We start from the raw sequence: 70,913 nt of genomic DNA on the forward strand, positions 1-70,913 counted from the left end.
TCAAGGAGACTTCATCCAGAGGATGCGGTGAGTCCACACCCCCACGGCAAACACAGCAGGGACAGGAGAATGGTGAGTAATGAGCTCAAGTGGTCATGAGAGGAGATGCAAGAAGCTTGAGCTTTCGGACAACATGCTCAGCGTGAGGGAGGCCCAGGCTGGGAGGGGGGTGAAGTCCCAACAGAAGCGCGGCCATGAACCCAGAGGCAGAAATCGTGCGTGTGGACGATGAGGGTGTGAGTGTGAGTCACAAACAAGGGACATTAGTCATATTTTCATAATGACTGAAAACTTTACTGTTTTCATGTTCTTTCACTACCTCGTCGAAACACCTGCCTTAACGTCCAAAGAAACGGCTCAGCCCTATGGCGCTACATTCGGTCTGAGCGGCCATCCCAATGCACTGAGGGTTGTCAGCTCCTGGGACAACATTCCTGCCACTGTCAGAGACCACCAGCCCCAACTTACTACAGTTTAGGTGGTTCCTGTCTAAAAGCAGTGGTCACAGACCCGAATCGTGATGTAAGGAGGGCTCTAAGCGAGGCTGGCCAAGGCTGACATCACCTGAGACCCCACAGCACTTCTCCAAGGGGGACTGTGAGGCTGCAGTGGGGCCGTGTGGCTTGGAAACGGGGTGAAGGAGGCAGGATGAGCTGCACAGGATGCTGAGGGTGAAGGGGAAGCAGGGCAGCAGTTAGGAGGTCCACAGACGAACAGCCCAGTCCTCAAGCCAGCCATGCAGGTAGACCGTGTGTTTGTGGTGGCCTGTGTCACGGGACCACAGTGGGGCGTTTACCCTGGTTGCTGGGAATAGGGAGATGTGTCCAGAGGAATTCCCTTCTAGCTGAGTCTTGAACGAGACCCAGGTGAAGGAGCACGGTGGGGTGGCGGGAGCAGCATTCCAGATCCTAACGGTGTCTGCAGGGACCAGACACGAAAGAGCCGGTGGATCTGCACTCGTGGTACCTGAAGATCCGGGCGGGCGTGCTGGCTGCAGTGGGCTGTGGAGGTTCGTATGTGTTTTCTGAGAAATCTGAGACTCGTGTGTGGCCAACGGACCAAGAGCCGCAAGAGACTGGGCCTCCCCTGAATGGGATCTGCTTGGGAATCACAAGAAACTTCTGGTATAAGTGTGGACAGGGATGGACTTGAAAGCAAGCAGAGGTCATGGAGGGTCAGGACTGGGGTTCCCCCCCCCAGCTCGGGGGCTCCCGGCCTTCCATGGCGGCTGGCCTGCATGTGCATAAGGCTCTCCGCCCGCCTGGCACAGGGTTCACCCAGTGGAGCGTGGGTTTGGCAGCTGGATGGACCTCATTTCGATAATGATGTCGCACCTCACTAGCTGGGGGCTTCACCAGGTTGGTGAAGCTCTTGGAACTTCAGTTTTCTTATCTATAAAATTTGAATAATAACACTCAGCCCTTCAGATTGTGGTGTGTAACTGGGAACTGTTAGCAATGCTAACCACTCCATTGGCACTTTGTCACCATGTGCAGCTCTGAGGTGACCAGCCCGGTCAGGGGTCTCAGGGGACAAGGGTGGGGGATCGGGTTGGGAGACGCTCTGGAGGTAGGTGTATTGAAGAAAGAAGGAAATCCTTGCTGCCATCGCCTGTCCCTGGAGGTCCAAAGGGAGTTTGGGAGGAGACAGTCATGTGCTCTGTGTCTGAGGTGAATCCAAGGCACCAGGAAACATCTGGTTCAGACCATCACCCTGCGACCGGAAATGCAGAACTCAGAGTGAGTTTGGGTCTGGATGTGTGAATCTGGAAGTATAGAAGGGAGCGCTGAGGTCATGGGAATGGATGAGGTCATGCAGAAGGAACAGCGAGGAGAACAGGAAAAGAGTGAGGACAGAGGCTCAGTATCCACACGAGGGACTCGGGTGGGTGGAGAGGAACCCGCGAGGGTCAGCAGGAGCAGAGGCGAGGCGCGGGGTCCTGGGGATGGAGAATCGCCATTGCTCCCCACCGTGAACGTGAACGCACTGCTGGTCTCCCCTCTCCCCCACATCAAGTGTGATGTGAATCAACTTGTGATTATTTTGGAGTTCAGCAGAGTCTATTAGACTCCTTGTTGAAACCTCATCTTTATTTGGCCTGAAAATCCACTGACGATGTAGTTATGCGCGTGCTTCTTGCTTTACGTATTTGAGCAAATAGTGGCGATGATGTGAATTGAGCCTCCCAGCCTCCGAGTCGATCTGGTCAGCAGCATCCTCACTTTGCTGCATTTTCAGTTTATTAGCGTGTTTACACTTACCTTTGCTCTTTTTCTTTTCCTTTTTCCCTGTGTAGCATGGCGGTTTGAGAATCTTGAGCAGGAGAAGCTGATGAAACATGGCGCCTGCTCTCTCACGGGGTGGGTAAAATGAACAGGGGTGTCGGGAAGGAGAGGCTCAGCCGGGGCTCGGCAGGTGAAGAGCCCACAGCTGTGGCTGCTCGGACCATAGGGCATGTGCCGTCTCTGGTCCCGTGCAGACGGTGCTCTGTGGACGGTTTCGTCTTAGCGGGTCCCTGTGCCTATGTGCACTGCCCAAGTGGGGTCCATGCGGGGTCCCGCCCAGCACAGCCTGCAGGCCACTGGAACCTTCCCTCAGAGCGTCTTTGCAGCGACCAGCAGAGTGGCCAGCGTGGTGCCCGTGTCTGTCCCGTGATGCTACGTGCGTGCGTGCATGCACATACAGGCCTCATGAGCTAGCCGCCACAGCCGTCACCGAAATGGTGACCCTTCCCGACACAACACCTAACTGCTTACATCTCATTCTTCTACATTTTAAAATAATTTAAAAATGTTTTTTGAAGTTCTTTCTAGTCCTGCCTAGAAATGACAGGCAGCTTGCATCTCCTGTCCTCACGCCTGTTCTTGGGTGTCCCTGGCAGGCCCCTCGCTCTGGACCCACTGGTGGGTTAGGGAGGCCACTGAGGGGGGCGAACTGCGCGGCTCGCCCCACGACAGCCACCGCCCTGGCTTTGCTACCACAGTGCGTGACTCCTGCTGGCCCTGAAGATTCTCCCCCTCCTCTGCTCCCCATGGACTGAAGCCTGGCACCCCCTTTCTTGGTGTCACCACGGGGAGCCTCCCTGAGGATCGTGCCCACGGCGCCAGCTTCGTGGACCCGACACTGGCTCAGGCTCAGGCTCAGAGCCGAAGTGTTCAGCATCTCGTGCTGTCCCTCCCAGCTGGCTGGGGTGGGCATGAAGGGGCCGTTACAAACCGTGAATGTAAGAAAGGATGATCACACTTCGGTGGCATCATCCAAATTTAGTTTCCTCACTTTGAATATTTGTTTCAGGCTTTTTTATATTTTAAAATAAGCCTAAAATGCCCGCACAACAGGATTTCATTATATGTCATGTCATTTGGACTCCTGATGATTCTCTTGTGGTCATTGGAAATCAAGGCTTTATCTAGAATATCATCCCATTATCTCTGTATCAAATATTCTTTGTGCAGAAAAAACAGAATTGTAAGTGTGCCAATGGTTACCATTTTCTAGTTGTTCTTACTTCTGAGTAAAAAAGTTTTCCTCAAAAGTGAAATTACTTCGCTTTCTTGGAACATTCGATCTTTAAAAATCATCCTTTTACCCTTCTGTTTGAATCCAGGGACCAGTTGTCCCCATCTAAAAAAACAAAAAACAAAAAAATGGAAACCCTGCTTTGTCTCACTTTGTTACTCAGTGTTATTCATTTAGAATGAAAATGATTTGATATTGTGTTTCATTTGAGTAAAAACACATTTTTAGAGTATAAATCAAACATAAGATGAGAGAAAAGCATTTCTGTTAGGGATACATTTAAAAATCAAGTTGGCTCATTTAAAATAGTTTCTTTTGTTATTTATTAATAGCACAGTGCTCTTTGTAAATGCTTATATTTGACCCGATGAAAATTACCTCCATGTTAATGGTAAGAAATAAAAAAAAAATATGGTTTCCTCATTTTTGTTTACCTATTGATACATTCAAGATAGATATTAGTCATTTTTGCATAGTGAACACTTGGGCATGGTACACATTGCAAGTGTTCGACGGACACAGAGGAGTGGGTCTGTCTGCGCCCGCTGGCTGTGTCCCCGTGAACCTGCTGCTTCCTCTCCCCGGCACCATTGACATGTGAACTGTTCAGCACATCAGCCTCCAAGAGCGTGGAGTGTGGACCACATCTGAGCCGGGTACCCGAGCCCAGCACACTCGGGCTCTGGAGGGGTGCACCGAGCGTGAGGGCAAGGAGCACAGCCCTGAGTGAGTGTTCCGCCAGTTCTGGGTCGTGTACCGAGAACGAGGCCAGTGACCCTCGTAATAGCATTGGATCGTAGCTGTGATCAGTAATGGTAACTTCCATTTTCCAGAATAAAATTACGTTTTTGTGTCACGTACATGGATATCAACTTGCTACCTCGTTCCTTTTCAATGTCTTGCAGTATTATTTGTCAGTGATGCCTCAGTAAAGCTGATCCCATGCAGGCTTGTGTGGCAAAGCTTCCATCCGACCTGCCCACAGGACTGATGACCCCAGAGGGTCAGGAGGTGATGACTCTCGTCCCGGAGAGCTGGTAGAATTGCAAACAGTTACCACCTAATCTGCACGTGCTCGGCACACGAGCTGCTGGGGGACGAGAATCTCACTCTCAGCTCTTTGAGGTTGAGCACTGGGCTGACTTACTCCCTACATTTTTCCACAAGGAACAGGTGCCCTCGCTGAGGGTTGCCTGCGATCTGCCCTGAATGTGCTAACGGAGCACCACGGGGGGCTGCCAAATACATGGAGCTTCTCCTCATGACAGGGAAGCGGTCAGGAGTGTTCCTTCTTTGAGGGGAGCCAACCGTCGCCTCCTGCAGGACGTGGCTCTGCTTTGCATGGGGTCCCCGGCGTCCTGCCTCCTCTGGAGCAAGAGTGACAGGCTTCGGGTCCCTGGTTTCTGGGCCAGGACTCCCTCAGCCGCGGCCATGCACCCCGTCACTCTCCTAGTCCTGGGAGGGATGGGACGAAAGACTTTTGATTTTCCCACCAGCAACCCATCTCTACGGGGCCTGGACTTCCCTCTCCCCATGTATTGAGGACTCAGAGTGAGGCCCAGGCTGTCGGAGGGGGTCGTTGCTTTGAATTCCGCGAAACATCAGTCTTTGCCACTTGACTTTTCTGGAAAGATGTGGAAAGTGGGTAGAACATGGCCTTGCCCTCAAGAAAATTCAGTGAATCAGTCAAATTTGATCTTGGCAAGTGTTCACGTCCTTTACGCGACCACTGGGTCCTTCTCACGGTCTGTGCCCCCATTAAGGTGGGGTCCCCATCCTCAGTGGGGACCCTAACCCCTATTGCCCTCTGTGGAGAAAGCCCCCAGACCGCTGGCATTCACTCTCTCCTCCTTCCTCAGGAATACGGTCCCTGAACAATTTTAGCAGATGCGGTCAGCTAACTAATGGCCTGAAGGTGTGCAGCCCCATCCCTAGAACCCGTCCTGCTACTTTACGTGTTGAAGAGACGTTGCAGGTGTGATGGAGTCAGGGTCTCCCGGGGGAGGGGGCGCTGGAAGGTCCGCGTGCCCCTGACACCATCCCAGTGCCCTTGCAGGGGGTGGACGGGGGTGTGTGGCAGGGGAGGAGAGAAAGGGGTCTGGCCTCTGAAGGAGGCACAGGAAGGGCCTGGGGCTGATGAGTCTGAGAGGTTGGAGAGGAGACTGATCTCCGTCCGGGGATCAGTGCTTGACGCTGGCCGAGCGAAGCCGACCATAGACTTCCCACCCGGAGAGCCGCAGGCGTCGGTGTGCGTTGTGTCAGCCCCCGAGCCCGTGGTAATCCATGGCAGCGAGAGGCTCACACAGTGGGCAGGTGCCTGCTGAGAGCAGAGCCCCCGTGTCCAGCAGTGCGTCCTCGGCAGTGGCCCTGATCTGTGAGGTGCACGGGGACACGTGGCACCGACTTCGAGAAAGGGGTCTCCCACGGGTGAAGGCCACATGGCCTCCGGGCACGCAGCCACCACAACCTGAGATGACCTGGGGATCGGGTCCACGCGCGGTGCGTCAGCAAAAGCAAGGCTGGGGACAGACCCAAGGGCCCACCCACCCAGCTGCCGCCCAGTATTCTGTGTAAATAAACCGGACTGTCCCACGTGGTGCTGTTCTGGCCAGCCGTCCACCTAACACAGCTCTCACCATGTCCCAGTGTCACCGTGTCCGTGTCCGTCTTCCCCCAGGGCCCTTGAAGATGCGTGATTTTATTTCTTTCTCACCGAAACCTTCATTGTCATATTGATCATACACTGGTAAATAGGAAGAACACAGTCTGATTAGATTGATTTACAATAGGCTGTATTGACTAAGAGCCTTCCGTGGTTGACGCTGGGAAAGAGACTTTCTGTAAACGTCCCTGCTCACAGGGAAAAGTGCAGTGTCGAGAGCTCAGTCACTGGTGACAGATGGCGGCCTCATCCGTGAGCAGAAGACTTGTCTGATCACCACGTTGGACGCCACGAAGGAAGTGCAACATCGGTGTCAACTACGCTCAGAAACGTGTAAAAGCTGCCCCTCCCGGTGGGGGGGGTGTCGTGTCTCGGGCTTTAGGAAGAGGACGGGAGAGCGGCACGGGCCGATGTGAGCTGCGAGGGCTCTTCCCGTTCAGTGTCACGGGCGGTTGAGGTGTTCGCGTTGTGGAGTACTTCTTGCTCCTTTGTTCACTTAGGGTTAGTAACTGCTGTTTTAACTTACGTTCACTCATGTGGCTTAACTATAACTCAGAAAAGACTGGACTTCCCATTTAGGCCTGAGCACCCCACCCTTGATCTCAGCACGGTCTTCGGTGGCAGCCGATGATGTGGATTGTCCTTCCTCGGGCATCTTAGCCACGGAACAGGAGTAAGACTCATAAGCTGAAGCTTCGTTGAGCCGTGATTTTCCTTCTGCTTATGGACAAAGCCTCCAATTGCTTTTGTAAGTTCCTTTCTAAATACTCTTTCCTTTCAAAGCCAGGGAATGAAGTTAGAATGCTGGTCCCTGCTGCCTGGGGTGAAGGAGGACTGGGGACCCCAGGTGGTCTCCCAGAGACCAGCATTCGTGATGAGCTTCAAGTGAACAATTATTCCCTATTATTGAAAACACCATTCTCCAGTCCCCAAAATATCAGGGGTCTGAATGATATTGCCCTCTTGGAGCTCACCTGAGGCACTTTGGCGGCTCTGCTCTCCTTTCTCAGCGGGCTCTTCTGACACAGTGGGGTCCTCCTGCCCCAATTTCAGGGCACCTGGTGGGGATCTTTAACATGTTAATGAAAAGAAACAAAGAAAACCGTTCCCCTTTTCTACGTTCTACGTTCTCAAGTTCCAAATGCCGAGAGTTCTGAACCCCCCGGTTTCTCCCTTTGCTTTCTTCATGAGAGGCCATCTATCCGGGACACGCACCTGCCAGGGATCAGCGGGGAGGATCTCTCCGTGGATGCGTGCTATGCAGGGGCTCACAGAAATACCTAATGTGTGGATTTACTCCTGTTATAGGAAGGAGCTCAGCCTAAGTAGGAACAGAAGAAATTCTGGTGGCTGATGAGGTCACAGAGAGTGCTTGTCGGGGGTGTGCACTGGAGGTCCCATCCACATGGGCTGCGTCTGTCTCATGTGCTCAGTCCACGTTTAAATCACTCATTCCTTCCATGGGCGCTGTGCCACATGCCACATGACGTGGCTCAGCGTAATAATGAGAGCGGTACCACAATCTTCGTATATGCCCGGTGTCTTCAGTCTTCACAAATGACTTCGTGTGGTTCTCAAAATGAATCTACATATACATTTATTTAAATACATCTGAGATGCAGTGTACCTTGCCCACAGTCACACAGCTGGTGCAGAGGTTTAGGTGGGTCCCTGGTCCCAGGCCTGCACCAGTGAAGCTCTGTAATACCACTTCTCAATGCTTATTAATCAAGAAGTAAAGAAATAGAAGAGAAAAATTAGAACTTTTCTTATTTATCCGGCATAAACAACAAAAACATGCCAAGGCATATCCTTGCAGAGATAATTAGGCACACTAAGTGATGTCATTGCAGAGTATTTAACATTTGGTATAAACTGACTTCCAAATACCTGGTTCATGAGAACTGTTAAAAGTTATGAGTCACGTCACTAGGTTTTGATTTAGCATCAACTTTGGGGCCACTCAGAAGGTTGCAAAACTAATAAAGTTGGATAAAAAAAAATCAAACCATAATTATTTATAGCCTCTTGATTGGGTGGAAGCCAGGAAGGACTCAAGTGGACCTGGCTGGAAGACCCAGCACGCGGTCCAGTGTGGAAAGGGGGGCCGGGCATCCGGGCCCTGAAGGTCAGCTCCAGCGACCACACCACGTTCCCAGAAATGATGCCCGGATGACAAGGCAGAATTACCTGGTGCTTGCTGTACAGATAGGCTTTCAGAATTAGCTTTTCCAGAGCACATTATTGAGCACCATTGGAAAATACACTGGAGCAAAAGCAAAAAGTAAAAGCTCCCTTCCTACTATTTGCTATCGACCTCGGTGGCCCAGGCCATGCACCCTCTCAGGACGCGGAACATTCCTGGGTCTCTGACCAGCCAGCAATGCTCCCTAAACATGGGACAGATGCTCTCCTGAGACTCATCCTCGCTCTGCCAGGGTGGGTGATGCTGGGAGAGTGGAGAGTCTGGCTTTTGCAGCATTTGGGGTGATATCCAGCGGAATTCACATCTGTAGCTCCCGGGACTCTCCAGAGTTGGGGAGGTAGTTGCTCCAAGCCGCAGGAAGACGTGAAGGTGGCAGGCGTTTGCTGGGTCTTCCCGTGATCTATGTCAGCACTCTCCCAGGGATGTTTCCACTCCAACCAGCTATCAGAGGTGATGCTCTGATCAGAACAGGAAGGATTCTGTGTCACTCGGCATCAATTTGGCCGAGGGGGTCTGGAGGCATTCCCCGTGTCCCTGGCTCTCCTCCACCACCCCTGCTTTGCTTCCTGCTCTCCTGGTTGCTCTTTGTGGGCTTCCTAACCTGGGTCCAACTCCATTCACCCATTGACTGCTGGTTTCCCCCGTTGGTGTCTCCCACCCCCTCTCCTCGTGCCCTCCTCTGTGGGCAAGGTGGTGGCCACCCTGTGGAGCCTGGCACCTTCGTTTTGCAGCCACAGGGCTGGTTCTTCTCTGTGGTCCCCCTCACGGGGCTAGCCGCCTGCACCCTCGGGGAGGGGGGCAGGTGTCCAGCCTGACGCTAGCCTTGTAGCTTCTTGTGTTCCCTCGACCTGTGCCCCGTCTCTGTTCCCTGCCCTGACTGAGTCCTTCACATTCCACCTGTGGCCCAGGTCAAAGCCTCAGCCCCACCACTTGTGGGACAGGCAGGCAGGGCTGTCTTCCCTGCGCCCCTCAGCTGCGCTCCCGAGTAGCAGAGAAGTGTCTGGGGCCCTTGCACAGACTAGGACATTCCCTGTGTCTCACACTGTGGCCGGGACAGTCTTTCTAAATGCAGACCTGGCCAAGGGATACGTCTGGTTAAGAACTATCAGCTGTCCTGATACTTTGCTGGACGAAGGGCAATCTGGGGCACATTCTGCTGAGGGGAATTTGGCCGTACTTTTCCAAAATCAAAAACTCACACACCCTTTGATCCTGTATTCTATGGCAATACTGTCAGAGGCGAGGGGCAGGACACAGAAGGGCACAAACACTAGAGCCTGGAGGCATCCTGACTGTCCACCAGCACGGACACTGGCTAAACAAAGGCATCATCCAAACAACAAACAAGGTGTGCTGTCATGGCCGACAGTGCCGTGGTCCGTCCTGTGCCCTGCAGGGAGGTCTCCAGCTGCGCCGCACTCTGCCCAGCCCCTGGGAGCCCTCCAGACCCTGCCATCCATTTCTACGCTTGCTTTTGCCAGCTCTGAGGTGCAGACCCGCCTGTCTCTCTAGGGAGCCCCGTCTCAACACGTCCCTCACATGACCTCTTTTTAAAAGTCTGAGTCTGGGCAACCCAACAGGAGACAGTTGCGCCGTGGTAGAAAGTAAGCTGCAGAACAGTCTCTAGCATGCTACCGTTCAGGTGATGGTGTTTGTCCGTGCGTGTCCTCCGGCAGACACACAAGGAACCGGGAGCCCTGTAGCGCCCTAGCCACGGGGAAGGCAGGGGCAGAAGTGGGCGTGGACAGGGAGGCTTGCATTTCACGAAATGTCCTTTTGGATTTGTTTTTAATTTTTGCCATATGCACTTATTATGCATTGAAAAAAATGAAAGAATATTAAAACAGACAAGCAAAATCCAGAGCCCCAGTGTTGACAGAGTGGAGGTTAAGCTCCTTCTAACACAGCGCTGCGGGGTGTGGGCCTGGCTGCCTTCCGGGGCCGGGGAGCACTGTCTTCTGCCCAGATGTGCCTCCCACACCCGTGTCTTCCCCTTGCTCAGGCGGCATCCCCCTCCTGGGGTCTCTCCTGCATCACCCCTGCGCCCTCTCAGGCTCGGTCCCCGTGCGGTGTCCGTGGGACCAGCCGTCCTGGCCTCTCCTCCTTCCCTAATTCGTAGCAACTTCCCTACACAACTCCACTACAACATGTAAAGAAAAAATATCAGATTTTTAATTTCTAACTGGCCTACCATGCACATAACAGATGTTCATTAAATAGTAAATGATTCCAATCAGGATTTTACCTTCAGGGAGTTGAATACATCCACTTGAGACAGCACCTCTCAGCCTGTCTGGTAGATACAGACACTGCTCTTTCACATGATCTGCATAGGAAATGTTGTGCACGTGGCGTGTGGATTCAGCCTTGCCCGTTCCCAACGAAGGGAGGCCGCCATGGGTGTCAGCGGGAGCGCTCACGAGGAGTGTGGAAGCTCTGTAGCTAGTATTACTTCATGTATTATCATTTAGCAGGCATGTAGTTTCTTTTAGAAAAATAACACACTGTCTCCCCACTGGACATGACCATGTCCTGAAATCAACTTTGATTTTGGGCAAATTAGTTCAGAATATATAAATGTTAATATAACAAGCTTTTAGTCAAGGGGCGCCTGGGTGGCTCCGTTGGTTGAGTCTTCCTTCGGCTCAGGTCATGATCTCAGGGTCCTGGGATCAAGCCCCACATCGGGCTCCCTGCTCCGCAGGGAGTCTGCTTCTCCCTCTGCCTCTCCCCCTGCTTGTGTTCCCTCTCTCTGACAAATAAATAAATAAATAAATAAATTATTTTTTAAAAAAACTTTCAGTCGATGTTGACTCCTAAAATTCTTTTAAAATATGGTCAGAATTAAATATAAAAATATGCACAACAAAACAACCAGAAGGAGATATTCCAGAATCTCTGGCCTATTAAAAGACAACAAAGATTATTTTGGAGTGATGGGGCAACCAGTTATTTATTTATTTCTAAATTCTTTTCTCAATTGTCTTGATTTTCTATAGTGCCCCCTTGCAATGGAAAACAAAATTTCGGAAGCCAGGGGCAGACATTCAGGGGTTTAACTACAGTAGCTCTAATCTTTCACGTGTGGTCAGGTAGCCTAGCTGAGTTCTTGCAATATCTGGCCAAAAGTGCTCATGCTTCTGAAGACTTAATACCCAGCACGTTCTGTTGGTCTGTGTCATTTGGCAGACGATTCGGATCAACACCCTTTCCTCCACTCAGCTAGAAACGATCATTGTTTACCTGGTTCAGTCCTTTTTAGAAGTCAGTTTCAGACCACCTGTGACCTTCAGCGAGCTCCTCAGGGTCTCACGGCTGACTCCAAACTGCTTATCAAAGAAACCCTTTCTGTGTCCCTTCCCGCCTCTGGAGATACTCGGCCATTTTTTACTGATACAAAACCAAGGCACGTGCTCATCTCTGGAGAAGGTGCAGTTCGTAAACGTGCTCGGATAATGGCTCCCAGCCTCCGCCAGGTACTTCTCAGTTACTTTTGTAAAACTCCTCAGGTTTCTTAAAGGCAGAATATCACGCAATGACAGGAATGGTTGTAAGTGTGTTTGCCACGTTTAAGGACATTCAACTGCATTTTAGAGGGGGAGTCGGCCAGCATCATTTTTCTCTGCAGAGTGTCTGTCAACATCTCAAAAACCTGTTCTTGTGACGCTGACCCCGAACATACTTACCACAGGTCACGGGTGGCACAGTGACGATCCTGCCGAGCTGTAATGATTTTTTAGAGTGAACTTAAACGGGGATGTTAGGAGACAGCACTTGTAGGGTCTGTGGCTTCTCAGGAAGCCACCGCCGAGCCAGGTTCCCACTCTCAGACCGCATATCCAAGTGGAAAATACGAGAACACAGGACCTGAGGCCAGTTCAGTGGTAGAGTGTGGTTCACGTGCCAAAAGTGACCACGTATAAGATGTAGTTAAAATGAAAACTCTTCCAATTAAGAAATAAATACTACAGGGGAGCCTGGGTGGCTCAGTAGGTGAAGCAAATGCCTTCGGCTCAGGTCATGAGCTCAAGGTCCTGGGATCGAGCCCCACATCAGGCTCCCTGCTCAGCGGGGAGGCTGCTTCTCCCTCTCCCTCTGTCGCTCCCCCTGCTGGTGCTCTCTCGTGCTATCTCTCAAATAAATAAGTAAAATCTCCAAATAACAATAAAAAGGAAATAAATACCACAGTCTGTATGAGCTCTGAGAACTGTGCTGAGGTTAACTGCTTCTCACAGTTTCTGTTTAGGGGATACGTGCTCATCCAGACTGCGCCCTGGGTGAGTCTGTCGGACGACAGAGGGAGGTGGACAGACACTCACTCCCAGAGCGTTACTACTCACAGAAGTAGCCAGCTACAGGTGGTGCTGATACAGCTGAAGGAAATGTGGGGGTTGCTTCCTTCGCTCCCTGTTTTATTTGATTGAAAAGTTCTGGGTGCATGCACAGACTTGGGCTTATCTGTACATAGTTGAGCTCTAATTGTGCAGCTTGACTCTCGCAGAAGCTTGGATCTGGAAGGAGCGTGGTGATAGCTACCGTGGGCCTCACTGACAAGAGCACGGAGGGAAGGACTTGCCGGTTTATGCAACTGTCCTGTGACACGCTCGGGACCCCCAACCCAACCTGTGTCTCCCGTGTTGGGCCTGCATGCACACGCACACATGTCCTCCATGTGTGGGCGGCTGGGCCTCCGAGGGAGGGCTGGGTGCCGTGTGCAGACAGGGGTGGGCTCGGGGTGGGCTCGGGGGCTCTGCTCTTGTCAAAGGGAAGGTTAGAGAACCCGGCCAGCGATAACAGCCCTGCTTCCCAGAGGCCGTGACCACGTCCTGGACCTGCGCGCTGGGTCGCCGCCCCAGTGGGAGCCCGCGAGTGTGGGTGTCAGTCCTCATTGCTCTTTCCACCACCCTCACCAGGCGTTGGTCTCTCCCTCCAGGATTTTGGCAGCAAGTCCTGTGAAAGCCCCTATGCGGGGGAGGGGGGAGTCTAAAAACAGATTTGTGTGTCTAACAGTTGACACATAGATAGAGTTTGGGGTAAGCGTATCTGAGAAGCGCTGTAAATTCCAAGCCAGCTGAGCTGCGCTGTTTACCCTGACCCTGGAGGAGACAAGGATGCCCACAATGAAGGTGCTGGTGCTCGCTCTTCATCCAGAGTTCGGCACTCTCGATGCCCTCTCGCCAATGCTCAGCATGACCCGAGGTGCTCGCCGCTGCACTTAGGGCTGCTTTAGAGATGAGGTCAGGACTGCACCCCAAACCAGCGAGCAGAACTCACATCTGGGTCTCCCAGCCTTCTCCGCGTCACTGAGCTTAACCTCCTCACCAGAGGCAGATTCGAGGCAGATGTTGTATTTCTCTCTCAGTTTAGGAAATGCTTTCAGGCTCAACTTTAGGTAGCCTGGGTTGCCATCATTTGAGCGATACTCTGTGCTCTATTTAAAGCTAAGAAAATACTTTTGGACATTTAAAATTCTCTTACAAATTAGGCATACAGACTTACTCTTTTGCAATGTACCTAGTGCGTTTTACTGCTGGAAGCTAAGTGCGTTGGACAGATTTTTCATCACATGAAAATGATCATGAGCCTACTTACAATTATGTTGAAACAGATGTTTGCATGGACTATGTTATGATCTGAAGGCAAAATGTGTTATATAATGACCCTGAGGGTATTATGCTTGGAGAAATAAGTCAGACAGAGAAAGACAAATACGTATGATCTAATCCAACACCAAAGTCTAGGAAAAGAAATCAGATTTGTGGTTACCAGAGGCAGGGAGTGGGGAGGGGGGCTGGAGGAAGGGGGTCAAAGACACCAACTTCCGGTTCTAAGATAAATGAGCCCTGGGAGTGTCCTGTGCGGTGTGGTGACTGTGGCTGACCCTGCGGTGGGGTGCACGGGAGAGCCACTGAGAGTAGATCCTAGGGTTGCTCATCACAAGGGAAGAACATTTCTTCTCTTGTATCTGTGTGAGATGATGAACTTACTGTGGTGATCATTTCATAATATATGTAAGTCAAATCAATATGCTGTCCACCTTAAATTTATATAGTGCTGTATGTCAATTATATCTCCTTGAAAAGAAAAAAAATAATCTTAAGCTTGAAATGTGCATGAGTATCAAGTGAGGATTGACTATAATAAAAAGAAATAGAAACATAAACTACAATGTTAAAAGACACACCTACAGAGAATAAGTTGTATTTAAAAATGTGCAGAAACACCATGGAGACAGTGAATCTGATAAAACACTAAGGCTGGGTATTTATACATAGTTTATTCTGTTGTTACATGAAAAGGATTCATTTGTAGCCATAGAAAATGTGCTTGCTTTTACAAATGCTACTTGGTACTTTTAATTATTAATCTGCCATCAGCTTTAGGAAACAGAACAAATCACTTTTGTGATTTAATGAATATGCCACCAATGTTAATGAAAATAAATCATTTTAAACATCAAAAATTTAAAATACTCCCTTATTTTTTCCTTTTTAGAGAGTAGGGTGCAGGGATGGGCAGAGGAAGGAAGAGAGAGAGAATGCCAAGCAGACTCCATACTCGGTCCTGACTCGGGGCTTGATCTCACCACCCTGAGATCATGACCTGACGCGAAATCAAGAGTCAGATGCTTAACCAACTAAGCCACCTAGGTGCCCCTTAAAATACTCCTTTAAATCCATCACCAATCCTGTGTACAGAAATAGTTATTTACTGATCTCTTATCAAACAAGAACAGAAATTACACTACTATTGGAACATTAAATTTCATCATAAAGTGAGAAAGTTGTTTGGCTAGACAAGAGATAAGAATTTTTTGAGGTCTTTCTATGTAGAAAGATACATTTACATAATTAACATCCAAGTAATGCCTATCATTTAAAACTAAAAATTAGAAATAATTATGTCATCCCTTCCTATAGAACTTAACAGTTGTCAAGGACTTTCGCCCATATTTTATTTTAAGCCAAGTACACTCTTGGATGAATATTAAGTCATTAATTCAATCATGTACCCATAAAAAATATGAACTCCCTGTGGCATGGCAGGGTCCTGGCCAGATGCTGAGCCTCTGCTGGGGAAGAAGTCTGATTTTTACCCTCCTAGAACCAGGCATGGAGTCGGGTAAGCAGAGGGATGGGGATATATGGGTGAAAGATTTCCAGGCAGAGAGAACACTATGTTCAGAAGGAGAACATGGGGAGCTTAAAGATTTTATGGTTCTGAGTTCCCAGAATGAAAAATGAGAGAGAGCCAAAATGATCATTTCTTTCCCCTTCTTGAAAGGGAGAGGAAAAAAGGCGAGTGCTTCATGACTTTTTCCATCAGTATTTTACCAAATTTAATTTGATAGAAGATTAAAATTCAATGTTTAAAAATGAATTGAGTTATTGCCATTTAATTAGTTGGTAACATTCAGCTATATAAACAAATTTAGTAGTTTATATGTTACCTATGTGTAATTAAAGATCAAAAGGAAAAATATTTTCTACAAGTAACTCCATCCTCTGACCATATTTTTATACTGTCAGTCAACTCAGTGGTGTGCTGGTAAATGTTTGTCAACCAGCTTTTGAGAAAACAGACGTATAAACAAACATGCTCATTTCCTTGATGTAGGTGGTCCCCACGTGGGAATCACAACCCACCAATTTGACTCTAAGTGGCTCACAAAATCCTGAAAATCTAACAATTGGATTTGGTAAAGCAGAACAAGTCTGTTCTAGCATATTGTTATTCGGTCTCTGTTACTGTTTTGACTTCAATAAGTTATAATTGTATATAATAAACTTCACTTATCTAAACTGTAAGATTTCATATGTTTTGACATATTTATATGCTCAGGAAGCCATTACCACACACATACAATATCCCTGGCATGTCCATCGCCACAGAAACTCCCTCCTGCCTCTTTGTGAGCCCTCTCTCCTAGCCCCCCATCCCATCCCTGCACCTTAGGCAGCCTGTGATCTTCTTTATGTCACTACTGATTAATTTGCATTTTCTAGAGTTTACATAAGTAGACTCATATGTTATGTACTCTTTTGTCTGGATTTTCTCACTCAGCATGACTATATTGAGATTCACCCATTTATTGTTATAGATGAGTAGTGCTCCCTTGACTGGATATGCCACATTGTATTCAGTGAGTCACCTGTTGATGGACATTAGGTTGTTTCCAGTTTTTGGGCTACTACTTAAAGCTAATATAATCATTCTTGGGCAAACTGAGCAGAAATAAGTTCTCATCTGTTCTGTGTAAATACCCAGGGATGGAATGGTCAGATCTTATGGCAGGTGTGTGTTTAACGTTTGAAGAAGTGGACAGACTATTTTCCAAAGTGATTGTGGTATTTTATCTTCCCTACACTAGTGCATGAAAGTTACAGTTCAGTTCTTGCACATCCTTGCCAATGCTTGGTATGATCAATCTTATTAATTTTAACCATTCTCATAGGTATGGAGTGGAATCTCACTGGGATTTTAATTTTTGTTGACTTGGTGACTGGTGTATTGAGCATCTTTTCAATCTCATATATTCTTTGATGAAGTGCCTGCTCCAATCTTTTAAAATCTTTCTCTCCCTCTCGAATGAGGATCTTCCTATATTCCGAATGTAAGTTTTTTATCAGAGATAAAGTTTGCAAATTTTTCCCCCGGTCTGAGGGTTATCTTCTCATTCTTCTTTTTTTTTTTTTTTTAATGTTAGTCACCATACATTACATCATTAGTTTTTGATGTTGCGATCCACGATTCATTGTTTGCATATAACACCCAGTGCTCCATGCAGAGCGTGCCCTCCTTAACACCCAGCACCGGGCTGACCCCTCCCCCACCCCCTCCCCTCTAGGACCCTCAGGTTATTTCTCATTCTTCTAACATTTTTGTTGAAAAGCAGCACTATTTAATTTTGATAAAGTCCGATTATCAATGCTTTCTTTTATGGATTATGCTTTTGATGTTGTAGCAAATAAGTCTTTGCCTTCAGCATGGCCACAAAAATATTTTCCTGTGTTTTCTTGCAGACTTTTTAGAGTTTTAGGTTTTATATTTAGATGTAATTTTTTTATTAATCTCTGTATATGGTGCAAGATATGGATCAAAAGTTTAATTTGCTTTTTTGTTTTGTTTTTGCGTATATTCAATTTTTCCAGAATCACTTGTTGGAACAACTATCCTTTCTATCCTGAACTTTGTAACTTCGTTAGAAATCAGTTGTTCATACATGAATGTGTCTATTTCATAACTCTCTACTCTGTTCTATTGATCTTTCTATTTTTTTCAACAATACTATCTGTCTTGATTGGCTTTATAATGAGACTTTAAATCAGGTAGACTTCTAAACTTGTTCTATTGTTTCAAAGTGATTTTGTCTATTTTAGTTCTCTGCATTTCCACATGGATTTTGTAATCTGTCAATGTCTACAAAAATTTATGCCCATAATTTGATTGAGAATGTATTGAATCTACAAGTCAATAAGGGCATAATTAGCATCTTAAAAATATTGAGTCTTCTGACACATGAACATGGTATATATCTCTCCATTTACTTAGGACTTCTTCAAGTACTCTCAATGTTTTAAAGTTGTAAGTGGACAGGAATTGCACTTATTTTGTCTGACTAAATTCTGAGTATTTTGTGTTTTTGTTATTGTACATGGTATCTTAAATTTCAATTTCTGATGTTTCATTGCTAAGTGCGTAAGTACAAGTGGCTTTTGTATATTGATTTTATATTCTGCAACCCTACTAAACTCATTACTTGTAGTAATTTTTTATAGGTTCCATTGGATTTTTTACATAGATGGTCATGTGGTTTGTAAATAAAGGGACAGATTTGTTTCTACTTTTTTCCAGCCTCAATACTCTTTTTCTTGCCTTGTTGCACTGGCTAGAATTTCCAATACAATGCTGAGTAGGAGCGATAAGAGAAGACATCTGTGTCTCGTTCTGCATCTCAGGGGAAAACAGTCTTTATCATTAAGTGTGTTGTTAGCTGTAGGATTTTTATAGATGCCCTTTATCAGGTTGCTCTTCTATCATTTTGTCTAAACTCTAAAAGAATTGGTGATCAATTCTTTCCAATTTATATGTCTGATAAAGTATTTCTTGTACTTTTGTTTTTGAAAGATATTTTTGCTAGGTATAGAATTCTAAGCTGGTAGTTTTTTCACTTCAGTATGGTAAATATGGGGCTCCGTTGTTCATTTATTTTGATTGTTTCTTACAAGAAATTGACTGTCATTATCAATTTTGTTCCTCTAAATTGTAATGTGTTTTTTTTTTTTTTTATTTCTGGCTGTATTTACAATTTTCTCTTTACCACTGATTTAGACAATTTGACTATGATGGACCTTGGTGTAGTTTTCATTTTACTTATGAGTGGGGTTCATTGGGCTTCATCAATATGTTGCTTCATAGTGCTCTACACATTTGGAAATTTTTGGCATTATTATGTTCTGCCCCCTCTTTTGGGGACTCCCAGTACAAGTATATATATTTTCTTGAGGTTGCCTTATAACTCACTAGTACTTTATATTTAAAAATCCTTTGTTCTCTTTGTATTTTCTCAGAGAAAGTGGCTCTTCTTAGGTCTTCAAGTTCACTGATATCTTTTTCTTCAATGTATAATCAGCACACATGTATTTTCCATCTTACACATTATAGTTTTCATCTCTGAAGTTCTCTTTGGATGTGTTTTATATCTTCAATGTCTCTACTTAACTTTTGGAACATATGGAATACAATTATAAGAAATGTTTTAATGCCATTTTCTGCTCTTTCTAACATCCACATTGGTTCTGGGCAGTTTTACTAGATTCTTCTCTTTGTAGGTTCTACTTTCTTTCATCAGTGCATATGCAGTAATCTTTCATTATATACCAGACATTGAATATTTTACTCTGTGCCATACTGAATATTTTTTATATCCCTATAAATATTCTTATATTCAACTTTGGGATTCAATTAAACTAGTTGGGGGCAGTTTAACCCTTTCAGGTCCTGCTTTTGAGATTCACAAGGTGGGATGAGAGCAGCACATAATTTAGGGCTAATTATTTCTCGCTTCCCAAGGCAAGAACTTTCTGAGCACTATACTCAATGTACCATGCAATGCAAATCACACTACAGTGGCATACCACCTCACATTCATTAGGATGACTACTACAAACAAAATTAACCACTATTGGTAAGGATGTGGAGGAACTGAAAGCCTTGAGCACTCATAGTGTGAATGGACAATGGTACACCCATTATGTTAAACAGTATGATGGTTCCTCAAAAATTAAACATAGACTTACTATGTGATCCAGCAATTCCACTTATGAGTATTTACCAAAAGGAACTGAAAGCAGGGTCTCTAGGAGATATTTGTCCACATATGTTCATAACAGCATTATTTATAATAGCTGAAAATGGAGACAAAGCAAGTGTACATTGATGGATGGATAACCAAATGTGGTATATCCATGCAATAGAATATGATTCAGCCTTATAAAGGAAGGGAATTCTGACACCTGCTACAACATGGATGAACCTTAGGGACATGATGCTAAATGAAATAAGCCAGTCACAAAATGATAGCACTATAATATTACACTTATATGAGATATTTAGAGTAGTCAAAATCATGGAGACAGAAAGTAGAATAGTAGTTCCCAGGGGCTGAGGAGAGGGGGAAATGGGGAGTTATTGTTTAATGAGTGTAGAGTTTCAATTTCGTAAGATGAAAAGATCATATATGTACCACATCTTCTTTATCCATTATCTGTTGAAGGGCATCTTGGCTCTTTACACATTTTGGCTATTGTGGACAGTGCTGCTATGATCATTGGGTGCAGGTGCCCTTTCTTTTCACTACATCTGTATCTGTGGGGTAAATACCTAGTAGATGTCCTTCAACAGATGAATAGATAAAGATGATGTGGTTCATATATACAATGGAATATTACTCAGCCATCAGAAACAATGAATACTTACCATTTGCATTGACATGGATGGAATTGGATGGTATTATGTTAAGTGAAGTAAGTCAAGCAGAGAAAGACAATTATCATATGGTTTCACTCATATGTGGAACATAGGCAATAGCATGGAGGACCACAGGGGAAGGGAGGGAAATCCGAAGGGGGGGAAATCAGAGAGGGAGACAAACCACGAGAGACTCTTAGACTCCGGGAAACAAACTGAGGGTTACAGAAGGGGGGCGGAGGGAGGGAGTAACAGGGTGACGGGCATTAAGGAGGGCAAGTGTGGTGATGAGCACTGGGTGTTATACACAACTAATGAATCACTGAACACTACATCAAAATACTCAACAGTAGCTAACTGAACATAATAGAAAAAAATAAATTAAAAAAAAAGAAAGAAAAGATCATAAAAGGTAAGTCCGTTTTTTAGGGAGATGGATGTTGGTGATGGTTATACAAAATTGTGAATGTATTTAACATCACCGAACTGTGCACTGAAAACTAATTCAGATGGTAAGTTTTATATGATGTGTATTTTGTATAATAGAAAATTGGAAAAAAAATGGAGAGATGAAATCTTTCCCAGACAAACAAAAATTGAGGGAGTTCATCACCCCTAGACCTGCCTTAAAGAAGTGCTATAGAATGTCTTCAACACTGAATGAACACAGAAGTGTATGAAAGAATGAGCCTTGTAAGGGAAGATAGAGACCTGACACCTAAGGAATGCTGTGTCACTTCAGGGCAGCATGTAAATCACTTTTAACCCTAGCATGAAGTTAGAACACAAAATTATTAAAATAACTATAAAAAAGTAGTCGATTTCTTGGTTTGGTCATAGACATGTACACTAGATAGTAGAATAAATCCAGAGAAAGGCAAATACCTAAATCTGAGTTAAATTGTAACATTTTTATATAATGCTTGGTTTGGGTCTTGGATAGCCCAAAACTTACTTTGTTTTGCCCAATTTTCCTTTGGCTTTGGATCAGTGGCTTCATTTTTGAATTGACAATTTCAATTTAAAATATATGTATTACTCCTAGGTTATTTTAAAAATTTTTAATTTTAAATTCTATTTATTTATTTTTATTCATTTATTTATTTATTTTTATTTAAATTCAATTAGTTCAATTAGCCAACATATAGTAAATCATCAGTTTCAAATGTAGTGTTCAATAATTTATCAGTTGTTAACATGAAACAGTTTTAGTTTCAGAGGTAGAATTTAGTGATTCATCAGTTGTCTATAACACCCAGTGTTCATTCCAACAAGTGCCTTCTTATGCCCATCACCCAATTACCCCATTGCTTTATCAAATAAATTAATAGACCTCTAAAAAATAAATGAATTAAGAACATCTCATGTGGATTTTCTCAGTGCTCTTCGGAATGAATACAATAAAACACTTGATCAAACTTTATAATTACAGAACATTCCTATGATTTATTTCTATTTTTCAATAGCTTCAAAACCAGACCTGACAGTGTTTCCTTTTATACCCTTAGTGATATCAGCCCTGTAGACTAACCTGTCGACTGCATAAAACAGTGCCCTCCTTGATGTGGGTGGGCCGCATCAGGTCAGTTGAAGTCCTGAGCAGATCAAAAGGCAGACCATCCCCTGAGTAACAGGGCACTCTCCTTGCCTGACTGTACTTGAGCTGGGACTATGGCTTTTTTCCTCCTTTCGAACTCTAACAGAAACACTGGCTCTTTCTGGGTTTTAGCCTGCTGATCGTCAGACAGGAAGGACACTGGTCCTCCCAGACCTCAGGCTGTGTACCAGGCTGGACTGAACTATCAGCTCTTCCAGCTTCCAGCTGGATGCCCGCAGATCCTGAGACTTGCCAGCCTCCTCACCACATGAGCTGCTTCCCTGTGATAAATCTTGCTGTATGGATGGTCCTGTTTCTCTGGAAAGCCTCGGCTAATACATAAGGTCTGCCAAGTGCTTTTGAAAACAATCCAAAATTGAGTAGAGAATAAAATCTCTGAGCCCCTCTTATGAGGTTGTGTGTCTAGGACTTCTTGCAAAGCTAGGCCTTATCACTAATTTGCAATGGTATTGAAAAAGAAAGAAGACACTTCTGGACTCTTTCCTGTGATTGCACTTTGCAAGGTTAAGCTTGCTCAATACTGGGAGTCATATTTACATCTGTCTTGCTAGCTGGGGTATTTTATAATTACTGGAATTCTTCTGCCTTTTTTGACTAAATAATGAATTCCATAATAACACGGTGTACACATGCACACGCCGAGTGAGTGGTGAGCACAAAGCCGCTTGGCCCGAGCACCTCCCCTTTGACTCTGCGCTCAGATTCCTGCCTAATTACAAAAATATTGTGTAAATGTCAGTCACATGAATCTGTTTGTGAAACCCCATTGCCATGTGTGCATTTTCCCAGGACAGCACATGGGGTGATTCAGCACCAAGCTGATTCCCTCCCGAAAGACACAACATGGGGCAAAACCCTCCTGAAGTGTAGTGACTGTGGGCGAAACGCTGCAGAAGCCCCTCCCCAACACTAATGCTTCCGGATTTAATGGGGTGTGCCAGCTGTGTCTGCAGCACTTGGGTCCCGCTGGGGCCCTGGTGGTTCCGGAAGACCCTGGTGCTCTGTAGGTTGTGTATGAGAGCACGGCCGTCTTTAAGGTAAGGTGTGAGAAAAATAAAAGCACTGGTCATCAATGTCACACGTATGTACAAAAAAAATCTCCAACGACAGAAACTGAGCAAACACTTTTTTCTCTCAGCTCTACTGAACCTGGCAGTTGTTCTGAAATTTGGGAACGTGCGTGACCCTCCCTGAGAGTGAATTCACAGACGGCTTTTGCTGGAGGCCATGTGTGCGGCCGCCGCGGAGACCTCGACACCAGGGGTCTGGGCGTCCTGGGTGAGAAGAGCACGGATGCTCTGGTTTCCCGCGGTAGACGCCCCAGCTTTTTCCTCCCTGGTTCCGTCACAGGAGATGCTCCTTTTTATTTCTCTACTTCTGCGTTCTTGTGTCAGCCCAGCTCCCAAGACGCTTCTGGAGTTGGGGGCTGCCCAAAGCCACGTCCTCCTGGAGCCTGAGGCCACCCTGACCCAAAGGCCAAGGCGAGCAACCCCCACGCTGCCGGGTCCCATCCCTGGATCTGCCCTGCTGCAGACCTAGAGCCCCATTGACAGGCCCACCTGTCTGTGCAGCATCTCCCAGGGCTCTGCTTTCTCGTGAAGCCCGCACAAATCCCTTCTGTGGGCCTCCCCAGGGGCCTTGGACCCTACCTGGTTCTGCTCACTCCCTTCCCATGGGGCCAGGCACAGAGTCCAAGCCTCTCCCAGCACACTGCTGCTGTGAACTGTTTGCCTCCAGGCTCCCTGCTGCTCTGCCTCCCTCTGCCACACGTCAGGCCACCCGAATTAACGCCTGGCCCCAGCAGGTGTGCAGGAGGCTTTACTGGGCCAGCTTCTCCCCAGACAGCTTCCTTCAGCTGCTTCGTCTCCTTCCCATGCCCAGTTCTGTGGAGGCCTCTAGTGTGCCTTCCCTTGAGCCTGCCTGTTATGATGTGACCTGGCAGATGACCAGCTGGAGGCGGGATCCTCTGGGAGCAGTGAGGCCCAGGGAGATGGAGGTCACGGTCAGGCACCCAAGAAGAACTTAATCCTTCCTGAGGGCACCAACTATGTCCTTCCTTCCAAGAGATGGGCCTGCTTGCACGTGAACCCATGGTCTGCACTGTCTCAGGCTCTTTTCTCCCTGCCTGTGGTTGGCCTGAGGCGACCGGCTGTTTCCCACACCATCCAGCATTGCTGTGGACCAAAGCCTCTGTTTGGATTTTAAGACCCTTCCGTCAAAGACTTTCAGATCCCACTGGCATCGCATCCCAAAGCCCAGAGAACAGCCCCCAACCCTGGGTGGGGGCTCATTTGTGACTTGGCAGGCATTGGACTCTTGGTTCTGGTTCTGATGGTACCGTAACTTCATGTGAGGGGACTTGAATGTGCTCTCTGTGCTCCGGGCTCTCCCTTGTGGCCTGTAAACTCGGACGGCACGTTTCTGTCCGTCTGTCAGTCGGCTATCCCAAAGCCTTCCCTTTTGTGCTAGCTTCTGGGGGAAGGAGCATTAAAAAGACAAACTCCTTCCCTCAGGGAACTTACACACGTACCTTGGAGGAAATTTACCATTTATTTGCAGCCCGAACATTTCTGCTAAGATGTACTGCTCTGTCGTCCGAGGGATGCTGGACATTCCACCTCTAGTAGTCACTGGTATTTCCAAGAACCCCACCCACCCCTGTAAGCCGGGATGCCCTCCCTCGAGACACATTTGGGGAGACACAGCGGGGCAGGGAGGGCCAAGGTTTTGGTGCAGGCTGTCCTAGGTGTGGTCAGCTCTGCGCTGTCAACACGATCAAGCTACTGAACATTTTTGACCCTTAGTTTCTGTGAAATACGGTTGGTAACACCCACTGCGAGGTTTTGTTGTGAGAACCGAGAGAGTACACCTCAGGGGCAAGGCAGGGGGCCAGTATACAGTAGGCATTTAATAAACGGAATGTGCGTGGGCTGACTTCCACCTCCCTTCTCTATCATTGACCCGCCAGCACGCAGTTGTTCCAAACCAGATGTACTCCTCCCCTCCCCCAGGTCACCTGGTCCACCGTCGGGGTTCGGGGCTGCTCTTTCCTCTGAGCGCAGTGGTGGTTCCCTCTATACCCCCTTCAGAGAGGGGCCGCCCCCGCTGGTCCTTGAGCCCCGTCTGTCTCCGACTGGCGGTATGGACTGCGGGTACAGATGCCCCGCCGAGAAGGGGATGCTCACAGACAGTTTCCATCAACAGCAGCCTCAGAAGCGGCCCCTCCGCCTCCCCAGGGTTTCTGGTTCTGGGAGGCGGCACCTTACACCTGCCCGTGCGCTTGCGGCTGATGTCTCCCGGCTTAGTTGCGGAGTTCTGTAAGCGGTTGCCCTCAGGGAGAAGTCAGGGCTCCTTCTCATTGTCAGCCTCGTGACTGCAGTGAGTGCACTCAGTGACCAGTGTGGTTTCAGGCCTAAGCTGTTCACCAATTGTACCTGATTGATTTAGCAAATGAACAAAGATATTAATTAATGAGTCTCCGACATTCTCCTCTGAGAGCCTTTCTCAAGGATAAACTGGGTGAAACAAGGAGGTGACTCTCCCTCCCTCCACAGCTCGCCATGCCCCACACTCATAGCGAGAGCAGCTGCATCTGCACGCACATTTGCGCATCCCTCACATCGGCCAGTGTCCACCCGAGCATGTCCCCCGGGCCAGGCCGCATCCCAGCTGAGGCGGACGAGCCTCGCTCTGATCCTCACTGACCTGCTCATCTGAGAAATGTGGGTGGACAGCCCTCTTGTTCGTGGGGTGGGAAGGTGGGGGTAGCAGGGCTTCCTTTGTGGACATGGGTTTACATGATGGCACCCTTGAACAGAGTTGGGGAGATGGGTCTGAGCCACACGGCGGAGGCTGGTAGGGGTGAGGTTTAACCCCCCTGCCGAACCGGCAGGCATCCGCCCCCAAGCTGAGCGTCATCCTCCGAGAGAGCCCGCTGACTGCGAGCAGGGTACCCTGTGCTCACTGACTCCATTGGAGAACAAGTGGCCCTGCTGAGGGGGTCCGTTCTTCTCACGCAGGTCAGAGCGTTCAGAAGAAGTAAGCACCTTGAGCGAGCAGAGGGTCAGTGCTCCCGCGTTTCGTAACCCAGACGGCTGATCTGGAGGAAAGAGCACGGGGCAGGGAGACCAGCGCCTTGTTCCCTGCTCCTGGCAATGCCACCTGACTGGAGTTTTTATAGGTTTCTGCTGCCTGCTCTCTGTCCCTGCTTCCCGAGTGGCCCGAGATGTGCGGGGCCTCCTGAGATGCTGGTGAAGTTGGGCTTGCAGCTGTTACCAGGAGAGCAAAGGGATGACCTTTAGGGCAGGGCTTCTCCTTCTGCAGTGTGCACACAGGCCCCCCTGCTCAGGAGCAGGCTCTGACTCTACGTGTTCCGTGACTGTGCCCATTTTACGGGGGGGGAAAGCCAAGGCCCAGGAGCCGGCTTGGGACCTGAACCTGGGCTTTCTGCCCACCTCATCTCATTTCATCACCTCTTCCAGGAAAAGGGGTCTCCCCACAGCTGCCCTACCTCCTGCGTGCCCAGTGGGCCCGTCCATCTGACCCCCAGCTCCCCCTCCAGCATTTTTGTGTGAGTGCTCAGTACACGCCAAGAATTTAAATAACCCATGACCTCATCCTGCCGGGCCTCCATCCACATGAGCTTTTTTTTCAGGAATTTTCTCCTCTGCTACCAGCCCTGGGCACACTCACACAGGACCCACACACTGTTGTTCCTGCTTCCCGTAACGGTCTCCCCCAGGGAGGGCAGGAAAGCCCTCTGCTTACTCACGGCCCAAGGAGGGCCTAAGAGAAAACAGATGCCTGGATCTGTGACATCCCACGATGCGAGCAGCCCCCAGCCCCGCATGTCACAGAGACCTGGCTGCCTTGTGCCCTCCTCACTCCCCCCTGGACCCCCAGAACCAGCACGGGAATGCCAAGTGGTCCCCCCCCAGCCCTCACCCCCAGACCCCCAGCTTCCCACAGGGACCCAAAGTCCCTTCCCGGGTGGCCTGGAAGCCCGCCAGTGCTGGGCCGCCCCCTCCCTCCAATTCCATTAGAACCATGTCCACTCTTACTTTTCACGTGGAAAGGACACTCGAGGCCACTTTGTTTATCTGAGTCCAGTCGTTCAAAGATATTTATTGAGCATCTAACATGCACGAGACCCTGTCCTAAGGTACTGGGCCGACAGCAATGAGCCTGCCAGGACCAGACCTGCCTTTCATTGAGTCCCACCCCGCCTGCTGCGAGGACCTCCGTCTGCTGCGTGGACTAGCCCCCCACCCAGCCCTGTCAGACGTGGCCGGGGGCCACCCACTAGGTGGGATGTCTGCTGGTTTTTGCTCGCGCCAGGGCAGTTGTGTACCTGTCTGCTGTTCCCAAGAGGTCCGGGCTCTGCACTCCCCTGGGTGAGGCTGGCCCTCTCTGGTCTGTGAGTCCTCTGACGTGCAACCAGCCCCCTCTCCCTCCCAGCCAGCGCCCACCTCATGGGTGAAGCTCAGGACACAGATGGGACTAGAGCTCTTAACCAGGTGAGCCCACTTCCATCGGCTGGTTTTCTGCCCTACCCTGGGGCCTCTGCTCTTGTTCCTTCCTGGGCTCCTGGGCCCGAGGACCTGCATGGGATTCTGGGCCCGGATGCTCAGGCCTCACCGGCTCCTCATGGCTCCTTCGGCATCATCTGCTTCACCGGTCAGGCTTTGTCTCCAGAGCCTGCCTCTCGTCACCGCCCCTGTGTCTCCTGCCTCATCTGTGTTGATTTCCCAAGTTGGGCATTCTAGAAACGTGGGCCTGGCCCCACCCAGTGTCCACAGAGAACTAGTGACCTCTCATTGTGACAATTCTGATGGTCAGATCCGACCTATTTTTTAGCCCATTGAGATCTTTTGCTCCATCACCTGATACGTTAACTCTCCTGGCTTCACCACAGTGGGGAGTCTGCTTGCTGCCCCATCTGGGGGTTCATCCGGCACTGGGTGGGCATATTTACAGGCCAGGGCTGGAGGAGGGCCCTGAGCTGTCCCCGCTGCGCTGTTCATCAGATGTCAGCCTGCTCCCCTCCACAGACACCAGAAGCCCCACCTGTCATAGGATGCCCACTGGACAGGGGGGGTCCATGGGACCACACTGACACTTGGAAAATAGTGACTGTCAGGATGGAAGATTCTGGAACCTGGCAAGGAATCTGTATTGGTTTCCTAGGGCTGCCTTCATGAAGCACAAGATGCTGGGGGGCGCTTAAAGACCAAAACGTGTTGTCTCACCTGCTGGGGGCTGGAAGTCTCAGCTCCAGGTGGGAAATGGCCACGTGTCCAGCCTCCTCCCACTTCTGACCCCACAGCAATCCTGGGTGCTCTTTGGCCACATCACTCCATCTCTGCCTTTGTGTTTACATGGTTCTCTTCTGGGTCCCAATGGCCCTTTTTTTTATAAGGACACGAATTGTTGGCCTAGGGCCCACCCTACTCCAGTAGGGCCTTCTCTCACCGGCCAAATCTGCAAAGACCCTATTTCCAATAAGTTCGTGTTCACAACTTCCAGGCGGATGATTCAGCCTCGTGTGGGCGGCTTTGGTTCTCCCTCTCTACTTCCCTTTGACATACACTTTTCCCCATCCTCCCAAGCTGATTTTTTTACCCAGGTCTCTATGGGGCTTCCAAGAACTCTGGGCAGTCCTGCCAGGCCACCAACTTTGTTTCGTGGCTTCATTAACACAAGTCCTCTCTGTCCTGTGGAAGCTGGCCAGGGTCCTCCCCTCCACGCACAGTGGGGTGACAGAGTCCGGCTTCTTCCCGCCCCAAGCACCTCCCTGGCTTTCATCACCTATGGAAACATCCCCAGGACCTGGAGCTGGATTCTGCTCTGCCTCTGAGCTGCCTCTGCATTAGATGTGCCAACTCATTTTTCTCTTGCACACAATTAATTCCCCACACTGGTGCCTCTCCTGGGACACTGCCCTACACAATCAGTCCGCTCATGTTCTGTCTCCGCAAGAATTCCTCCCTGATCAACCCCTTTGGAAGATGCCAAGGAAGAAATTTCTTCTCTGTCCCTTGTGACCAGGGGCTCCTCTGAACACTAAGTGAACAAATAGAAGAAGAAATGCATTCAAAGCATCTTCTGCTGATGCAGTGGAGTGAGGGATATAAACCTGCACTTTCTGTCCACAGATATGACCAATCAGTAAGCAAAGTAAGATAAACCTGTAAATGGCCAATTATCTACTATGGATTCTTTAAGGGAAATTGGTTATACATTCTTCTTTGGAATTTCAGATAACATTAATTTAGTGATGTAGTCTAGATATTTTTTATTCAAATGATGACTTCACTACCAACTAGCCGGCCACAGGAAGAAATGTTATCTTAAGACATATACATTCTTTGCACATCAGAAATTAATATTCTCTAGCAGGTGATAAATGACGAGTAGTGGTGGCAGAATGAAGAAAGTTGGTGGCATGGCATTAGGTAGAAAGACTTTCAAAACGTGAGGGGCGCCTGGGTGGCTCAGTTGGTTAAATGTCTGCTTTCAGCTCTGCTAATGATCCCAGGGTCCTGGGATCAAGTCCCGGGTCAGGCTCCCTGCTCAGTGGGGAGCCTCCTTCTCCCTCTCCCTCTGCCCCTCCCCCTGCTTGTGTTCCCTCTCTCACTCTGCTCTTTCTCTCAAATAAATAAATAAAATATTTAAAACAATGCATAGTGAGCAAGGATCATCATCCATACAGTTGCAATCCCTGTCTCTACCTGCCCCGTCTCCAGATACCACACAGAAGCTCCTGGAACTGGGTCACAGCTGTCCCTTGGCCCCTCTATGGCCCCAATGGGACTTCCTTAAACCCAGTAGGGACCTAGGTGAAGTGAATGTCAGGTCTCTCATGATGTTACCTTGCTAATATATATCCATGGTGGCTTAGAGTTAACTCCATACACTCTTTTTAACATTCTTTAGTGAAAACTTGACCTGTCCATTGCTGTGCACATTGATGCCCAGTTAGCATGAGTGCCCTCAGCCCAGGACCAGCCTGTGCAGCTGGCCCCACATCTCTACTTCTGTCCACTGTCCACCTGGCCTCGGGTGCTGCCTCATCTGCTCCCTCTGTCCACCTCCTCTTCCCTCTGTCCACCTCCTCCTCCCTCTGTCCACCTCCCCCTCCCTCTATCTACCTCCTCCCTCTATCTACCTCCTCCCTCTATCTACCTCCCCCTCCCTCTATCTACCTCCTCCTCCCTCTGTCCACCTCCCCCTCCCTCTATCTACCTCCTCCCTCTATCTACCTCCCCCTCCCTCTATCTACCTCCTCCTCCCTCTGTCCACCTCCCCCTCCCTCTATCTACCTCCTCCCTCTATCTACCTCCCCCTCCCTCTGTCCACCTCCTCCTCCCTCTATCTACCTCCTCCTCCCTCTGTCCACCTCCCCCTCCCTCTATCTACCTCCTCCCTCTATCTACCTCCTCCTCCCTCTGTCCATCTCCTCCTCCCTCTATCTACCTCCCCCTCCCTCTATCTACCTCCTCCCTTTATCTACCTCCTCTGTCCATCTCCTCCTCCCTCTATCTACCTCCCCTTCCCTCTGTCTACCTCCTCCCTCTGTCCACACCCTCCTCCCTCTATCTACCTCCTCCCTCTATCTACCTCCTCTGTCTGTCTACCTCCTCCCTCTGTCCACCCCCTCCCTCTGACCACTGTCTACACTTGCTGTGGGTGATGTTGAGCTCTGGGGAGGGGCAGGGTGTCTGACCTTTGCCATTATTACTATACTGAGTCTTTATTCTGCAGGCTGTCCTGCTCAGGGAGCCCGTGGAAGCTGACGATGGGTTGTCTGTACCGCTGGGGACCAAGTGCCAGACAGGCGGTCCTGTCATGGGTGCCCACAGGGGAGGCCTCCCAGGGGGTCCAGACAGCACACGGTGCAGGATTTGATGAAATAAATCCTCCCTCTCCTCTTTCTTAGTCATCTAACTGCAGAAAATAAAAGTTTCCAGCTTCTTCTTAGGTCAAATATTTATTTTGCGCATGATAAATGAGTTCAGCCGTATTATAGCCTTATCCTTACATCGACTCCTCCCACCGGCAGATTGCTCGGCATCTTAATGACTGTGACTCGTCTGGTTTAGAAAGACCTTCTCAGTCTGGCTGGTGTGAAACTTATTTAAAACCCTAGAACCTGCAGTCTTTCTCTCAAGCAAAAAGGGGAGTTCCAGACAATCTTGCTGGTTGTATTTATAGCATTTTATTTCCTGAGAGAAGACAAGAAAAGCGAGCGCTTGCTCTCCCCTCTTGCGAGGCTCCTCCTCTGCCGTCCCCAGCTGGAGGGCTGGCCGGAGTGGGGCGGCACCAGCACCCGTGTGCCAGGTGCTCAGAGCGAATGCGAGACCGGAGGGGGATTATGTCACTCCTTCGAAGGATGAATTAAATGTGCTTCCTCCCATGTTTGACTGACAGCACCACCCAGGAGAGCGGAGCATATAAAGCAGCGGCTGCTGCCGGGCGGCCAGTGCGGTGCCGACCCCAGCTCGTCTGCAGGGAGGGCTGAGCCTCCTGCACGCCACAGACCTGGCCCTCTGGACTCGGCCCCCAGCACCGCCTCAGCCCTCGCCTCAGCCCTTGCCTCAGCAGCCTCACGTGCCAGGTAAGAACTTTATACAATTATTAAAAAGTCATTGCATTGTACTTTAATTTTTGGAAACAGCTGTTTTGGTTTCTAAGAAGGGAGCAGGAAAAAGTGCCACATAGATTGATAATGTGAGGTGGGGCTCATCTGCGACCCCGTCTCCCCTCTGCGAGCCGAGCTGACGTGAGCCAGCCCCGGGGAAGCGTTCTGTCCATGGGGCTCGTGCGGGGAGCTTCCTTGGCGGTCGTCCTGTCTGGCGGTCCTTGCCACGCTCACGCATGTACCTGTCTGCAAGCCCGGGCACAGGCTCGTGTTTTCAGCCACAGGGTAAGAAGCTCCCATAGTAGCATTTGTCGTGGACGGGGGACCATGCGGGAGGCGTTCCAGAAAAATCCTCCTGAGAGAGTGAAAACACGATCAGAGAGATTATAGAGGCTCCAACTCTAAACATTACTAATAGCTCAGAAGCGTCTTGAGTGTTATTAATAAATAATGGACCAAGTGGGTGAGGACCCTGGAATCCAGCTGTGGTCGCAAGTGGCGGCCGGTCTGCACAGGAAAGTCCAGCCTGGGCGTCCCTGCAGGAGGCTGCTGTGTGGCTGGGGTGGGGGGTGCTCCTACGAGGCTTGGGGTGAGGGGTGCTCCTACGAGGCTCGGGGTGGGGGGTGCTCCTAGGAGGCTCGGGGTGGGGGGTGCTCCTATGAGGCTTGGGGTGGGGGGTGCTCCTAGGAGGCTCGGGGTGGGGGGTGCTCCTAGGAGGCTCGGGGTGGGGGGTGCTCCTACGAGGCTCGGGGTGGGGGGTGCTCCTAGGAGGCTCGGGGTGGGGGTGCTCCTACATGATCCTGTCCCTCCTGACAGACGAAACTAGAGTTCACTCAGGAAAGTTATTGCCGCTTTGATTGCTGATATAAAAGAATTGTAAAAGATCTTTATGAGTTCTAATTGCATTCTGCTGCAGAAAGTCTTTGAAAGTCTTTCTTTGGAAAAAATAGAGCCGTAAACACATGGAGAGTGTGTGGAAGTCAAGTGCCCAGCGAGGACAGCGTGCATCCATGTGTCTGTACTGCGTGTTGTCTGGGACACAGCACGTAGTAAGTGGAGCGACTGTCCCGGTCAATCCTGGTCTTGTCGTGACCCCGTGAGACCAGATGTGACCCCCTCACTCATTTGGCCAGAGTGCCAACACCCGTTGACACTCCTCTTTTGGGGACCAGAGGTTTGGTTTGGTTAGTAACAGAGTTCGAGTTACTCTGGTTAAGTCGACACTCAGGAAGCTGGGCATCCAGACCTCGAAAAAGTGCATTTTGGAGGGAGCCCACCTTTGCCAGAGCCAGCCGTCACCCTGTGTCTGCAGGGGACGGACAGCACACATCTGGTCGAGGGGACACGGGGGGCATTCCTGATGGGCTCACCACTGTTGACACTGAGACCACTTACGGGCGCTCACTGAGTGCCAGGTGTCATTCTGAGTTCCCCAGAGCGCTTCCTCGGGACCTCAGCCCTTCGAGCACCCGGACAGCGACATCCCTACTGCGCTGGAAAGTCATGGAAAGAGTGGTCTGGGGGACAGCCGTGCAGGGCGTTCAGCAAACGCCTGAGCCCGCCGTGCTGCTCCCGCCCTTTACAGTACGGACTCACTTAGCTCAGTTCTCCCCGTGACCCTGTGAGTGGACGCTTCAAACGACTGTTCTTCATTCGGCAGGTGACGAAGCTGAGGTGGGAGGTTGAGTAGGCCGTCCTTGGTGGCACGGCCTTGACCCCGCTGTGGTCCGTCTCCTCGAAATGCGCCGCTGGAAAACAACCAGGCCCGTGGACGTGTTTGTGGAGAGGTTGCATGCAGCAGAGTCCAGACTCCAGCGGGGCCCGAGGGGCCTGCACAGCAGCCTCTACTCCTGGGGGACACTCCTCCCTCCCAGGAACACGACTGCTTCCAGTTCACCAGATCCTTCTGGAGAGGGGGCTGCTTGGCTTCCTTCAGTCCTGAGCTGCTCAGGAGCTTTGCTCTCCTCCTAGGGGAGGGGATGGGGTCTCAGCGCTGGCTTGGATCCAGAGCAGGAAGCAGCCTACTGCTGGGAGGGAGCTCTGTGTCCCACATGCCGGCATGCGAGGCTGGTGCTGGAGCACCAAGGCGGAGCAGGGGTTAAGAGCGGAGCGGGCTTCTGTCCAGCTCTCCTGAGTTCTGGCCCAGCATCTGCTGGTCTGAACCACGCCAACTGAAAATCTTCAAGAATGGAAAAACAGGCCTGCAGGAAAAGAGAAGAGCCGAGTAAAAGTGATTGCTAAGTAGAATGCTATGTTTTTTTGTGGTTATGATACACCAAATTAAATTTACTTCTCCTGCACACAGTTAATATTTATTCTATTTAAGTCATGCACAAATTTTGTTTTCTTGGCTATTTACTTTCGTAGATGATTTTCTAAATAATGCTGATGCTTTTCTAAATTCATGCTTCCTGGGTTTAAGTCTCGACTGCACTTCTCACCAGCAGCGTTGCTCTGGGCAAGCACTTAACTCTTCTGATTCTTCATTTACCCGTCTGTAAAATGGGCATGATAATAATAGTATTTGCCTCCTAGGTCACTATGAGGATCAAATAATGTGAATACTGAGATCGTGATTAGCATAGTGCTTTGTCAACACATGCAACTCCAAGAAAAGCCAGCTACAGTCAGGAAGCCCCCTTTGAAAAGCTAATTTCTTATCTAGCATTTACTTCCCACAAATCCACTTGTTTTTGATTCTGATGCACAAACAGTTCATGTGAGTGAACATTCCAGCTGACGTGGAAAGTTGCTGCTGTGTGTACCTGTAACAGGGGTCTGATTCCTCCATAGGGTTCGGTGGTGGACAGCAGGATGCTCTGGACGCTGGTGCTGCTCGCCCTCTGGGCCTTGTCTGGTGCGCAAGGTGAGTGTGGACAGCATCTCTGGTTGTTGGGGCTATCGGGCCCCAGCAGGTAACGTGATTGTCGTTCCTTAGAACATCCGGAACTTTCTTTTCAATAAATATTTACTTACTTTTGAGTCCACATAATAAGAAATCACTTATTTTTGGAAAATCTAGGTATTAGAGAAAAATACTCTTTCACCTAGAGACACAACATTTGCCGTGCACATTTAGCCTTTTTTTTCACATGCTGCATTTGTAAAACTGCAGGTGGTTGGTGCTTTAGAACTCTTTTATTCCCACTTTTTCCCTACTTGAAAATATATCATAAAATTTTCCCATGTGTTTATTTTCATACAACATGGTCTTTAAGGACTGTATAATGTTCCATCAAAAGATAACCCTGATAATTTTTAGACCAATCTCCATCTACATCATTACTTTATTATTGTGAGTATAAATGATGCCACCAGGAATCCAGTTGTGAATAAATCTCTACTAGTATTTGTGTTTATATCCTTAGAAAAAGTTCCAAAAGTAAAATTGCTGAGTCAAAGGTTTGAATTATTTTAAGGATTTTTGATGTATTGCCAAATGGCTCTATTAAAGGTGGTAGAATTCACACGTGGATCAGCAACATTGTGAATACAATGTTTGAACTTGCCTCGTTTAAAATTTCTGTTCAGTAAATTATTTTGAATTATTTAAACTGTTATATTTTGGGATAGTCCGATCACTTTTCTTTCCAGTCATTCAGATGGTGAGTTAAAACCATTGATTTGCAGACTTGAGACCCACCACTGTCTCAGAGTCTCAGAGCGAGTCACTGAGACTCGCAGAATATACTTCTGCAAAATAAAGAGATACAATGTAACATGTGTAAGTCACATGATCTTTATAGGAAAGCAACATGTAATGCATCCATAGCAAGGACAGAGGCCCGTTTCCTTTGTAGGCTTGTTTTCTGGGCGATCAAATGGTAGAGACAGGGCCGCACTTAAGGTTTGGATCTGGGTGGGAGAGCAGGAGACGGATTCCGGAAGGTGTGCGGAGCCCCCCTTGGGGCAGTGCTTCCTCTCCCAAGAAAATCTGGCTGTGGAGAACGCCAGCTAATCTAGACGACATGCTCGGTTTACCTTCTGGTGCACGCTCCCCACACAGTCAAGGATGGAAGCAAGATCTGTGACCAGCAGCTGTCTTGGGGGCCCTGCTTCGGGAAGCAGCCAGGAGAGAGAGGATAATGGTTTTATGTGAAAGCTGCCATTAGCACCCCGGTGGAAAGGGAGGGGAGCCCGGGGACACCCGAGGCCGCATGGACTCAGTCGCACATGAAATCACGGTTTGCTCCCTGCGTGTAAAAATCCCCCCCTGGGTTCCTGCTCGCCCTGCCTGCTGGTAACCTCCCTGTTCTGTCCCTGCCGGCAGCTGGTGGCCAGGACGAAGACATGGCCTTCGACCTTTTCAGCATCAGCAACATAAACAGGAAGACCATCGGGGCCAAGCAGTTCCGGGGGCCGGACCCCAGTGTGCCTGCCTATCGCTTTGTCCGCTTTGACTACATTCCGCCGGTGAACGCAGATTACCTCAGCAGGATTGCCAAGACCATGCGGCAAAAGGAGGGGTTCTTTCTCTCGGCCAGCCTGAAGCAGGACCCCAAGTCCCGGGGCACGCTCCTGGCTCTGGAGGGCCCCGGCACCTCCCAGAGGCAATTCGAAATGGTCTCCAACGGCCCAGCAGACACGCTGGACCTTACCTACTGGATAGACGGCACCCAGCACGTCATCTCCCTGGAGGACGTGGGCCTGGCTGACTCCCAGTGGAAGAACGTCACCGTGCAGGTGACCGGGGAGACCTACAGCTTGTACGTGGGCTGTGACCTGATCGACAGCTTCACGCTGGACGAGCCTTTCTATGAGCAGCTCCGGACAGAAAAGAGCAGGATGTATGTGGCCAAGGGCTCTTCGCGAGACAGTCACTTCAGGGTACGTACGGCAGGGTCCCGGCAGACGCGTGAGGCAGGGGAATGGGAGCTGGGAGTGACCAGCAAGGGCCTGTCTTAACGTGGTGCCCGTGCTGGAACAGGTCAGGCCTGGGCTGGGAGACACATGCCGCCTGTGCGGACGCACAGAGACATGCACACAGAAACGTCACGCGTGCATACGCACACACAACCACACACATGCACATGCACAGGTGTGTGTACAAGCAGAGCACATTGTCCCACAGGTGTGCTTTCTTACCCTGGGCAAATGGTTGTTGGTTTCCAGACAAGACAGATTTCATGACCAAGGCGTCGATGTCCTGGCAAAATCCCAGGCTCCGTATGCGGAACCCACTGCCCGCTCCCCGTTTAACCCTGAGAGGCTGGGGGAACAGATTGACGGTCATGCTTTTTAGGAAAAGGGCTGTTGATTTATGAGGGGGTATAGCTACGTGTTCATCTTACAATACGTTCATGTTGAAGTAGTTTCTGGAAGATCTTCCTACAACCACAGTGTTTAGAACCACGGGGGAGTCAGGGCGTTGCTCTCCTCCAGATCTGCCTTCTTTGGAAATCAGTGTGTCTTTAAATTCAGTTCTTTGAGTAGAAGGCTAGAGTCCTCACCGGTCGTTGAACGAGGCTCTGGTGGCTGTCAGGAAGGTCCTGTGGGCCCTGCTGAACGAGCCGCTGACTGCTCACGGGGTGGAAGGGACTCTCCCCTTTGAGAGACCACGTCTGTGATTAGATCATGGGCACTTCCGAGACCGTTAGCCAGACACCAGGAGTCAGCAGAGTCCCCTGCCAAGGAGGTGCAGCCCAGAGCAAGTGACCGGACGTGTTTGGAAGACAGAATTAGCCCATCTGTCTTGGGGCCACCCGACCCCCCGTCTTCCTATGTAAGATCCTGGGTCTATGCCGCACTGAGAGTAACGGACACGGGATAACCCACGATAAAGAGCTCAAGCCTGCAAGCATAAAACATGGAAGGAAGTGTTCTTGCTATTTAAACATCTTATATTTTTAAAATGTCACTTAGCTCAGCCTCAAACATTTGATGTTTGTCCACTGCTCTATTTCTCTCTTCATGTGTATTTCCAGGGTTTGCTGCAGAATGTCTACTTAGTGTTTGAAAATTCAGTGGAAGATGTTCTGAGCAAGAAAGGTTGTCAGCAAAGTCAGGGAGGTAGGTGTGCTTTGGATAACATATTTCATGTTTCCTTTCTTGTCTTGGATGGATTTCCACTATGATGTGTGTGCGTTGTGTAAGTGTGTGTCACTGTGTGTGTGTGCATGGGGGGTGCTAGTAGGGATTTAAGAAAAAGTATTCTAATAAGGTGCCATTATTTTCTTTGAGAGAGTTTGCTGGTCACCTTAGACATGTTGACACCTGGAAATGATAAACTGCTTGAACGATTAATTTTGAATATATTTTAATAATCCAAAATAATCCATTTTATAAGCCAAAAAGCCAATCCTTGCATTTTAACAGGAATACATGCAAATTTTCCAGTCTATTAATGTGTGAAGACCATCTCTATAAGCTAACACCACAGATATTTGCCCGACTAGGTTCATGGGGGTTTTCTCATGCTCCTCACAGCTGTTGACAAAGCCCATTGATGAAAACATCTACACTGTTGGAACCATTGACAGATAATCTCACATTGTGTGTTCATTACCTTTTGCATTTGCCTCCAGCTGTAATTTGACAACATGCTCTTGAGCATTTACTTTATGAAGCCCAGTCTGCTGGGCTCTTTAAACTCAATGTCAGTGAATCTTCAAAATGCCTCTGGGATGGGCTCGTTTGTTTTTCAGTAAAGAAGCTGGGGCTCCGGGGTCCATGGCTGCTGGGTGTGGCTACCCGCAGGCTGGCCGCCCACCCGGTCTCCTAGCGCAGGTTCCTGTGGGTTATTGTCATTGAGACCCTTCTTTGTGTCAACTGCATGGTCTGACACATATAAATCATTCTCTTACGATTGACGTGTGGAGAGTGTGTAGGATGTGATGTCTAATGCTCGACGGTGGCTCTGTGAACCGGACTCCCCGGAGCTGGGAGTGGCACTCGGCCTGTGTAGGAGCTGGGACCCCGTGTGTTTGCCCTGCTGGCCCTAGGCTCGCTGCTCGGCCAGCAGGGGGTCACCTCGGAGGCTGGGCACCTGTCCATCTGCACATCTTCCATGGAGGGTCAGTTAAGTACAGGGAAGGAAAGGAATTCAGAGAGTGATTTTTAGCCAGACGGTGGAGTGGAGAGAGGTACAGTGCTTGCCCCCGTCACACAGGCTCCTGCTATAAGCCCCTTGTTTGCAGTAGCCGCTGGGGCTCAGACCTCACCCCCTGCGTCTCCAGCCCGGCTAACAGGCCAACTATTGGTCCCTGTGATTTAAGCCATTGCCTTTTTGTTTGCAGTAGCCGCTGGGGCTCAGACCTCACCCCCTGCGTCTCCAGCCCGGCTAACAGGCCAACTATTGGTCCCTGTGATTTAAGCCATTGCCTTTTTGGGGGGGAATGTGGTCTTTAAAAAGCAAAAAGTTCAGAAAAAGCTAGGATAGTAAACGGACATCTGACATTAACTGTGTGGGAGAATTCCACAGACTCAGAGAAAGCAGAGTGGTTCTCGGGATGCCCTGACTCGAGGTGGCTGTGCTTGTGTTTACGGGAAAGCTGAGCACCCTTCCAGGTGCTGAGCCCTGCAGGGTGCAGAGACACTTCACCCTCGACAGCAGGAGAAGGGGACTCCAGTCTGGGTCCCAGGTCTACCCACAGGCGACCCTGCCGTGAGTCTCGTCAGAGGGATCGGGTGCTGTGACTGTAAGGTGTCCCGTCCTGATTTGCTTCTCTGGGGTCTGTCCGAAATCAGGCGGCTGTGGGCCGTGGGGCACATTTGTGGGTGCTTCACTGTTTTTAATCTGATACCTGTGTGCAGTGAGTGGTATGTTTATGTTTGTGGGGTGTGCACCCCCGTCCAACCAGCAAGGCGGGGGGAGCTCCCAAGGTCAGTGTGATTGGGGCAAGGATTTATGACCGAGTAATAAAACCTCAACAGCGCGAGGCCCAGCAGAATGATCGTGTTAGCAAGGTGTAACTCGGACGCCGAGAGACGCAGGGCATCTTACTCCCATGACACTCACGTGGTGGGGGGCACGGCCATGTCTAGGCAGGCCTGGCTTCCACGGGGGATGGCCTCTCTCCCTGGACTGGCCCAAGTCTGTTTCCAGTTTGTGTCCTAGCCCATCCCGTGGTGGGAACCCCAGAGTTTGTGCGGCCTACAGGGGCAGCGAGGGGGATCCCCTGGTTGAGTGTCTGAGGGGTCTGCCCTTCCCTCCAGGGGACGCCGCAGGGTAGACAGAGAGAGGGCGTGAGTGCGAGGGAGGGCTGGTGAGGTCAGACAAGCCACCGATTAGCGTGAGGACCGCTGAATCCGCCTTGACGCGGAGCAAGTGGCCAACACATAGGGTGTTTGGAATAGAAAAATGGGCAAGCGAGGAGCTTGGGGGGAGGCCGCGGATTTCCTGAGTACACATTGTGGGAAGCAGATCCAGTGGGGATGGAAGAATGGGGCTGTCACAGGAGATCGCCTCCTCTCGTCGGAGTCCCTCGCGGGGCACAGCTCCGCCTGGTGTGTGTGGACAGTCTCCAGGCTCCAGCCTCCCACTCCCACCCTGTTCCTGAGCGTCACTGCCGCCCGGCTGGTGGCCGTCCGAGGCGCTGTTGGCAGGTGTCACCAAGTGGGCAGAGTCCTGTTTTACCAGCAAGGCCGTGATGGACGCGGTGCCGGCACTCGCCGTTCCTGGGCGGGCCTCGCGCCTGCGCGGTGTGGGCCCGGCCTTCTCTGTGGCACCACCTCCGCGTGGCCAGGCTGCGCTCACCGCCGTCCCTGTGCTTCCTGCAGCTGAAGCCAATGCCATCAGTGAGACCACAGAGACTCTGCACCTGAGCCCGCAGGTGGCCCCCGAGTATGCGGGTCCGGGCGCACACAGGAGGCCGGAGGTGTGTGAGCGCTCCTGTGAGGAGCTGGGCACCATGATCACCGAGCTGTCGGGGCTGCACGTCATCGTCAATGAGCTGCACGAGAACCTGCGGAAAGTGGTGGGTGCAGACCGGCCGCTTCCCGTGGCATTGGTGGAGCCGCCGGGCAGGGAGATGGGCAGGTGGGGGGCAGAGAACTCTGAATCACCAAGGCCCACGGGCTCCACATGCTCTGGATGGTTCTCAAGCAGGGGACGCTCGTGTCCCCAGCAGATACGACTGCTGAGGGAGAGGGAGGTGCTTTTTTTGTAAAGTCTGGTGTGGGGAGGACTGGCTGCGGAGGTCTGGGCAGTAAGGACAGGGGCAGGAGGTACCTGCCAGGAGCCCAGCATATCAGGGAGGAAGCAGAGACTTGGGTGACGGGAGCCAGCCCCCATGTGATGTGCCCTCTGCGGGCTCAGGACAGGAACATCGTGGCACCCATGAGAAGGGAGAGAGGCAGCAGGGAGGACGGCCCGGAGGCTCTGCAGGTCTGGGGTCTCCTCCTGGCCTGGAGAGCGGCTCAGCGGTGGGGGGGTGCCCGTTCCCACCCTCTGCCCCCCAGGAAAGGACCCGGAGCCACGTTCCTACCCTGGCCCAGGATGGGGTGGGACCAGCTCAGTTTCCACTCCGTGGGGGGGTAGAGACAACATGCATGGCTACAGCAGCTCGTGGCAAAGGCTGGGCGCCTTCTGGAAACTTCCAGCGTGTATGTGGCCCTGGTGCAGGAGGGGGCAGGAGTCCCAACCACGCCCACCATGTGCGGGGCAGGAAGCTGGGACTCGGAGGCAAGAGGCCTGTTTTGTGGGCACTCTTGCCACGCAAGGGGAGGGTGTTCCCCAGGGCCTCTGGAGGCCTCGCTGCAGCAGACCCAGGCGTCACTCAGGCAGGAGGGGATGAAAAGGGCTTTGGGACAAGTTTGTTGAGCTTGGACTTGGGGGTGGGGCACGTGTGACCTCCCTGAGACCTCACGGACGGAGTGTTTCTGCGCATTCCGGGGCGAGAGAGAACCTATGCCTCCCCTGCTGGTCTGTGGCCCGGAGGCTGAGGTCACAGGCTGGGGATTCTCAGGGGGCTCTGACCCCACCCAGAAGTCCCCCGCGTGCGGGGGGGAGCCCACAGTGCGTCAGTGGGAGGAGCGGCAGAAACACCTGTCGGGGGCAGCCCGGGTCACTTTCACTTACTTGGTTTTGTTCAAAACCTGATCATTCTTCTAGTCTGTGGCCCCAAGACAGCAAGAATTAGGTCTGTGTGCATCCTTGCCATTGCGTTCTCAGACCGGGTCCGTCGTTTTTGGAAGAATGTGTGAATTCACAAATTGGGTGTCAGTTTTCAGTGGCGCTTGGCCGGGAGGGTCCCTTCCCCATCCAGCACCGCCGGCCACCGGGCCCCGAGGTGTGGTCGGCCCCAGGGCTGGAGATCCCTGGGCAGGTGTGCAGCGGCCACGAGCTCCTGACCGTCTGTCAGGCAATGGCTGCAGGCCTGCCTGGCTATGGTCGCTGCCGCGTGACCCTGATTGGGGGAGGTTTCACGTCGACTGGGGGCTGTGTTGTGCACGCAGAGCCTCCCGCAGGGCTGGCGGCTCTAGCCCAGACCACGGGCACTCTTTGGTCACGGAGGCACGTTCTTTCCGGTCTGTGAGCATGGTGAGTGTGTATGTTGTATCCGTCTATGCTGAAATGTTCCCCTCAACCTTCCAGTCGAAGGATAACCAGTTCCTCTGGGAGCTCATCGGCGGCCCACCTAAGACGAGGAACATGTCCGCTTGCTGGCAGGACGGCCGGTTCTTCGCGGAAAATGAGACGTGGGTGGTGGACAGCTGCACCAAGTGCACCTGCAAGGTGAGGCGTGGAGACGCTCCTCCTCTCCAGGGGCCTGTGCGGGGTGGCTGCACCCCCAGTCTTCCCTGGTGAGCTGCAGAATGTGTGCAGCTACCTCAGCAGACCTGGTGTGGGGGCTGTGTGGGCAGCGTCGACCGTAAGTAAGGCTCCAGCCAACCCCACTGCTCTGCACAAAGGAAACCGAACTCCAGGAGGTGAATGACTGTCCCATGGGGGGCGGGAGGCGGCCGGGGTGGAGACGGCCAGTGCGTGTAACTCCAGGCGGCTCCATGGAGTCCGGCGGGTGCAGGTCACTGCCCACATGGTGATGGTAGGTAACTTAGCCTCTTCCCCTCGGTCAGCGGTCCCTGTTTCCACTGATGGCGGCCTCGGGGTCTGCAGCACGCACAGACCTGGCCCTCCTGCCCGTGGTGCATGGATGGCCCACCTTTACTTCCAGTGTCTGCAATGCCAGGACGAACACAGCTGTCCTCCCGGCCCTTCCCATGCAGCGCTCGCGCCAATGCTTGTTCTTTTAAAGCAGTGTTACATGGACCCCTTTCTCTGCCTGCAGAAATTTAAAACCGTTTGCCACCAAATCACCTGCCCCCCGGCCCCCTGCGCCAGCCCATCTTTTGTGGAAGGAGAGTGCTGTCCATCCTGCTTGCGCTGTAAGTGCACGCGGAGCTTGGGGTGCCGCCCGCTCTGAGCCTGAGGCTCTACCTGCGGACTCGCGGCCGGCCCAGGGCCTTGCACTCGGGAGTGGGAGAACTGCAAGCTGCCCACTACACGGTGTTAGTTTTATGGTTAAAATGGACAATATTAAAGTAGACCGTGTCCGTGTGAGCGCGTGACGCGCCTTACGAGCACAGCGAGAGATGACAGCACGACCCCAAGAGGCAGGGCCCTTGTCCGACTAGAGGGAGGCGTTCCACGCTGTGGAGAGCGGTCTCCGTGGCCTTATTCTTGTCTGGTTTCCTGCTTTCTGGGACGTTTAATCCTTGCCGGGCACGTGCCCCAAATACGACCGCGGGAAAGCAGTGCGTTTTGCTCTCACCAGACAGATCTCTCGCAGGAAGTTACTGTCTTTCTCTTACTTACAGATTGTAATTCACTCGGCAGACTTCCTTTGCAGGAAATTGCCTTTTCATTTAACTTGTCCTGATTTAAATTATTTGGGACCAAATTTGGTGACCTGTAATTTCAAGCAAATTGGAATGTTTCCTTATCATATGTAACTCAGCAGTGGAGGTTAAGATGGAAGCAAACTAAATCTTAGTAAGTCCCATAAAGCCCCCTGTAGACATGATTCTGGACTCTCTCCTGTGAACCATCTTAAGAAACGCATAGACCCCTTCCCCGACACGGATGATGAGCGGGGCCCAGCACGCAGATGGTCGACCCCATGGCCTCTATGGCACTCTGCGGGCATCCCCATGTGCCCCTCCATCCTGCCTGGGAAGGCAGCCCTGAGCGCCGACCCAGGTGTGGATGTTGGGTCGCTGGGGTGTGCCCCACCGGGCGCCCTGCTCAGGGGAGGGTGTACTCTGCACGCCTGCCTTCCCCAGCACACGGCTTCTGCCTCGCCAGCTCTTCACGGGCCAGCCTGTCCCGCGGCCACCCTGGGCAGAGGCTTGACAGGCCCTGTGCTTCCCCTGCAGTGCTGGACAGTGACGAGGGCTGGTCCCCCTGGGCAGAGTGGACTGAGTGCTCCACCAGCTGTGGCTCGGGCACCCAGCAGAGAGGGCGGTCCTGTGACGTCACCAGCAACACCTGCTTGGGGCCGTCCATCCAGACGCGGGCGTGCAGCCTGGGCAAGTGTGACAATCGCAGTGAGTGTCGGGGGGTTGGGTCGGGGGGTGTGGTCAGCGTTGCCAGCCTTTGGGTTTGAGGGCCTGTGGGGATGGGCTGCGTTTCTGGGGCCCCTCGGGCTTGACCGGGGGCTCCTGTGGGATGAGGGTCCTTCCCTTGCTAGTGCTCCCCGCCCCCACAGCTGTGCGTGAGCAAATGCCAGGGCAGCGGCCGCCCTGACGTCCTTGTCCTTGTCCGTGTGCTAGTCCGGCAGGACGGGGGCTGGAGCCACTGGTCGCCTTGGTCGTCCTGCTCAGCGACCTGCGGTGTCGGCAACATCACACGCATCCGGCTCTGCAACTCGCCGGTCCCCCAGATGGGGGGCAAGAACTGCAAAGGGAGTGGCCGCGAGACGAAGGGCTGCCAGGGCGCCCCATGTCCGAGTAGGTGGGGTGAGGCAGGGCGGGAGCGGGTGCTCGAGACAGCGGGAACCTGGGCTCTGGAGCCAGGCCACCCCCACCCGGCGGCAGCGGGATGGGGACGGAGCCCTCGAGGCACCGCCGAACCCTGGCTGGCTCCTTGCTGGAAGTGGGCTTCGGGGTGAATCCGATCGCTTGTGGGCTCTGACCTCGTCTGAGCTCATCCACGATTAAGGGAACATCAGCCAGAACTGTGGGCGCTGTCTCCGCGTGCCCTTCTCTGGGGGCCCTGTGGATGGCCCGGAACGGTGGGTCTCAGGGGACGGCTTACGCCGCAGCTAGACCGGGGGCCAGGTGCTCGGAGACCTTCCAGAAGCCCCATTCACACCCTGCACGACAGCCCTCGGAAAGGAGAGTGCAGGGAGCTTCCTCTCGCTGCTGAGCTGTCCATTAAAACGAACGTGAACTCTCCCCTGACTAGGCACCCCTGCACCACAGGGCCCGGCTGACGGTCAGCTTCCACTCCCAGTGCCCGTGTGATTTCTCTTCCCAGAGGTGAAAACCACCCTAACCGAAATCCGCCGTCTGCATTACCGCTGAGCTTAGGGCCACGGCACACACTCTTCCCGTTTTCAGCCCTGTGTGGAGCCCCTGCTGCACCCGGCTCTTCCCGCGTAGATTGCCTTCTCCACTGACGCTCTGTGCTTTCTGCTTGCAGTCGACGGCCGGTGGAGCCCGTGGTCCCCGTGGTCAGCCTGCACCGTCACCTGTGCTGGCGGGATCCGGGAGCGGACGCGTGTCTGCAACAGCCCCGCGCCGCAGCACGGGGGCAAGGACTGCGTGGGGGACGTCAAGGAGCATCAGATGTGCAATAAGAGGAGCTGCCCTGTAGGTGGGTGTGCGGGCGGGGGCAGGCATACAAGCGGTAAAACCAAGAGCAGAACAGCAGGAGGACAGAAAAGAGAGATCGGCTCATGCCCGTGCCGCTGACCGCTCCTGCGCTGTGCTCGTCAGCGCTCCTGTGTAAACACGGGACGCGCACGGTGCAGAAGGGAGCGTCCGCGTGACAACAGCCATTGTGCCCATGTAGCCTTTGTGTCTGTGCTGTCCAGGATCTACTCTTGGAGGGGTGACTCTGCAGGCGCCCCCGGCCTCCCTGAGGAGCTCAGTTTCCTGCAGCTGAGCCCCTTGGGGCGTCTTCCCGTGCGTGGCTCAGGGATGGCGAGCCCCAGCTAACCCCCCTGCGTCCTCCCACACAGATGGCTGCTTGTCCAACCCCTGCTTTCCCGGGGCCCAGTGCAGCAGCTTCCCCGACGGCTCCTGGTCCTGCGGGGCCTGCCCCGTGGGCTTCCTGGGCAATGGCATGCACTGTGAGGACCTGGATGAGGTGGGTGCCCACCCTGGGGGAGGGGCGCCCGCGGAGACGGGGGCGGGGCTCATGCCTGCACATCCCGCAGTGCACTGTGGTCACGGACGTCTGCTTCGCCACGAGCAAAGCCCACCGCTGCGTCAACACCAACCCAGGCTTCCACTGCCTGCCCTGCCCCCCTCGTTACAAAGGGACCCAGCCCTTTGGCGTCGGCCTGGAGGCGGCCAGGACCGAGAAGCAGGTGAGCAACCCAGCCCTGTGTGTGCCGCGGAAAGGCTGTAAATCCGTCGGCAAGAGCCCAGGGCACTGGGCAAATGGGGGTGTGGAGGAGAACAGGGGCAGCCTCCTTGGGGCATGCGGAGGGCTGTGGGAGCCTGTCCACCACCCCGATGGGACCAGCGGGAGCGGGGGGAGCAGAGTTTGCCTGCAAGGAGCCCGAGGACAGCCCACGATCACCTGTGGGCTTGGACATCTTGCCGGTGCTGCTCTGGAGCTGCTGGGAAACACCCCCAGGGAGCATCGCTCTGAGTCTCTGGATGCCTGCCCGGCACCTGCTGTCCCTGCAGCACCGAGGGAGGCCCTGCACCCCTGAGCTTGTCCCCGAGCGCCCGCCTCAGACCTTGTACGTGAGGGCTGGAGTCTCCGGGTGTCCTCACCATGTGGCCCTTTACCCGCAGGTGTGTGAACCTGAAAACCCGTGCAAGGACAAGACCCACGCCTGCCACAGGCACGCGGAATGCATCTACCTGGGGCATTTCAGCGACCCCATGTACAAGTGTGAGTGCCAGACGGGCTACGCGGGCGATGGGCTCATCTGTGGGGAGGACTCAGACCTGGACGGTTGGCCCAACAAGAACCTGGTCTGTGCCACCAACGCCACGTACCACTGCATCAAGGTGAGGTCTGGGGCTCCGGACCCTGCAGGTGCTGACCCCCAGGTGCTGACCCCCAGGGGCTGACCCCGCAGGTGCTGACCCCGCAGGTGCTGACCCCCAGGGGCTGACCCCGCAGGTGCTGACCCCCAGGGGCTGACCCCCAGGGGCTGACCCCCCAGGTGCTGACCCCCAGGTGCTGACCCCCAGGGGCTGACCCCACAGGTGCTGACCCCGCAGGTGCTGACCCCCAGGTGCTGACCCCCAGGTGCTGACCCCCAGGGGCTGACCCCACAGGTGCTGACCCCCAGGGGCTGACCCCGCAGGTGCTGACCCCGCAGGTGCTGACCCCCAGGGGCTGACCCCTCAGGTTTCATCCTGCAGGTGCCTCCCGCCCCCCAGCCATCCAGGCATTCCCATTTGGGGTGGTTGTGACCGTTTGGACATAACTTATGGGTCTAAACAACTGGGAGCTCTGGGTGGTTCCAGCTGCATCCTCAGTTCCACACGGCTCCCTTTCTTGAGGTGGTAACTTGCTGGAGAGCGCCTGTGTTTCATCACAATTGTGGGACTGGGGGGTCCTGGGTGTGATGGCACCAGGGAGCCCTTTGCTGGCTCCAGGAGTGGCCCGGGTTGGCCTGGTCTGTTTGGAGGCCATCCCGGGGACTTCTGTGGTGCACGGGGGAACAGAACTGAAATGCAGCTCAGGTTTGAATTAGAGCATCGTTGGAGTCAAACAAAATGACTCTTCTAATTAGGCCAATTATGCACGTCTGTGAAGAACTCACTGGGGAGATGATTTGGACTCCAGCCTCAGTTTCTGAGTGGGTGTCCACACCCGACTTCTGGAGCCTGTGGGCTGGGGAGGGTGCGTGAGCGTGGCTCTCTGTGAGCTGGGTCGGGGGCGGCAAGGGGCCCTGCGGGCTCGGCCCTGCTCCAGGCTTCCCGAGCTGTGGACCCTCCCGCTCCTCGGGTTCTTGCTCTCGTGGGGCAGCTTCACGGGGGTCCTGGGTGAAGGAGCTTCCCTGTCTGGTGGCACCGGCAGCAGGACGGCGTCCCCGCTGAGGACGGCTCCCAACCCGGACGGCACCAGCACTGTGCCCCCTGAGCGGTCTGTAACTCGTGTGCATCCTGTGCTCACAGGACAATTGCCCACTGCTGCCTAATTCTGGGCAGGAAGACTTCGACAAGGACGGCACCGGGGATGCCTGTGACGAAGATGATGACAATGATGGCGTGGACGATGAGAAGGTGGGGCCCGCGAGGCCGCTCTGGCCTCCGGAGTGGGCGGCCGGGGGGGACAGCCCCGCCCCAGGCCCTGTACATGTCTGTGGCCCGCATTCCCTCCCATGTGATGCTGCATGGCAGGGCGCAGGCTGTGCGTGACACATGGTGTCCAGCAGTGCGTCGGGCCATGGGCGCTGCGCTGGGACGTCTGCAGTAGTCCAGTGTCTCGATCCGCGCACAGGGCCTGCCCACTCCTGTGGGGGCCAGCGAGGAGCGTGGCCACCCTGCCATGCAGCGTGCGCTTGCCTTTAACGCAACGTGTACCTGCTCGCGCTCTCTGAGGAGGGTGTTGCCGGGCGTAAGTGATGTCCTGTGCAGCCCAGCCGGACAGGCCACCTGTTCCTGATCATGGCCTCACCCCACCCGACCCCCGCGCCACGGGCCGGTTCATCACACGCCGGCTCACTGGTGCGACGCGACGTACCTGCTCTCACCACGAAGCACACAGCGTGCCGTCTTTGTCACAGGGAGGCAGATGCACTGGGCTGGGGCTGATGGGCTCCGTCTGGACGGCGCGACTTGCAGCCCAGCACAGCTCCCACGCAGGTCCCGACTCCTTCCCTTGCGTTTCCGTAGGACAACTGTCAGCTTCTCTTCAACCCCCGCCAATTCGACTACGACAAGGATGAGGTCGGGGACCGCTGTGACAACTGCCCGTATGTGCACAACCCTGCGCAGATAGACACGGACAACAACGGCGAGGGGGACGCGTGCTCCGTGGACATTGACGGAGATGGTCAGTGCTGCTCCTGGCCATAGATGCGGGTTCGCGACTGGCGTGGCATCGCCCTCCTGTGGGCGTGGCGTGAGCTGGCCGCACCTGCGGTGGGCATGAGATCAAACGGTGCTTAGCTGTTCCCGTGGGAGCCAAACCTCACCCCACCCGTCCTTCCTGGGGCCCGTGGGGGGTCGCCCGCCTCAGGACCTCCCTTCATAGAGATGCAGACATGGCATCTTCCTTCTCGTGACTCAGGCCCCTAGTCCCACGCCCTGTGCCCTTCACGCTTAACCCCGTCAGAGCCCTAAGAGTGCAGTCCCGTCTCCTCACCAGATCGCGCCTCTGAGACACGTCTGACGGCAGCGCCTGCCTCCCTGTCCGAGGATATCCCCCCCATGCTCTTACTTCTAACAACTCACGAGTCGGCCGTGGCAAAGCTGCCTGCAGGGTCCCCCAGGTCACGTTCCGCCCAAGAGGCTGGTGCCCTGGAAGGGGGCTCTAGTTTAAATTCAGGGGATTTGAACTTTAATGGGGAGTCTGACATATGTTCTTCCACGAATCCAAAAATATTTACACTTCACCATAATCTTAGATCCTTTTGTGTGAAATAAAAGTTTGGCTGGCAGTTGCTTAGTGCAGTAGGAAAAGCCCTGTGCCTTTCCTGTTTTCCCCTGGAATACCCACAGATGTCTTCAACGAGCGGGACAACTGTCCCTACGTCTACAACACTGACCAGAGAGACACGGACGGGGACGGTGTGGGCGATCACTGTGACAACTGCCCCCTGGTGCACAACCCTGACCAGGTAACCGACGACGTGCCCGATCGGCTGTGTCCATGGGCAGAAGGGGGCCCGGGGACCTTATCTGTTGTAGATAGATGTGTCTTTGTGGCTTATCCATTAGCTCTGCCAACGAGTGACAGCAGAGGCTTTTCAGTAATTTTAATTGAAAACATTCTGAACTCAGCGCCTCACTCTCGTATCTCGGTGGCCACAGGCCAAATGCGTGGGTGCCTTTGCCGCCCTTCCTGAAGGGACTGTGCCTCCTTCGCTTATCTTCCCGTTTCCCTGAAGCAGACGTGGGAACGGGCTTCTCCTCCAGGTTTGCCTTCGGAAGACACCGAACATAACGCATTGCGGTCGTGCCTGGGATCTCCTGTCGTAGACGATGCCAGAAAGGCACTTGGTTCTGTGGCGTTCATTCTTTCCAGTCTTCTTTTCGTGATGCGAGCCCATGGAGAGATCTCGTGGAGGGTGGAGCGTCCCGAAGCCGCCCCCTGACGCCAACAGCTCTCCCCGGGGCTCAGCTGCTCACAGGCACGAGGCGGCCCAGGCCTGCACCTCGGGCGGGCACTCAGCGTGGGTCCTGCTCTGTCCCCCAGACCGACGTGGACAATGACCTCGTGGGAGACCAGTGTGACAACAATGAGGACATCGATGAGGACGGCCACCAGAACAACCAGGACAACTGCCCCTACATACCCAATGCCAACCAGGCCGACCACGACCACGACGGCCAGGGCGACGCCTGTGACTCGGACGATGACAATGATGGGGTCCCCGATGACAGGGACAACTGCCGGCTGGTGTCCAACCCAGGCCAGGAGGACTCGGACGGTAGGTGCCACGCGGGGAGCGCAGGGTCCAAGTCTGTAGGGGCAGGGGTGCCAGCGCCATAGCTATTGGCCGTCTCTGTAGAGAGGCACCCATCACAGACGGGATGAGGTGGGCACCTGGCGTCATGACAAGGTTGGGACTTAGTCTTTCGAGGGCAAAGCAAGCAAAAAATGGTGGGTGTGAACTATCAGGAAAAGGGACTGGTTTTCCGGGCAGCTGACCCTACCCAGGGGGCCACCGGGGGAATTGGGGCCCCAGGGAGGGCCTCCAGTAGATAACGAGGCGCAGGCCGTGCTTGGGGCTTCTGGGGGAGCATGAGAAACTGGCGGCAGGTGCGTGTAGCCCTGCTCGGCCTCCAGGAGCGGAGACGGGGTGTGGGCATCTGAGCCGATGTGACTCACAGGCGCACGGCGACTCGGGATTGAGGGCGGCTCCAGGGTCCCCCCCGAGCCACGTGGATGATTCCAGCAGGACACGGGAAGCCTGTCTGGACCCACGGTGCTCCGCTCAGGCCGCCCTGTGGGACGTGTGGTGGGGAGGGGCCGGCTCACCCGGAGCGCGCAGTGCTTTCCAGTGTCCTCATGCACGCGGGCGTGTGCGCCTATGTCCCCCCTGGTGGACACACATTACTGGTTTCCAGAATGTGACAGGAAATTAGCTGAACTTGGTACCTTTTTCTCCTTCTGAAGCAATCGGCTCCCAAATGAGCTAGTTAGAAAGCTGCCATCGGCCTGGGGGTGGTCATGCTTACCGCACACGGGCCGCTGTGGGGGCCGTGGGTCCCCCACATGCAGCCGGCGGTCTGGGCCTGCCGTGCACCCCCACCCGTTCTACCACCTCACTGACAAGTTGAAAGAAGCTTCCAGAAAAAAGAACCTCCCCAGGGAAAGTCATTTATAGAGTAAGAACTCTGCTTTAGATCCAAAGACCTAGGGCAGGATGCTGAAGAGAGGTCATGATAGAAGTTCCGAAAACTATCAGAAAGCAAAGTTGCAAGTTCAGCTTGGTATTCCAGCCGACAACCCCCAGGCCCCGTGGCCCAGTGTCGAGTGGGGACCCTCGGGGCATCCCAGCGAGCGTGCGAGGATGCTTCAGAAAGGCAGATGGCAAACCATCTCCTTTGTTTGCTTGTTCTCCTGCTTTTGTTCTGGTGGCAGGGGACGGGCGTGGGGACGCTTGCAAGGACGACTTTGACAATGACAGCATCCCAGACATCGATGACGTGTGTCCCGAGAACAGCGCCATCAGCGAAACTGACTTCAGGAATTTCCAGATGGTCCACCTGGATCCCAAGGGCACCACTCAGATCGACCCCAATTGGGTCATTCGCCATCAAGGCAAGGAGCTGGTGCAGACGGCCAACTCGGACCCCGGCATTGCTGTTGGTGAGCCTTGGAGATCTGCGCCGTCCTTTGTCGGGGCAAGGTGCCCAGGGAGCATGCGGGAGGCTCGTGCGGGGGATTAGGGAGGTCTCTCGAGAGTCCACGTCTGCCTAAATGGTCTCAACGAGGGACTGGGGAGTAACACGTCTGGAATTTCATGTCCAGTACGCCATTTATTTTATGGATTTGGTGTATGAAATGTTCCACGATACAGTAAAGCTCAGCCAACACTGAACATATTAAATCCCACACTTGTCAGTCACGTCCGGGTCGCAGACCCCAAGGTGAACCTCGTAATATCTGCATCCACTGACCCCGGGCTAATCCTAGCATTTCCCCGAAGGCCGTTTCCGACCGAATCCTACCACCCAATGTTTCCCTGGCACCCAGGCTTTGATGAGTTTGGGTCTGTCGACTTCAGCGGCACATTCTACGTGAACACCGACCGGGACGATGACTACGCCGGCTTCGTGTTCGGCTACCAGTCCAGCAGCCGCTTCTACGTGGTGATGTGGAAGCAGGTCACGCAGACCTACTGGGAGGACCAGCCCACCCGGGCCTACGGCTATTCTGGCGTGTCCCTCAAGGTGGTGAACTCCACCACGGGGACCGGCGAGCACCTGAGGAACGCCCTGTGGCATACTGGGAACACCGAGGGTCAGGTGAGGACGCCCAGGCAGCCGGGCGCCGGGCCCCTTGGACTTGGCCCTGAAGCCACCATGGCTTCTCAAGAGAGCAGGCTTCGCCCCATCCAAAGATGCCCCGTCTGTGTTGTCATTAATTTTAAATCAAGTTACGCTGGTTTTAACCTTCTTTTATGGAGAATCTACCTGACTAAAGATGCCAGGCCTGGTGCTTTTATAAACACAATTGATGATTCTCTCGTGAGTTAAACACATTTCTACCGTCTTCTAGAGATAGGGAGAACTGGGTTTTAAGGTTAGGTGTTTTGCCGAAGGCCCCGTGTTGAGGCAGCAGAGGATGGAGACTCTGAGTCCAGGGCTCTTAGCTCAGGACCACACTGCTCCCTGTCAGTGGATTCGAGCCACACCAGAGATTTAGGCCTTGAAACCCGTCAGTCCGGCATGTGGCTGCCAGAGAGACAGGGATGGATTGCAGAGTAACGTCTTTGTTTCCCATTCGGTGCTGCGAGGCGTGGTCAAGACTCAGGCACCAACTGGACTCAGGACTGGTGTGTTTCCGCAGGTGCGTACATTGTGGCATGACCCCAAAAACATCGGCTGGAAAGACTACACTGCTTACAGGTGGCATCTGACCCACAGACCCAAGACGGGCTACATAAGGTGAGTGTGGCTCAGCGCTGGCTCCTTCCCCCAAGTGACGTCCCCCTGTAGGAGTGTCTTTCCACTGGGAGGCAAGTCTGAACATTAACAGACACATCAGCCAGAGGGATCTCTAACTCACCTGCTGTCCTCCGGTCTCTTCCATTTCACGCTTTCTATCCTGTATCTTCTACTGCACATCACTTATTTTAAAAAAACTACAGAAGAGGAGAAAATCAAACTTGTCTTAGTCATGTAACTCGGAGGATGATGAGCATCTTTCCTCCTAATGAATGTTCTGGGCAAGGGACAGAAAGTATACATTATTTTTTAAAAGATTTTATTTATTTATCTGTCAGAGAGACACAGCGAGCAGGGGGAGTGGGAGAGGGAGAAGCCAGGCCTCCCGCTGAGCAGGGAGCCTGATGTGGGGCTCGATCCCAGGACCCTGGGATCATGACCTGAGCTGAAGGCAGATGCTTAATGACTGAGCCACCCAGGCGTCCCCAGAAAGTGCAAATTAACTGCATCTTTGCAAAATTAACATGGGCTTCATTCAGAGAACAGATTCATAGTTAATTCTGATATGTGAATGGCTGAATTTAAAACACATCTTCAAATAAAACTTTCACAGATATCAGGCTAACAGTGTTTGCTCTTTTGGCATGGCAGCTTTTGTAATTGATTTTGATGAAAACAAATGTGAGTGATTTAAATCATTTTTTTTCAAAGTTAAACTTGGCTAGAAAGGGCAGGGCTGGGTTGGGTTCTTCACGGAGGCCAGGACTACGTGTCCGCAGCGTGAATGAGTGAACCAGGGCAGGGAAAGCACAGGCTCGCTGTTGGGCGGGTCTTTCCTCTCCCACGGGTCGCCCTCCTGTCAGGGAGGAGTTAGTGCTCGCAGTCCTGCTTTGGGCACTAGGGTGGAGTCCCGTCCTTGTCATCATGCAGTTCCAGACTAGTGGGTGGGTGCAGGTGAGTGCGTGGCTTCGACACCATGTGCAGGCCACGGGGTGGGGGGGGCGGTTGGGCACCAGGCAGAGGGGCCTGGAAATGATCCTCCCTCCACTGGGCGGCTGTCTGGCTCTCAGAGCTCGGGACGGAGAGCTCTCCGACTGTGGCTGAGGGGCCAGTTGTGGGGAGTGGGGGGTCTTGGAGCCGTGACCTGTTGCTGCTGGCTGGCTACGTGAGGTGAGAGCTGACCTCCCAGCCCCCGGTATTCACACCCTCTTTCTTTCTCCTGCACCCTGTTTTCAGAGTCTTAGTGCATGAAGGAAAGCAGGTCATGGCGGACTCAGGACCAATCTACGACCAAACCTACGCTGGCGGGCGGCTGGGTCTGTTTGTCTTCTCTCAAGAAATGGTCTATTTCTCGGACCTGAAATATGAATGCAGAGGTGGGTGAGAACACCATTGTGTGGGGGGCGCAGAGAATGGGGAAGGGACATGCATTTTAACTTTCCTTTTATTAAAACAGCACATTAGGGCAATAAGCAACTCTTGTGTTTGGTCAGCTTGTTTTGGTTTGTTTGTTTCATTATCTGTTTGTTTTAAATTGAATGTGAATTCCTTCGGTAGAACAAACACTGTCCAATTATTCATAGGCTCTGCCTATTCACATTGTGCTCTCTCCTTTAGCTGTGTACATTTTGTATACCTTCTGGACCTCTAACAGCATTTTGGATTGCTACCTTTGCTAAAAAAGGGAAGGAAGGAAGGAAGGGAGGAAGGGAGGAAAGGAGGGGAACAGGAGGGAGGAAAGAAGCAAGCAGGAAGGGGGACCTCTGCAGTTATCTCTTGAGGAACGTATTTGAATCACAATATTGCAGACCTGGAAGCTGCTCCCATCTGGTCTGACCTCATACCTTCATAAGCCCGTGAAAATATCCCCTCCTACTCATGAGGTCAGTGAGGCTCCGAGGTACCTCTCAACAATCACACACTGAAAATTACACATAAAGAGAGAAAGGGAACATGAGAACGTTGCTTCTGGTGATGTGATTTTTTTATTTCCGTCTGTTGGGTTGTCTTTCAGGACATGACACGTTCCCTTCCTTCTTTCCAACCATTCATACATCCGTCCATATTGTGGATTTTTTAAAAACTTAAGATGATGTTTTAGGTTACAGGTAGAACAAAATAAAAGAAAACAAAACCCGTGGCCCAGCCGTCCTAATTCCGCTTATTGTTTTTTTATTTTTGTAGATGTCTAAGCAAGACTTGCTGTGCTTCCAGAGACGTACTGTAGACGCTGTTACCTAGACCCCACTGTGTGCTGGTGCTTCCAGCTTCTCTGTCTTTAGCAGCAGCTCCTGTCCTTGACCTTGACGTTGAGGGTCATTCACCATCATCGACCCCGAGCCCAAGTGCCTTCAGAGGATCAGTGTCGGTGGACATCCAGCCCACTACAAGAAGGCAGCTTGATGATGCACGAGACTTTCTGTGCAGTGACAACTGAGCATGGCATTACATCGTTTTTTATCTTGTTTGTTTAAAAAGAATGAATGACGTTTACATAAAATGTAATTACTTATTGTATTTATGTGTATATGGAGTTGAAGGGAATATTGTGCGCAAGCCATTATCATAAATTAAGCAGGAAAAATATTGCTCCGCGACTTTCAGTGCTTGAAGCCATTTCCGTTCCTGGGTTAGAGCTGTTCTACGCTAGCAGGGGTCCCGTTCTGTCGACCCCAGAGACGGGACCGCTGGAGTACGAAGTGCCCTGGGGGTAGAGAGGGCAGGAGACCAGTCACACGTGTGGGGAGCCAGCCCTCTAATCGGCTCATTAGCAATAATGACGAGAACAAATGGAAGCCCCTTCCCCCACGCCCCTGCCCACTGCGTACTTGGCAGAGCTGTAACTGAGGGGGGCCCGCCTGCAAAGCGGCGCTAGCATGCGTCCTGATGTGGGCCCGGCAAAGCCTCCTGTAGGGCAGCTGACCACTCCAACCCCACAGGCTGGAGGGGACGCCTGCCGGCTGTCCCTTGATTTTGCTTTCTCATTGCCGGATTCCTGCTCAAGCTTCCTTGCCAATCTCTGCTACTGGAGAGCAGACCAGCAGACAAACACATCCGCAAACGCACCTTAGCGTCTAATTCTATTCTAGGCTTTGAAACGATGCCAAAGTGTCTTACCTAATCTGGCAGCACTTTTCACCAAGGTTCCAGTTAAAAACTGTTTTGTTAATATTTATTAAATGACTGTAGATGCAGTTTCATTCACCAATAACTTATTTTAAATATGCCAAGTTACACATGTCGCACAGTTACTCAGAATAAACATATAACGCATATATGATAATATAAAGATACAGTTACAACAAAATACCTTCCTGTCAAGATACAAGCTTTACAGTAGTATGTTGTCATGATAAAGCACGCTAAAAATGGAGGGGAATAGGTCAGTGATTGTGAAGAGTTTATAATGGAACCTTAATTGATACTGTTGCCAGTAACTGTAATTCGGTCTTTTTTCCCATTGCCTACCTGCTGTACATAGGATTTAAGACTTTGAATGCTGAAGAAAAATCAGCATAAGCCTTGCCAGACACACCCATTAATCAGTCATACAGTAATAGACACAAGTTTGCGTGTGTTTGTTTTTTGCCTTAAATTGCATGATCCTCCTACAGGAAATATTAATCTCACTCCACTTAAGGGGTTTAAGAAGAGAAGTTTGTCTTGTCTGAGGCGGGCAAATCTTTCTCCCCTTTCTGTTGATGGTAATCTCATGTTTATGTAAAGCAGAGAGGATCCATAACTTTTGTCTTAACTTGCACATTTCATTTGATAAAGTTATGTTTGTTGCTTCCTTTGAGGGTGATTTTTTGTTTTGCTGCACTTTTCTGTAGAGCCGTGTCCCCAGGACAGCAGGGTGTGGGAGATCGGACTAAATGTAACGGTCGTGGAGACTGCGGAGGTTTCTGTGTTGGTGTCCCTTAGCCGAGCAACACAGTTCTGTGGGATGATGATGTGAATATTTAGAATGTACCATAGTTTTTTTGGTAAATTATTTATGTTTTTCTGAACAAGCTTCTCTTCCAGATTGATGAAACTTCATTTGTTCTGCCAAAGACTGTAAATACTTATTTATTTGTTCACATGGTCAACATTTCACCACTGAAACCCTGCATTTAGCTAGAGCCTCATTTTTATACTTTAAGGATTAATAACAGGAAATAAATTGTACAAAGGTTTTCTATAAATGAATCTCTCTCCCTTTTTTAAAAAGAAGTAGCAGAGTTTCTATTGGGGGGAAGGGAGACAAACCCCAACAGGGAAGCTTTGAGCTCGTTTGGTTGCAGGTCTTCCCGCTGCCTTTCTGAGGTGAAGGTGTAGGTTTGGGGTCCTCGTGGAGAAAGCAGCTCCATTTAGGGCCGACCTCATGGGTTCCATCGGCCACCAGAGCTGAGCATGACGCAGTCATCAGGCGCCCCTTCCCCCTGAGGCTCCTCCAGCAAACACGGGAGAAGAGGTGCGCAGTGGGTTTTGGCCAGCATCACTGAGGTGATTCAGGGGAACGTTACCACACAGGAACCCCCCACTAATGCAGCTGTATTTCTCTGAGCTGTCCCCGATCCAAACAGAGACAGAGGAGTGCACATCAAATCCACAGACACACACAAGCCGCCCCCCGTCGCAGGAGGTGTGGGGTTTCCGAGCATTATTATGGTCGAGTCAAACGGGGAAAGATGGGGAAACACGCATGTTGGAGCAAGAAGATGCAGGACAGGCCGTCTGGGGCGTGAAATGGTGACATAAATGTGGAGGGAGAGACTGGGTCTTTGTACATCCAACAGGAAGCCTTTGAACAATTTAGAAAGAAATCAATGAGGGAAGTGATTTTGGTTGTAGGTGATGTTGGAGGGAGCTTAATGCACATTTTACTCGAGAAATAAAAGCGACACGTTTTGTACTGATGCTTAAGAGGCAGGCATGAGGCTGAGATATGTTTCTGCACACGTTCATTTTTTTGTGATTTATGGTAGAAGTCTGTGACGGGCTGGGGGCTCCCTGCCCATGGCCCCCGGGGCCGGCCCCTCCCAGGACTGACTGTGTCTGCGGCCGACAGGAACGAGGCATCGCTGGAACGGGACACGTTACCCAGGCGCAGTGAGCGCTAAGAGCTGGGCACGCCGCGAGCACACACCCCTGCCACGGGCCACCGGTTGATGAGGTAGTGGACATTCTGATTCCCAGGGATCCGGAATGGGGTCCATAATCACCAGGGGGAGACGGTTCCGGGACCGAGTCCTGGCCTTGAAGCATCACCGGCCGCTCCCACTGTCGGTTCAGTGGGGGTCCCTCCCCAAGGTTCCTGTGGGTTTTGACATCTCGGGCAGGTTTTACTCAGTCTGGGTTCCACAAAGTCGAGTTTTGGCCCTGGCAGCAGAATGGGACCGGGGCTTGCAGAGAAACCCACACCACCGCGGCCCTGGCCCCGTGGCCCACCGTGAAGCAGAAACCCAGTGTCTGCCGAGCACGTTCTGGGAAGGACGGAAGCACCCTCCAACGGATCCGACTGGGCCACAGCCTGGAATGCCAGTCGGGGAGGGAAGAACTCAGACTTCTGGGGAAGGCCGAGCCTGGCTGAGCCTCCTCCCAGGGGAGGGACGCGGGGGGCAGGGGGTGGGTGAGTTCCGGGCCGGGGTCCGCCAGTGTCAGCACAGCGAGGGGAAGCTGGTGGGCACTCCTGCCAAGACGTCTGGGCCCTGAGCTGCCAAGTGGCAGCCCGCAGCCCCTAGCTGATCCTCACTGTCCTTGCACAACATGGGCGGCCCGGCCCTGGGTGGTCAGGGGGCCTGGTAGCTGCAGGCTGGTCTCACGGCCCGGTTTCCACTCACGTCTCCTGACACAAGACCACCTGAAAACTCTTACCACTTTTCAGACATTGCTTTCTCCATAGAACGGCTGTTTCACCCCAAACACATCAAATGCATTGTGAGAAGTGACATTTTGACACCTCAGCGTCCGGCAGACACCTCGGCATCTGGAGCAGTTAGGTCACATGCCCGCGTGTGGGTGGATGCGGGACCGTGTTGGGACCAGCTGCCCAGGAGTGAGGAGGAGAAGGGCCCCCCCAGCCCCCAGCCATGCCTGCCCACCTGTCCGCGTGGCCCCCCGGGACAGAGTGGGACCCAGCCTTCCCTCTGCCCTGGAGAGTTTTCTCTCTGCTATAACTTTATGTTAAAAGCACAGTCTGACTGCAAGTTAACTGTGAGCATCCAAAGGGTTTTGGAAAAAAAAAATTGAGTAGAAAGAAAAATTGTTCATATAATAAAACTTGGTTACACTTTATTTTATATGGTATTTATTTACCTTCGGATTGTTGTTTATTATTTATATAAATTAGTTTTGTTGTTCTGTGGATTTATTTTCCTATTTGTGAAGATTGCTTAGTTATTCTGGGTTGGGAAAGAATGCATGTAATCTTTCCCACTTAAAAATGGAATTATTTTTCTTTTTAATATGGTTTCAGGAACAAATTACATTGCTAAACAAGATATATATTAAATGTGTTACTATATGTTTAATGTGGAATATTTAAAGCCATGTATTTAAGGTTGTACTTAATATTATGCACACACTTCACACCCACCTCATGAAGACACAGCCTCTCCGTTATGGATGATCTCCTCAGAAGTTGCTATCCTGCAGATAAGAATCACTGCATTCAGGAAGAGATTTTCAGCTACTCTGGAGGGAGGAGGCAGGAGATTCACATCAGGAGGATTCCAGCAGATTTTGGAGTTTCTTTCTGTGTTTGGGGAGACTCTGCACAAGGGAACAAGGAAGCATGCCCCAACGGCCTATCCTGGCACCTAGACAGCTGACCGAGTTTGGGCTGTTGCATGTCATTTGCTAAAGGATATGATATCTGCCATCCAGAAATCCATTGCTAGAATGCCACAATATCTCATTTAAAGGACTTCTTAGATAATTTCTTTGTTTTAAATTCCCAGGATCTTTCTTTTCTAGTGGTATATTTTTCAGAGATTAAAAAAGTGGGAGTACACCTTAAATTTTTATTTATTTGAGAGAGAGAGAGACAGAGCATGAGCAGGGGGAGCGGCAGAGGGAGAAGCAGGCTCTCCACTGAGCAGGGAGCCCGACGCGGAACTCGATCCCAGGACCCTGGGATCATGACCTGAGCTGAAGGCAGACGCTTAACGACTGAGCCACCCAGGCACTCCTGTGATATTTATTGTTTAATTAGAAGATCTGTTGCTGTGGAAAGCAGTATGGCGGTTCTTTAAATAGTTAAACAGAGTTACCATGTGACCCCGCAAGTCCGCTCCTAGACACACACCCCAAAGACCTAGAAACAGAAACTCAGACAAATACTCATCCCCAGGGGACCCCTGCTCGGCAGGGAGCCTGCTTCTCCCTCTCCCACTGACGCTCTCCCACTCATGCTCTCTCTCTCTCTCAAATAAATACATAAAATCTTTTAAAAAATACTTGTTTTTCCTAGCACCATTTATTGAAGAGACTGTCTTTTTTCCATTGTGTATTCTTTCCTGCTTTGTCAAAGATGAGTTGACCACAGAGTTGAGGGTCCATATCTGGGCTCTTGATTCTGTTCCATTGGTCTATGTGTCTGTTTTTGTGCCAGTACCATGCTGTCTTGGTGATCGCTGCTTTGTAATATAACTTGAAATTGGGCAACGTGATGCCCCCAGTTTTGTTTTTCTGTTTCAACATTTCCTTGGTGATTTGGGGTCTTTTCTGATTCCATACAAATTTTAGCATTGTTTGTTCCAGCACTTTGAAAAATGTCATTGGAATTTTGATCAGGATGGCATTGATGTTCATAGCAGCAGTGTCTGCAAGAGCCAAACTGTGGAAAGAGCCGAGATGCCCTTCAACAGATGAATGGGTAAAGAAGATGTGGTCCGTATATACAAGGGAAGATCACTCAGCCATCAGAAAGGATGAATACCCAACTTTTACATCCACATGGATGGGACTGGAGGAGATGATGCTAAGTGAAATAAGGCAAGCAGAGAAAGACAATTATCATATGGTTTCTCTTATTTGTGGAACATAAGGAACAGCGTGGAGGACATTAGGAGAAGGAAGGGAAAATGAAGGGGGGGATCGGAGGGGGAGACGAACCAGGAGAGACGATGGACTCTGAGAAACCAACTGAGGGTTCTAGAGGGGAGGGGGTGGGGGGATGGGTTAGCCTGGTGATGGGTATTAAGGAGGGCACGTACTGCACGGAGCACTGAGTGTTATATGAAAACAATGAATCGTGGATCACCACATCAAAAACTAATGATGTATTGTATGGTGACTAACACAACATAATAAAATAAAAAAAATACTTGTCCCTGAATGTTCTTAACACATTATCCACAACAGTGAGAAGGTGGAAACGGTTTAAACCTCCTGCAGCAGATGAATAGGTAGACAAAATGAGGCTTATCCGTGTAGTGGAATATCATTCAGCCATAATTGGAGGAAGCGCAGAAAGAAGCCAGATACAGGTTACGTATTGTATGATTCCATTTATCTGAAGCATCCAGAGCAGCTAAGAAGAGACAGAGCAGACAGGTGGTCTCCGGGGGCTGTGGGATGATTGCTCAGTGGGCACAGAAGTTTCTTTTGGGGTGATCACATGATTTGGAACTAGACAGAAATGATGGTTTTACCACGTCGTGAATGCATGAAACCCCACCAGGTTGTACCTGTTAAAATAGCTAATTTTATGTTTCCATGAACTTCACCTTGATGAGAAAAACGACCGTGAGGAACACAGGATCTAACTGTGGTACATACTCCATGAACGAGCTGCTCAAACTGATTTCAGGACGTTTGCTCTGTGGACGTACAGGTTTCCAGCGAGCAGGGGCCGGTCAGCGCGGAGCCGTGAGGACGCCCCCAACCCTCCACCCCTCTCTTGTGGTTCTGCTTTTTATTCCTGCCAGGCCTCCTCATTCCCTTTAATCTTGGTGGGATCCTGACCTGGGAGGAAAGAAAACAGGCTGAGAGGTGAGAACAGACCCTGGAGTCGGTGTCTGTGACCTGACTTCAGACCCTGACTTACGTCCTCGCTCTTCCCTGAGAGGAAGTGAGGTGAGGTGTGTCGGGCTCAGAGTGACTCGGGGGGCCCCTGCTCATCCCTGTGGGCGCTGGCAAGCTGGGGTGTCAGGGGGTGGATCCAGAGAGCGAGGCGGTAGCGGAGGTTTAACTCTGCTTCAGGAGGGACCGATCGGCAGACACGGTATTTGGAGAAGTCACCGTGACCTCACCTGCTGAGTCTCCGTGGCCTGGCCTCCACCCCATGCAGCCCTGTCTCTTCCGCAGAAGCCAGCTGTGTGACACGAGCCACGGGTCTCGCTCAGACAGAGACTCCGGACCCCTCGGAGCCGCCGTGAAGAATGAGGAGCACGTGCACCTGGGCGTTTCTCTGACCACCAGTCTCCTTGTTTCTCAAAGACCTCCTTGATCTTGAAGGGTCGAAAACTCCTACACTGGGGAGTTTGTTCGGATGCCGTGGGTGAGTGCACGTGTGGGTGCGTGTGCACACGTGTTTCCTGAGTGAAGGCTGGGATGGACACTGTGCATGCATCACACTGTTTTCTAAGCATCCTGTGTTTCCTGTTGGTTTCCGTCCTTCCTGTGAGGAAACAGAGGCTTGGGACAGTGAGCGGCTTCTCTGAGGCCTGGCCGCCGGTTGGAGAGTGGGGCGCCCGAGATTTCTTGTGAGGAACTCCGTCTGTTTGAGAGTCTGGATTTGGGGTTGCTGCTGCCTTCTGATGGATTCCATCAGAGCAGAAGGGGGCTGTTAACTGCCTGACTGGACTTTGGGATTGGTGGTCCTGCGGGTGGGGGGCCTTCCGAGTCGTCAGCAGGCCTTCGTCACTCATGGGGGTGAGTCTGGGAGTGTGCATCCAGCCTGCGGGCGATGGGTTTTCCTCACCCGGAGCCCCAGACTGTCTACACAGCTACAAGAGTGTGGCTGAACTCAATAGTCACAGGGACTATTGGGTTAGATGAATAAATGATTGTTGCAGACGACTGTGGGTCCGGGAGCCCGTGTGACCCAGTTGTGCAGACCCTGAACTCAGCTGAGGCTTGGGTAAGTCCTTCAGGCCTCGGGCACGTCGGGCTGGCCATGGAGGAATCGAGGGGCCCGTCCCAACACCCTCAGCGTGTGGTTTGAACCTTCAGTGACATGTGCATGTAAGGCTCTGAGCAGAGGCGCTCGCCGACAGTAGGCAGCCCCTGAAAAGCAATTATCATTGTTATTTGCACGGAAGTGTGTTACTATCCTCAGCCTTGAAGACATCTGGACATTTTGAGTGTCATGTCTCATGTTGGGCAGGCACGTGGTTCTGCACCCCTCGTGGGCTCAGCCATGAACTGCTGGCTGTGTGTCTCTGGGACAGTGACTCGACTATCCTGAGCTTCAGTTTCCCCATCTATTATACGGCAGAGGTAACACATTCCCTACGGGGTTACTGCGAGAATTAAAGGGTATTAAAAGTAGTAGCAATGACTGAAACTGGACTTGAGGTGATTTGGAGAAGGTAGAAGATGAGAACGAGAGGGAGCCTGTGGGCAGGAGAGAGGCACGCACACTGCAGGTGGAGGACAGGGGCTCTGGGAGCCACGGGAGATTCTGGAGGAAAAGCAGCCGGGCTAGCAAAGCTGCTGAGGACAGAGCTGGTGTGGGGAACCCGAGCTGGGCTCAGGGAACTTGTAAATGCTCCCTGCAGAGGCTCTGCAGGAAGGATGGGGACCCGGGCGGGCGAGCTCACCTGGTCCTTCTGCTCCTCCTAAACCCACAGGAAGGCCAACAGCGGCACGGAGAGCTTGGGATTTGGACCTGACCTGGGAGATCCTGAGCGGGTGAGGATGTGCATCCACAGAAGGGGTCCTGAAGCAAAGATGCCAGTAGCAGGGAGTGAGCCTTCACCTTTTTCTTGACCCTCACATTGCTGTCTGTCTTATGAGAAAAAGTACAAGCTCCCATTAAAAATACTTAGGACAAAACACCTAAAAGAACTGAAAACAGGTGAGGGGAGTCTGGATGAAAGCTCTCCAGCCCTCGCGGCTGTGACAGGTGACCTGACACAGGTGTGCACCTGCTGGGTACCACTCATGGGCAGAAGGATGGGCTGCATCAGCAGCCTTCTATAAGGGAACCTCTTTCCAAGGGGAATTTCTGTTAGGTCTCAGCAGGAACAAAACAAGGCTGAGGAAGCCTGGAGAGGAAAGTGGAGCACATTCAGGACTCAGCCGGGCTCAAGGCTCCTCCCCGCATCTTAGAGTAATATTATGTGATACCACCCGCCCTGGTCAGACCCGGGCAGGTGTGAGAAGTGGGAGCAAGCTGGGGGCACCCTGTGTGTGGGAGAACGAAGCTGGGAGACGTGAGCCTGGGATGGGTGAGGCCACCGGCACAGAGGGCAACCTCCCCAAGCAGCAACCTCTGAAGGAGACGCAGAAGCATCTCAGAAACACCCAAAGCCTAATCAAAACATCCTGGGTGTAACCTTCCAGAGGAATGCATTTGTAAAAGCTTCAGTGTGTTCCTCTGTAGGTCAATTTGCTAAGAGACGATTGTGCTGTTGGAAAAAGGATAGTGAGCCATGGACCCCAGACAAAGGGGCGGTGGGGAGGGAGGGCCGGCCGCAGGGCCAGCCAGCGGGCTTCCCAGGAAGCGTGCGAGCGCCCAGACGGCTCCATCCTCAGAGGACCAGGCAGTCATGCTGCGATGCTTATCAGAGTTTGGTGGTTACAGCTTTTATGATAACAAAGGATTAGTTTCCTTGGGTTGATTCTCTAATAACCAAGGAAACTTTGTAACTGGGCTTTGTCTTAGCTCAGTTCCCTTAAAGCAGAGCGCGGTCACGGTGTGGGATTAGGTCGTTTAGTTTGGAGGTGGTTCTGGGAAGCTGGACTGGGAGCTGGGAAGGGAGAGGATTAACACACACACCCAGAGCGTGAATCACTGTGTGGACAACCCAGCACAGCTCTCCCCGGGCTATTGGAGGAACCAGAGGGTCCCTGTGAAAGAAAGGGACCGGGCGTTGGTCCTCCCCTATCCCCGGGGCTCCCCGCGCCCCTCGGCCCCGAGCTGCACTCACTGTGGGCTGAGCAGGAAGAAGGGGCTGCAAGGGGCTCAGCGCCAGAGGCTGTCTGCTTGCACGCGAGGCGGGAGGAACGGAGGTGCCATGGGGACGGCAGCTCCCACAGAGCAGGTGCTCCTGCGGTGGAGACAGCTCTGCCCCTGAAGCTCTGTCCCAGGCAGGACAGGGCACGTCCGGGCACTGACATCCTGGCAGAGCAGCGGTCCCCACCTGCACTCAGGCCTTCACCCAGAGCCTGCCCGTGGCATGGCCTCCACTCATACTCAGCCCTGAGGGCGTGCCCTCGGGTCCAAGCTGGGCTTCTGCCGCGTTCATCCCAAAGGCAGGCATCCCACCGGCCCAGCTTAGAGGTCAGCATTTTGAGTTCAAACAGCACTTGGCACTGTGTACTGGGATTCCCGAGGCATTGTCTGTGTCTGGGAGGGACTCCTGCTCCTGGAAGGGCCCCCGTCTCTTGTGGGGCACTGACAGCACGGGACAAGGGCAGGCTGCAGGTGCAGGAAGGGGCACCACGCCGTTTTTGTCTTCCTTCCCCATCTCATGCTGACCCCCGACCTGAACCCCTATGTGGGCACGGTTGCCTCTGTAGTATCAGGATATGGGGTTTTGTTTCAACAGATTTGACTAATGCAAAGAGTTTAGGACCTTTGAAAACTGAGTGGGACTCGGCTCGGGGCCTGGGGCTGGAGTCGCCTTGCTGTGGCCACTGACCCCTCGGCGGGCCTCGTCTGTCCTGCGGCAGCGTCTGTCCAGCCTCACCTGAGCCCTGCAGATGGATCCTCGAGGTGATGAGGCCGAGCGGAGGAGGCCTGTCGCCCCGGCATCAGGGGTGGGGATGCGAGTGGCCCTGAGCTGATAGCACCTCCCCTGCGGGTCTGAAGGAGCAGAAAATGGGGGGGGTACTTCTCCTATTCAGAAGATGGGACCAAGGGTCCGATCGTGGGGTTAGGTTTGTGGAGGTGGAGCATGAAGATGAGGGAGAGCCTGGGCCCACGGGAGCAAGTGTGCTGAGGCGGAGGAGGGCCACGCAAGCCACTCGCAGACACGCTGTCCCCAAGCAGGGATGCAGGCCCTCAGTCCTACCTCCCCATGGGAGAGGGCCTCCTCGTGCAGTGTCTTCCCGACCCAGTGAGGGGCCCGGAGAGCAGAGCAGGCTCCAGGCGGGCCTTTGGCCAAGTGAGAGGGTGATGTTGGAGGTTGCAGGAAGCATGGGGTCTCTGTGAGTTCTCTGCCTGCTCTTCTGCTGCCCTGCCCACCCTCCTGTTGCTCGTCACGCTCAGTGGCAAGGTGATGAAAGGGAAATTGCTACCAAAATATATTCTGGATGCGGTAAAATTAAACTTAAAATACCATTCAATTATAAAAAGGAAAACTAGAAATTTGATACCTTATTTTCTCACTTAGTTTTAGTAACAAATGAGCTGATCCAGGAAGACAGAATGATCCTTTCTGCAAATGGGGGCCTCAGTGGAGGCACTAAAAGGCCATGTATGATCTTAAAGCAAAATGTGAGGGAACCAGGATCCCTCGTCTTGATCCTGTGACTCTTGGAATATTGTTTTACCTGTGAGTGAACACAAGTTTCCTTTTGTAGAAGCAGGCGCTGCTTTGTAACAGGAAGCATTGACTTTGGACACAATCTCCAGGCCTGTCGTTTCTGAGCTTGCCGGAAACCTAGTTGTCTCATCTGTAGAATGGGGGCCCTGCAGGTGCACAGAGACTCTCCGAGCATCTCATGGGACCCCTGGGGTCTCAGCACATTGCTTTCTCTCCCCGTCACTGAGTTCCTCGGAGCACACCCCGAATTCACATTGTCGGTGCCCTCCTGCGGTTCAGAGACCCCCCCCACCTGTCTTTCTTCCACCAGGATTTGGAATTTTTAAGTCCTGTTCTTTCTTTGTGTGTGTGTTTGTTTGTTTTCCTGTTTGAGACCCACTTCAGTTATTACAGATACTGGAGTTGATTTCGTGTTTGGGTTCCCCTAGTAGTTCAATAAAGTACAAGTTTTACATATTTTAATAATACTAAATTATGGGGTATTAATCTCATCATGGTGTTTCATATATCTTCTTACTTTTAAACTGAAGTAATCTTCAACATTTGAAGTCCAGAAATCTTAGTCAAGAAAAGCTTAAAACCCAGAAATAGCTATTACATTACTTGCCAAAACATAACTTGAAAAACATTTCTTAAAAAAAAAAAAATCAGCAAGTCATTTGTGGTTCCCTTAATGGCTAGGGAGAATACATCTAGCTTTTACTTTATTATGAAATGGAAAGCTTCAACATTTACCTTAAATAAGTAATATGAATTTTGTCAAACACCAAGATCCCACGTTTCCCAGAAAAGAGCAATTGCGATGACCCAAGGCAGGAAGAACCCAGATTCCTGGGGCTAATTGATTCTGGCTGCACACAAAGCTCTGCACACACATACCCAGACACTTGCCTCTTCTGAGTCTGCTGATGTGGGAGAGAGCTGACCCGTCGGGACCAGGCCGGCAGACAGGCATGCCTGTGGTCAGCGTTGGTGCAGACACAGGGTCGGAGGGACTGGCTGGGGCCAAGGCTTGCCCAACTCCCCAGAAACGTATGTGGCTGCGCTCCAGGCTTGTGGAGCGGGGTGGGGGGTGACCCAGGGCTCCACGTCCAGCTTGCCCTGAGGAAAGCTTACTGCCTGTATGTGAGCACGGGGACACAGAATTAGGAAGGTAAGCAGATCCAGCAGAGGAGGAGCAACCACACGTGGTCTTAGAAAACCTTTGGGTCTCAAGTCATAAAGGGACATGGTTATCCATTCACTCCTCCATCCAGCAGCGGCCTGGGAACCTGGGTCTTCGTGGGTCTTACACTCTTTGGACCAGAGAGAAGAGAACCTAGCGGAGCGGACCTGTTCACGTGAGTAGATCCCAACAGTCGGCACTACAGGGAAAAGCCGCGGGATGATGCTGTGGCCAGCCTCGGATGCGCAGGCCGTCCTGCAAGCTTGCTGTTGTGAACGGTGGACACGGTCATGTCTCTGTGTTTGTCCATGGCAACCACAGTAAAGTCTCCAGTGCTGGATAGATATTAAATGCATATTTTGATCTTAGGTAGAAATCTGGCTCCTGATACACAGAAAAGAAACAGTCCACTGATTGCACCTTAGAAGTGGTTGCACTTTGCAGTTCACTGAGTATTTCACCGTCATGTTGTGTGATCGCCAAACAGACCCTGCGCGCCTGCCCTCCTCAGCCTGGACATGGCTGCAGGCCTTTGTCTGAGCCGGTCTCCCTCTGCCCCGCATCCAGTCAGGGCAACCATCAGGCTTCCCCAGAGGCCAACGCACCGGCTCTGTGTTGAGAGCTTGCCCCTCCCTGAATGCCATCCCATTGTCCCAACAATGTCCCTACCTGTAACCTGGAGGCTCTCACCCTGGGCCCCAGACTCTGTGCTCCTAGACCCAGGGGCCTTCCATCCTGCTCCTGGACCAGACCCTGGACCGGACCCTGGCTGCTCACTACCTGCAGGTGGAGATGGCACCTCTGGATGACAGAAGCTTCCGGACGATTTCCTTCACTTCACAGCTGGGACCTTGAACTGAAGAGGACACGAGGGGCTTCTGTCCAGCCGCAGCATCCCCCACCCGATGTTTGTCCCACAACAGCAAGCGTATGATGAAAGTCCTTTCGATGATGAAGTAGACAAACATAAGTACACAACATAAAATAAAACAAGTATTAAACAAAACCTGATTTCTTCATGATCAAGACTTCTCCTTGGACCTATCTGTGTTTTTTCATATATATATATATGTATATAACATTGTCTAAATATGAGCCAATTCTCCTTATGTTCTCACATTAGGCTGTATTCATCATTATTTTGCTTTTTTAAAAAGATTTTATTTATTTGTCAGAGAGAGGGAGAGGGAACACAAGCAGGGGGGTGGCAGAGGGAGAAGCAGACTCCTTGCTGAGCAGGGAGCCTGATACGGACTCGATTCCAGGACCCTGGGATCATGACCTGAGCCGAAAGCAGATGCTTAACGACTGAGCCACACAAGCGCCCCTCATCATTATTTTCCTGAAAACAAACTAAATTTTAGGCAGCAAAACAATTTTGTCTACTTATGATTCCAAACATGCTGTGCCTCGTTTCAAATAACTATAGATTTAATGCCATATATAGAAGTCTCTACAAGTCATTTGAGACTTAAGTAAATTTGGTTTTTCTTTCAAATATACACTTTGGAATAGAGGACAGTGTCTTGATAAACTATCTGTAGGCTAACATATTTTCTGGATGTGGGTGCAATATTTACAGATATAAATTGTTTCCTCACCCACTCCAAAAGCACACAAATTCACACATTTATACATGCGCACATGTGCGCACACGCACCCCAGGAGAAAACCACCTCTACAGAGAATTCACCAAATCACCTGTGCACATTTACAAACACTCCAGCTTTCAGACTGTGGCTATGTGGAAGTAGGAAAGAGTGTCTTCACATCTCAAGAGAGTGTCTTCACCCACATGGGTAAATGGGAAAAGGGAAATGAACCTGGCATTTCTGAGGGTGCAGAACTGCCTAACTATGCATGGAAAGGGATTATATTTTCCAGCTGTTGAAAGTAAGAACCAAAAAACTCAACAGGTTCTTCGGTCCCTAAGTGTGTTTCCAAACTTGACCAAGGACCTGGGGCATAGCCCAGAGAAGAGTTCTCCTGGGGGCTGGGTTATTACGCACAGAACTTTTTGTGTAAAATTAATGTGACTGCCGATATTTGGATTTTGAAAACTTGAAAAATATCTACTTCATTTCCTCTCCAATTTCTTGTATAGCTAAATTATACACAGTGACAGAGACGAAACATTGCAGAATGAAGTTGGAACATTGTACCAGAGCAGTTGGTGTGCAAGAGTAACATCACATTGCTACATATTTGCATTCATGTGCCATGTTTTCTTACTGCTTACTTACTATAGTGACAGGACACCAATAATTCCAGATTTCATTGGTAGAAAAAGCGATGTATGTGATTTGTCCATCCATGTCACCTACCGTTTTGCTGACAGACTGGAACACAAAGGTTATCAGTACAATGGGTTATATCAGTCATGGGCCCGCTGAGATGGGCTTACGGTTTCTACAGGCAAAACGTGTGCTATAATTGCAGGGCTATTTTGCTTCAACAAATGCAACAGGATGTTTACTACATTGCATTGAAAGGATCTGTCGTGAATCTGTCCTTCACTAGATAGAAGTTCATCAGGAACAGGGACCTATTTCACATATTTGTGCGTGGACAGAGGTCAGAAGTGAAAACTGCTCCGGTTACCTTGAGAAAGCAGGTTTGGCTGTAGAGTGTCGTGTGTTCCAGGGGGTGTCCAGGGGAGAGTCGGGCCTTCCCAGCCTGCCGTGAATAGAATACCCTTCCAGCAGAAGCTCTGAAAGCCTGTCACCATGGCATGCGGGCCAATGTTTTCCATAAAGCAAGAGGAAAGACTAAACCCCTTGGTTTTTTATTCAGATCATTAGATGCATGATGGAAATCACTGATGTTGAAATGCAGACTCTGTACACACGAGTGTTTTTTCCTTTTTATGAAGCCCAAAACATCCCTGAGAGATGAGCAGGCGGGGAAGAGGCTGGGAGAGAGAGCATGAACGTATCACCTAGGGTTGGCTGCCCTTGGGCCCTCTGAGCCTCAGGCTGGAGGGCAGGCCCGTGGGGTACACATGTCTGTCCTTTGGGGGCTGTGCTCAGGAAGCTTCTCTGAGAAGCTGGAGGAGCTCCCAGGGGCTGGGTGCTGT

General features: G+C 51.6%; 1 protein-coding gene across 1 annotated transcript; it reads left to right on the forward strand.

Moving 5' to 3' along the window:
* Positions 1-31,289: 31,289 nt before the first annotated feature.
* On the forward strand, positions 31,290-57,210 carry THBS2 (thrombospondin 2). Its single transcript, XM_027603451.1, has 22 exons — positions 31,290-31,591; positions 34,409-34,481; positions 35,886-36,442; positions 37,540-37,624; positions 40,334-40,530; positions 42,150-42,290; positions 42,844-42,940; positions 43,931-44,101; positions 44,327-44,503; positions 45,198-45,371; positions 45,739-45,866; positions 45,937-46,089; positions 46,526-46,744; positions 47,864-47,971; positions 48,584-48,743; positions 49,412-49,530; positions 50,109-50,343; positions 51,501-51,728; positions 52,116-52,387; positions 52,932-53,029; positions 54,266-54,405; positions 55,214-57,210. The coding sequence occupies exons 2-22, from the start codon at positions 34,430-34,432 to the stop codon at positions 55,219-55,221; spliced, it is 3,519 nt and encodes a 1,172-aa protein (XP_027459252.1). The 5' UTR covers positions 31,290-31,591; positions 34,409-34,429; the 3' UTR covers positions 55,222-57,210.
* The last annotated feature ends 13,703 nt before the right edge of the window (positions 57,211-70,913 follow it).

Source organism: Zalophus californianus, chromosome 7, assembly GCF_009762305.2.
Source record: "Zalophus californianus isolate mZalCal1 chromosome 7, mZalCal1.pri.v2, whole genome shotgun sequence".
NCBI classification, from domain to species: Eukaryota; Metazoa; Chordata; class Mammalia; order Carnivora; family Otariidae; genus Zalophus; species Zalophus californianus.

Coding starts and splice junctions, on each gene's coding strand:
- THBS2 (XM_027603451.1), top strand. CDS start 34,430: ATGCTCTGGACGCTGGTGCTGCTCGCCCTCTGGGCCTTGTCTGGTGCG. Junction 46,090..46,525: donor CGGCCAGGACCGAGAAGCAG/GTGAGCAACCCA, acceptor CTTTACCCGCAG/GTGTGTGAACCTGAAAACCC. Junction 47,972..48,583: donor ATGGCGTGGACGATGAGAAG/GTGGGGCCCGCG, acceptor GCGTTTCCGTAG/GACAACTGTCAGCTTCTCTT.